At 42.4% G+C, this 60948-nt stretch overlaps 3 protein-coding genes across 3 annotated transcripts; 2 read left to right on the top strand and 1 right to left on the bottom strand.

Moving 5' to 3' along the window:
- Nucleotides 1-24936: 24936 nt before the first annotated feature.
- LOC121404940 lies at nt 24937-26218 on the top strand. Its single transcript, XM_041595358.1, has 2 exons — nt 24937-25958; nt 26033-26218. Exons 1-2 carry the CDS (start codon nt 25686-25688, stop codon nt 26216-26218), a joined length of 459 nt encoding a protein of 152 aa, XP_041451292.1. The 5' UTR covers nt 24937-25685.
- A 5420-nt stretch (nt 26219-31638) lies between these two features.
- Nucleotides 31639-32920, top strand: LOC121404939. The gene is made up of 2 exons (XM_041595357.1): nt 31639-32660; nt 32735-32920. Exons 1-2 carry the CDS (start codon nt 32388-32390, stop codon nt 32918-32920), a joined length of 459 nt encoding a protein of 152 aa, XP_041451291.1. The 5' UTR covers nt 31639-32387.
- Nucleotides 32921-38198: 5278 nt separating this feature from the next.
- Nucleotides 38199-44654, bottom strand: LOC111075664. Its single transcript, XM_041595356.1, has 5 exons — nt 44031-44654; nt 43450-43814; nt 39079-43292; nt 38699-38939; nt 38199-38623 (listed from the first exon to the last, which is right to left on the bottom strand). Exons 1-3 carry the CDS (start codon nt 44652-44654, stop codon nt 41636-41638), a joined length of 2646 nt encoding a protein of 881 aa, XP_041451290.1. The 3' UTR covers nt 38199-38623; nt 38699-38939; nt 39079-41635.
- Between the last annotated feature and the right edge of the window lie 16294 nt (nt 44655-60948).

The raw sequence follows: 60948 nt of genomic DNA, 5'->3' as shown, positions 1-60948 counted from the left end.
TAATTTTCACAGACTGTTTGGTGTACCTAGACGACATAATAATTTTCTCGACTTCATTGGACGAACACCTTCTGTCTCTAAGAAAAGTCTTTGGCAAGCTGAGAGACGCAAACCTCAAGCTACAAATGGATAAGTGTGAGTTTCTGAAGAAAGAAACTGAGTTCATAGGTCATATAGTTACACCCGAAGGAATAGTGCCAAATCCTAACAAGATCATAGCCATCACAGGGTTTCCCATCCCCGAAACCACGAAACAAATCAAGTCATTCTTAGGACTTTGCGGATTTTACAGGAAGTTCATTCCTAATTTCGCTAATATAGCCAAGCCTATGACGCTCAAATTAAAGAAACGAGCAACAATAGATCCTAAAGAAGAGAAATATGTCGAGGAATTTGAGAGACTAAAACTACTCATCACCTCAGACCCAATTCTCGTGTATCCAGACTTTAACAAAATGTTTTCTGTTACTACCGACGCTAGTAACATGGCTATCGGTGCAGTCTTACCACAAGACCATAAACCGATCTGCTACGCCAGCCGAACGCTGAACGAACATGAGATCAATTATTCCGCTATCGAGAAAGAACTGTTAGCAATTGTTTGGGCTACATACTTGTTCGGAAGAACATTCGAAATACTTAGCGACCATAAGCCCTTAGTATGGTTAAACAACCTCAAAGAACCAAACATGAAACTACAAAGGTGGAAGATCAAATTAAACGAACTCGACTTCAAAATCAAATATCTACCTGGCAAAGAAAACCATGTAGCTGACGCCCTTTCCCGAGTTAAAGTTAATGAAAATCTACTCGGAGAAGTCTCTGACAGTGCAGGCGCCACAATACACAGTGCGCAAGAAGACAATCTCAATCATATCCCCATTACAGAACGACCAATCAACTATTTCAATCGTCAGATTGAGTTGATCAAGGGAGATGAAGATAAAGTAACTACACAACACTATTTCCATAAATTGATTATCAAAATCACATACAAGGAAATGATCAACACCTTGGCTAAAGAACTCATTAAGGAATATCTATGTACCAAAAAGAGTGCATTATATTTCCATAACGAGACTGATTTCCCAATTTTCCAACAAGCGTATTTAGAAATTATCAGTCCAAACAATTTCACAAAAGTTATGAAATCAAGTTCAAAACTCATAGACATACCCAATTACGCAGAATTCAAAGAATTGATAATGAAAAACCTCAAAGAATTACTTCACCCTGGAATAGAGAAAACCATCAATTGGTTTAAGGGAAAACACTACTACCCGGACCACCAAAAATTGATACAAAATATAATAAACGAATGCACAACGTGTAATATTGCCAAGTCCGAGCATAGAAACACCAAGTTGTCATTTGAAGTAACACCGGAAGTCTTAAACATCCGAGAGCGTTACGTAATGGACTTCTATCTGATAGGTAACCAACAGTTCCTATCATGTATCGATATATACTCAAAATTCGCTACACTAATAGAAGTGAACAGTCGTGACTGGTTAGAAACCAAAAGGGCGATTAATGAAATGGGAAAACCCCAAGAAATTAAAGCTGACAAAGATTCAGCCTTTATGTGCGCAGCATTGCAAGCATGGCTTATCTCGGAAGATGTCAAGATCCTAATCACATCCAGTAAAAATGGAATATCAGACGTTGAAAGATTCCATAAAACAGTGAACGAAAAATTGAGGATCATATCCAGTGAGAATGACCTCGAAAACAAATACACTAAATTTGAACTAATAATATACACATATAATCACAAGACCCGACATAATACTACCAACAGAACACCTGCAGATATATTCATATACGCAGGAAGTCCAGAGTACGACACTCAACTGAACAAGGTGAATCAGATCACCCAGTTGAACCAAAGTCGTAACGACTTTGAAGTAGACACTAGGTTTAGAAAATCACCTCTAGTGAAGTCCAAAATAACTAACCCTTTCAAAAAGACGGGTGAAATAACCAAAATAGATGAAAAGGTTAGGTTAGGTTAACCCAGACGGCCCTCACGGGGCCACGCATAGGCCAATATGGCCCTTAGTTGTCCGGATGGGGGTGTATGAACCTTTCGAAAATATTTATGAGGTTTTGAAGTCCCTAAGGATCGAGGTGTTTTTGGCAAAGGCTAGCAGTTCCCCTGGCGTCCTCTTGGAGGCATCTTCCAGTGATGCCAGTACCGGGGCACCCAGGTATATTCTCCTAGCCCTTGAGAGGGCCGGGCAGTTGCAGATGAGATGTTCCAGGGTTTCAGTTGCCCCGGATTCCTCGCATTTCCTGCAGTGGCCACTGTTGGTGATGCCTAGTTTGACGGCATGTGCCGCGGCCAGACAGTGACCTGTGAGTATTCCCACCAACATTCTGCAGTCCTTCCGTGGGAGGTGCAGTATGTAGTGGCTGAGTTTCCTGTTGCGCTCCTTGCACATGGTTTTTGAGGTTCTGCAGGTGGTGGTTCTGCTCCACCTGCTTCTTGCCTGTGTGTCGGCCCGTTTCTCTAAATCGCTTTGGAGCGTTCTAAGGGAGACAGGCACGTTCTCAGTTCTGTCGTTTTCCAGCCCGACGCCGTCCTTAGCCAGACCGTCCGCCATCTCGTTGCCATCGATGCCTTGGTGGCTGGGAACCCAGTAGATCCGCACTGACTTTGTCGTGCTTAGGATATCTAGTGCCTCCCTGCTTGCCAAGACATTTCTGGAACTGACCGCCGACGACTGCATGGATCTTATCGCCGCCTGGCTGTCCACGAACAGGTTGATCACGTCATGTGGACGATCCGTAGACTGAGCAGCCTCTGCCGCTTTCCGTATGGCGAAGACTTCCGCCTGGAATATGCTGCATTGGTCCGGTAGCTTATAGGACAGCCTTATCTCAGGGTCTGTACAGTATATGCCTGCTCCTACTCCTCCTTCCATCTTGGAGCCATCAGTGTAGATGTTGAGGTGTTGAGTCTGGTCCCGACCCCTTTTCCAATCATCGGGTCCCATGTATGAGGTTGTTTTAACATCCAGGCCAGTTTGGGGGATCATGTAGTCAGATATACTGGTCATGTCTCGGCCAATTGAACTGTGCCCGAATCCTTGTAGAGACATATTGCCTGATGCTACTAAGCGTTGTGCCGCCTTTCCTGCAGTCAGTTGAGCGTGGATGTCCAGGGGGTCTATTCCGATTATGGTTTCGAGAGCTTTTGTTGGGGTTGACCTCAGCGCCCCCGTAATGCAGAGCAGTGCCTGCCGCTGGGTCCTTTCCATAAGCTTGTTGTACGTCTTCTTTTCTGTCGCTTGCCACCACACTAAGACTCCGTACAGCAGAGTCGGTCGCACCACCGAGATGTAGATCCAGTGCATTAGAGCGGGTGACAGGCCCCACGTGCTGCTAAGCATCTTCTTGGATGCGTATAGCGCAATGGTGGCCTTCTTCACCCTTTCCACCACATTGGGCCTCCATGCCAGCTTGCTATCCAGTACTATGCCGAGGTATTTGACTTGTGTTTTCGGGGTCAGCCTGGTTTTATCAATTTTCGGGGGGATCCATGCCGGTACCTTGTATCTCTTGGTAAAGAGGATGAGGTCCGTCTTGTCCGCGTTGATACTGAGTCCTACTTTTCCTGCCCACTCACATATCTCCCTGAGTGTTGATTCCATTATGGAGCTGAGGGTCGATGAACATACTCCCGTAATAATTATGCTTATGTCGTCTGCATAGGCTGTTATTTTTGGGGCTCTCCTCTCGAATCTCTTTATTAAGTCGTCGACCACCAGGTTCCACAGGAGGGGCGACAGGACCCCACCTTGTGGTGTGCCTCTATGCGCCCCCCTCACCATGGAAGCGGTGCCCCACTCTGATTGCACCCGTCTGCAACTTAGAAGGTTCTTTATCCAGAGGTTGATTGCGGGATGTGTGTTGGTCGCTTCTAGGCGGTCCATAATAGCGTTCGTAGTGACGTTGTTGAATGCTCCGGATATGTCTACGAACACTCCTAGAGCATACTTTTTATTATGGAGGGCTCTCTCGATGGTGGCTACTAGCGAGTGCAGTGCCGTCTCTACCGATTTCCCTTTGGTGTAGGCATGCTGGTTGGTTGACATCAGTCTCCCTACATCATTCCTGATGTGTAGATCCAGCAGCTTTTCTAGTGTTTTGAGTAGAAAGGATGTAAGGCTTATCGGTCTATAATCCTTGGGGCTCATATGGCTGCACTTTCCTGCCTTTGGAAGGAAGACAATCCTCGAGGTCCTCCATTGGATAGGGATATAGCCTGTGCTCAGGCAAGCTGAGTATATTGCAGAGAGCCATGGGGTGATCACGTCTTTGGTCACCTGTAGCATGGCTGGGAATATACCGTCTAGTCCAGGTGCTTTTGTACCCGCAAAGGAGTCTATAGCCCAGTGGATTTTCTTAGACGATATGAGACCTGTTGGGGGATGCACTTCCTCAGTTACTAGGTCCTGATGCGTTGTAGCGTCAGCAACCTCGGTGCATCCTGGGAAGTGAGCTTCCATTAGTGCTGTTAGGGCTTCTTCACTGCCCTCAGTCCACTGTCCATCTTCTCGCTTCAGCTGACTCTGTATGGTAGGTTGCTTTGATAGCAGCTTCCGGAGTCTAGCCGTTTCTGGGACTGTCTCGATATTGGAGCAGAAGTTCCTCCACGAGTTTCTTTGTGCCCTGCGTATTTCCTTCTTGTACTCCCTGAGTAGGGTTTTGTATTCCTCATTGATTATCTCCTCGTTCGCCTGTTTGGCGATTTTGAAGAATTCTTTGAGGTTGTTTCTTTGAAGCGATAAGTCCCGGTTCCACCAGAGTGGTTTGGTCCTCTTTTTCGTTCTCGAGGGTGGGCATGATGCGTGGTACGCATCCAGTAGTTCCTTTGACAGGGTCTCTAGGGACGTTTCTATGTCTTCCGGGGATTTCACTGTGCCCGGGCGATTCGCGAGCTTTGAAGTAACTGTTTTTTTAAACTTTTCCCAGTTTGTGTTCCGGGGGTTTCTATAAACAGTTATCTTCGGAGAGTGTTTAAATTCGCACTTGAATTGAATGTACTTGTGGTCTGAGAAGGATGGTCTTTCAAGGACTCTCCAGCCAGATACCAAAGTACTCTTTCCCGTTACGAGATCTAGTACGTTGGACGAGGTGGGACCTACGAAGGTGTGTTCCTCCCCTACGTTTGCTACATCTAGGTTAGTTGATAGTATGAAGTCTAAAAGTGACTCACCTCTGTCGTTGATGTCGGGGCTTCCCCACACGCTGTGGTGGGCATTGGCGTCCGTACCAATCAGAAGTTGCTGGTCTTTTGGGCTGGCATCCGCCACCAGACTCCTTAGCTCTTCCGGTGGAGCTGGCCTGTCGTGTGCCATATAGCAGGAAGCTACCATAAGGTGCTTTTCCTCGCTTTCTAGCATCACAGCAGTCAGGTCATCAGTGGTGTAATGAGACAAAAGGTAAGCATGGATGCCCTTCCGTACGAGTACGGCGGTTCTGGTCCTGCTTACCGATGGTGAGTGGAAAAGGTTGTAGTTAGAGGACTTTAGTCCGGCCACAGCGTTGCCAGAGGCAAGCCATGGCTCCTGGACCAGAGCTATGTCGATGGGCCCTTGCTCCATGGCGATGAGGAGCTCCGTCGACGCGAGTTTGCTTTTATGGAGGTTGAGCTGCAGCACCCTCACTGACATGGGAGGCTGGCTCAACTACACTCGACGGGTTGACTATTACTGTCAGGTCTCCGTCCTCCTCCTCTTCGGAGTCGTCCAGCGCCATACCCTGAGCGGCCTCCACGATGGACTCCAGACCGAGGTCCTTCTCCACCTCGCCTGCCTGCAGGGTGTGCGTGTCCTTGTCTTCGGGGTGGCGCTTTTTGAGGCGGAGGTATACGCTACCCATGCCCCACGCCATCTTCCCGAATCTGGGGTACAGCAGATCCTCTGCCTCCTTGCTGATTTGGAGGATCGCACTCTGGGCCCCGTTGGGTAGTGGGCTCCCAATGTGCAGGATCCTCCAGTTCGCCGTTGGCACGTCTGGGTTCTGCCGCTGTAGCAGCCTCAGCGCACGGTCTCCTTGGATTGCGATGGGGAAGAGTACCTTCGCCTTTGGTATGGACGGGATTAGCTCCCTTTCCACAACCTCCAGTCTGGCCCCCTCCCACATCGCCTCCATTTGGCAGACCGTTTGCGTCAGCCACTTGAGTGTGGGGTCGTCCATACATTTAAGTATTTTGACCCCGTTAAGCCACCCAGCACCATCGAACGTGGGCATGGGGGCTGTTGGGTCCTCCTCCATTCTTCCGAACAGCGACTCTACGAGCTGCGCGTGCACCATCTTCCACCGCGCCTCCGTCATCTTGCCATTCTCGTCACTCCGGTCAATGAGTGCCACGATCAGATGTCGTTTGGTCACCTCATTGACCTTCGCCTTGGGTTTGGGCTTCTTTGCCGTTTTGGGTGGAGGTCCCACCCCCTTGGGCCCGCGTTGCCGCTTGCTCGCCGGAGTGATTACGAAGAAAAGAATAGGGGAAGAAAGATAACACATTACAAAAACAAATATAAAAAGAAAATTAATATTAGCAAATAAGATAATTCCAGGCCGCCCATCGAATCAGAAGTTAACGATCAACGGCAACATAATTAAAATCATCGTCATCATGACATTAATGGTCCTTACAACAGTCGGACAAAATATTGAAATAAATCCGATCGAGTCCAGAAACGGATACCTCATATTTAAAACGGGATCAATCGACCTCCCGATTGACTATGAATACCATTACTTAACAGGTAATGTAACAAAAACTGAAGAAACCTATCAAAACCTTCTAGTAATGGCTAATAAATTTGAAAACGTAATCCAAGTAAAATACCTAGTAGATAAATTTAATAGGGAAATAAATGGCTTAAAAATTGCTAAACGCAACAAGAGAGGCCTAATAAATATCGTACGTACCGCCTATAAATACTTATTTGGCACACTAGATCAAGAAGACAAGAAATAATTAGAACAGAGAATAGAAAATCTCGCCACACATAGCATCCAAACAAACGAACTAAATTTAGTTATAGAAGTAGTAAACCATGGAATTGAGATAATAAACCAATTAAACGAAGAAAACAACAAAAATCAACAATTATAAATTTTAATCTTCAACCTACAACATTTCACTGAATACATAGAGGATATAGAAATGGGAATGCCACTAACTAGACTTGGTATTTTTAACCCAAAACTACTAAAACAAGATTACCTGAAACATATAAATTCTGAGAAATTGCTAAATATTAAAACTTCTACATGGCTAAAAGTTGATACAAACGAAATTTATATAATCTCCAATATTCCGAGCGAAATTGCTAATATCCCAGTATATAAAATTGTGCAATATCCAGATAACCAAAATAATATTCTAACAGAATTAATATTCGATAAATATTATAGTTACGAAGACAAAATATATAGCAAAGAAACTAAGCAAATAATAGAAGACAATTGTATAAAAGGGATTTTAAAGCAAAAACCCACTAAATGTCCATACACAAGAACTTTTAAGAATTTCCAAATTAATTACGTTGAACCAAATATATTGTTAACATGGAACCTTCCAAAATCCAAATTAAACCAAAACTGTTTAGACAAAGAAATAACAATCGAAGGCAATAATATAATTAAGATTTACAACTGTTCAACTCAATTAAACGAATTCACAATAACTAATTCAATGCTAGATTTTACACAAAACGTCTATGTGAGTAATAACATAACTAGATTAGAACCATTGTCTTATGTACAGACAAAAGAAATAATTATAGAACAAACAAAATATAACAATATATTGCAGATAGTTATAGTAATTATGTTCATTTTATCAATAATAAGCATAACTGGGTATCTGATTGTCAAATTTAAGAAAATACCTAAAAATATAACTATTCAATATGTAAAACCTAAGGAAGAAGACGAAAAAGAAGAAGAAGAAAATAGTACCCCAATAGTTATAGAGGAAATCCCCTCCCTATACCCTAAAGTGAAAACCTGAGGACAGGCTTATAAGAAATGCCGGGGGAGTAACATATCCATAATACCCTACACCCACATACGCATTAAGTATACGTTAAGCACTTGACATATTCATAACCACACCCACACCTATACACGTTATGCATATGCCCAGCACTCACCCTTACACCCATGTATTCGCATCTATATGAAATAAGATAAACATATAAGAAGATACCCCAACACCTGAATAAACAACGCATGATTCGTCCATACCGAAATCAACAGGAAGTCCCATGCAACCCAAAACTCTGGAATGCAATAGAACGTCGCTGACCAATACGTTATCAGCTCGTTCCCACACTCCACACTATGACTAATTCAGAATCAGTCCCACACTCCAATAGAAGGGAGAACTCTTGTAAAGAAGTGAGTTCTCAAGATGAAAGCTGACACCAATCACCAGCTGCGGCCGCCTGTTTCATCCAAGCCGACGCATCTCCCAAGCCTCCCACACATAGACCAACGCATCGCTTATCAGCCGCTCTCACCAAAGCAACGCCTCTCACAACCGAAGCTTCGCCTCTCTCAGCCGAAGCCATCATCACTCAATCACGAAGACGAAATATCAGCCGAAGCCGAAAGCTTAAGGAGATAAGCTTTAAGCTTCCCAACAGAGGTCTCGAGATCAATAACTCGAGAACAAGAAGACAGTTCCGTTTGAGACTTTCTAACATTGAGTTGGGGAATTCATTATCATATCCTATGTTCTATTTTATAAGTTCGGTTTAATAAAATATCTTTTTAAAAACCTACTTGTGAACTCGGGAATTCTTATTATATATACATAGGCACACGCAGATCTCCGCTAATTCCATTCCGCTTAAAGCGGGCCATCCACGATAGAATTTGTTGGAAAACATGTTGTCTATTATGAATTTCATTTGCCCACCAACGAGTGCGAACATTTCTCGCAAACATCATTTTGTTTACATTTGTCAACGAGTCAACACATCAGCGGACACCGAGACAGTAATTGCCTTAATGGCAATATAAATAAATAAATTTATAATAAATCTAAATCTAATTTATAATAATCTATAAATTCTTGCAAAATTGTTTTGACATTTTAAATGAAGGTGTTCACTCAAGCAAAAATGTTTACAAATGATGTTCGTGCCAAAGTTGCCATCCATGGACGAACATGTTGGCACGAACACAACGAAGGTAGAATAATTTCTATTCTCTTCGAACACAACATCGAACTCGAAATTACGACCCGAACACTACCACCATCGATTCGAACCCAACATGTTTGCCGAACAAATTCTATCGTGGATGGCCCGCTTTGGGGTAACGACATACATAAGTCCGCGCGACATATCTCCGCCCATACATTTTCCGCGCGGAGATAAGACGCCAAACTCCGCGCGGCGATATGTCGTTTTTGAAACGACATATGTCCGCCCAGAATTTAGCGAAGATATGTCGTTTTGGAGACCGCGCGGAGATATGTCGTTTCAAAAAGGACACATGTCCGCGCGGAGATATGACGCCAACGTCCGCGAGGAGATATGTCGCTATGCCCCCGCTTTAGAGAAGCACTGCATCGAACATGTTGGATCGCGACTAGGGTGGCGAGCATACATATGCACATACATACGGTTTTTGCTTTGGCGCTCTCGTCTCTTGCACTGTACGTACATACACACATACGCACATATACATAATCCGCACAAGTTATTTTAAATAATAAACAAACAAAAATTCATAAAATAAAATAAAGTTTAAGTGCATCTACATAGTACCACTTTTTTGTAGGTGTACTTTATGTTTTTGTTCCTTTCCTCCGCCAAAACTAACTCCATACACCCAATCACCTTATATTACACTACTCGACAAAATCGAACTTTTTTTTTCCTCAAGGATCCAAACCGACTTTTTCTGATAGATATGGGGATTTAAAATTTTTTAAAGAATTATGGTTTTTTTTCTATGGCAGAACTTTTTTTTGAAGAATTTTTGAAGTCTGGTATTTTTTTTTTTAGCTTTTTTCAGAGGTAGCGATAGTTTTTTTCACATAACTTTAGTATTTTAAGTCTGGTTGTAAAGAACTTTGCTATTTTGAAAAGATAATTAAAACAGCTAGAAGTTAAGCCCAAACACTTTGTGATTACAGCTTACCGTCTGGGAAATATAAAGCATTGAAATGCAAAAATGATGATTTTTGTGCGGTATTTTTTACGAAATTTTGACTTTGAAAACTCAGGAAAAGTCGAAAAAAAATTATATCTTGTGTCCTCTATTTTTTTGTGTATAGGTGCGTTAATTTGGCGTCGTTTAAGGTATCGCTCATTAATCTATGGAGAGACTTTGGAGCTAAAATTCGTTAACCAAACCTAAAATATGGAAAAAATGCACCAGTACCAGTACCAAATACCAATAACAGTTTTGAGTTTGTTTTGAGTTTCGTTGCCAGGTTACGTAAATGTGTGTGTGCCATGTATTCACACATAGTGTGCTTGTGTGTGAGCTCTACAATTGTTGGCCGCTTGAATTGGTTTTTCGTTTTGTTTTGAGGGCTGATGTGATGTAGCGACCTATTCAGGGCTTCAGGGCGACTCGACGCGGGTCGGGTCGAGGCATTTACGAAGCCGTTCATAAAATATTTTTTCGTTTTGTTTTGAAAAGCTGTTGTTGCGTCGGGCGCGCGGGGTATTTCTTCCATTCTCTTTTAGGCTAGCCTTTGCCTCTGCTTTCGGCTTCGTCAATGCCTCGGCCCGCGTCGAGTCGAGCGACAGAACACACCAAGAAAATATGAAGTCTTACGACGGGAATAGGTCCAGGGCCGGATTAGCAGTTGCCTAGCGCCCTCCTAGAAATAACAGAAAAATTTTGTTAAAAAAACAAAACTCCAAATAATGAATAAAATATATAATAGCCACTGAAAAAAATACAAAATAAAGGAGGGCCCCAGATTGATGGTTGCCCAGGGCCCGGTTGAGGGTTGATCCGGCCCTGAATAGGTCGCTACATCACATCAGCCCTCAAAACAATACGAAAAACCAATTCAAGCGGCCAACAATTGTAGAGCTTACACACAAGCACACTATGTGTGAATACATGGCACACACACATTTACGTAACCTGGAAACGAAACTCAAAACTGTTTCGGAAAATAAGAATTGATACAAAATTTTGTCGTGTCTGTTTACACACATACATTTGCAATTCTCAGCTTGCTTTCGCATCTCGTCATGAATCGAACATGTCGAAAAAATGCCGAACGTCTCAGGCCCACGACCCGAACGTCTGAGCACCACAGCCGAATGGTCCCAGCACCCTAGCCGAAGACCTGGGGGTGCTGGGACAGAAACGCCCCTTTCGTTGTATGAACTGGCGCATCTATATACTGTATGGTTAGTGGTTGTGCCTAGTACTTTTGGGTGACACTCCATAAATCTCTCACTCGAACGGTACATGTTCCATTCCATCGTTCCATATTTTTTGGTAAATCTATGGGGGGGGCCCAATGTGGTGACCATCCCAAATTTGCGCAACGTGTGTTTAATTTATATGATAGCCAGAGAATGTGACCTGGTTTGCACAAACAAATTTGTACTTTTCTATAAATAGGTTCATCAAGAATTAAAAATGAATCAAAAAAATCTTAAATTTGGTCCAAAAGTGTGTGTTTGAACGCCTATTTCATTTAATTTCTCCGCAACGCATCCAATTGCATGCAAGTTTTTTTAAAAGAACCCAAAAAAAGGGGCCTTCTTTCTTTACAAACGTTTTCACTTTTCTAAAAATAGGTTCCACAAAAATTAAAAATTAATAAAAAAAAATCTAAAATTTGGTCCAAAAATGTGTGTTTAAACGCCCATTTCATTTCATTTTGTGTCATTCTGTAGAACAAATTTGGTCTAAAAATGTGTGTTTGCACGCCTTTTTCATTTCATTTTGTGTCATTCTGTAGAACAGAACATTTGATGATAGATTTTGTTTTTTATAACTTTTTGTGTGAAAATTTGTTTTCTGAAAAAATTGCAATTTGTGTAAGTATATTTGTTGCTTTTGAAAATGTGTGCGTTTTAAACCAACCTGTGTGGTTTTTAAAGTTAAATTTTGGAAATGAACAACTTGAACGTGTATCCGAGACTCATCGCTGTTATGATGCACTACAATATCCCATATTGTTTTGGAGCGGATAAGATGGCTATAATTTCAACATTAAAATGATAAATCCAGTAAACGGTCGAGAAGGAACAAAGAAAGTTAGTGCTATGAATTATTACGCATACAGGCTGCAGATACGGCAAAATCAAGACAACCACATAATGAGGTGTAGAGCACTTTTCCACCAGTATATTGTTGACATATATGCAAAAATTGAATCGGAACGGTTAAATTTTCTTCGATTCAACCAAGTCAAATTACGTTCCGAAGATTATGTTCATTTGCGTGATGCCATTAACAACGATGGTAATGCACAAAACGTTGGAACTATGATAATATTACCGTCGTCGTATGTTGGAAGTCCACGTCATATGTTTGAGTACGCGCAAGATGCGATGTCATGCGTTACGGTCGACTAGACCTCTTCATCACCTTCACGTGTAATCCGCAATGGGAAGAAATCTCGGAATTATTGTTTGCTGGCCAAACATCGAAAGATCGCCATGATATTTTAGTACGTGTTTTTAGACAAAAATTGAAATCACTCATGGATTTAATTGTCAAACACGGTGCATTTGGGTCTGTTCAATGTTGGATGTATTCAATTGAATGGCAGAAACAAGGTTTGCCTCATGCGCATATTTTAATTTGGCTGATTGAAAAAATAAGGCCGAATCAAATTGAAATTCGGCAGAAATTCCAGATCCGACAGTGGATCCTGAATTGTTTGAAGTGGTCACCAAAAATATGATTTACGGTCCATGTGGTGCGTTGAATTTGAATTCACCCTGTATGGTTAAAGGGAAATGCTCTAAACGTTTTCCAAAAAATTTGGTCTCCGATACAGTGACGGGCATCGATGGATATCCCGAATATCGGCGTAGATCAACTGAAGATAATGGCCATTCGGTAACTTTGAGAGTTAAAAATTAAGATTTGGAGATTGATAACACTACTCGACAAAATCGAACTTTTTTTTTCCTCAAGGATCCAAACCGACTTTTTCTGATAGATATGGGGATTAAAAATTTTTTAAAGAATTATGGTTTTTTTTCTATGGCAGAACTTTTTTTTGAAGAATTTTTGAAGTCTGGTATTTTTTTTTTTAGCTTTTTTCAGAGGTAGCGATAGTTTTTTTCACATAACTTTAGTATCTTACGTCTGGTTGTAAAGAACTTTGCTATTTTGAAAAGATAATTAAAACAGCTAGAAGTTATGCCCAAACACTTTGTGATTACAGCTTACCGTCTGATAAATATAAAGCATTGAAATGCAAAAATGATGATTTTTGTGCGGTATTTTTTACGAAATTTTGACTTTAAAAACTCAGGAAAAGTCGAAAAAAAATTATATCTTGTGTCCTCTATTTTTTTGTGTATAGGTGCGTTAATTTGGCGTCGTTTAAGGTATCGCTCATTATGCAGCTCTCGTGAAGAACAAAAGAAACATTCGGCGCCGTGAATATCTGTTTTTTTCCACATCATTGGACTACCAAATTAAAATTTTTTTCTAAAACAATTGTAAGAAAAAAAATAATGTTTAGTATTTTGGGTAAAGTTAATAGTTTGTGGATTAGAGTTACTTACTTTTCGTCGTAATCATATGATGTTAAATTCAATCTACACATTTGACATATACAGCTTGGTGCCCACTCTTCAACAAAACTTTCGGGTTTGATTTTAAAGTTTTCTTCATACTGTTTTTTGAGAGTTTCGGTAAAAGTGATTTCGTTGATTTATGTTAAGATTATTTTTGAATTGTTTGAAGTCTAGTGTAAGTAGGTTAGGGCAAGGCGGGAGCGCAATAAAAGCTCGCTCTTTCGCTCAAGGCTAATTCGCCCCGCTTTGCCACCGTAGGTTAGTTAGGCATAGAATGAAGTGGAATGAATTTTAGAATATAATCGTTGAAATTGGCTTCGATCGAGCGCACCTAAAATTATTTCGTCCCCGCCTTTAATAAATCTATACGCCACCCAAGTATTTCGGTTTTGTTTGATTAGAAAAACTATTCTAAATTTTCATGGCGCCCCCGGGTGGACAGTAAAGAACAAATATAAAGGCAACAAATAATAGTGACAGTGAAACAGTGTAAAAACAGTGTAACAAAAATACGCCAACATTAGTTATAAATAATATAACTAATTAATTCTATATTATAGAATAAAAAGTATTGTATAGTTGCCCGCGTCGTGTGTGTATCAAATAACAAAAGACTTGCCAAATCCATCGTGTCGGCCGCGCAATACCCTCACCGCCTGTTGCTGATCGTGGCTGCTACCCTGCCGCCATACCTGCTGCTTCACCGTTGCTGCTACCCTGCCTATACCTGCTGCTTCCCAAACAGACCCCGTAGCTGCAACCTAGAAGACCTATGGCCCCTTGTGATTGCACGGACTGCAAGAGGAAAGTGGCAGCTGGACTTAAAGATCCGAACGCAGAGCCTGAGGTATTTGTGCAAAAAATTGAAAGCTAGAGCCGAAGACATACATAAATACATATATAAATTGTCTTGTGCTGGAAAAATTGCACCTCGCTTTCAATTCTTGGCACAGCCGTATGATATAGTAGAGTTTGATTTGCATGCATTTAATTTATTAGTGCACATACATACATATATAACACCATATAACACATATGTACAAAAACCATACCATACTCTATTTGAACCGCTATTTGGACGCACAATTATATATATATCGTTTACCGCAATCACTGTCGCCCCCCCTTTCCCCTCTCGTTGTGTGAAATTCGCCAAAAAGTTGGTTCGTTAACCCAAGCCGCGGTGTATAACACTTACTTCCATACATACATACATACATACATACAAGCAGCTGCACCGGTGCATTCTTTTCGTCTCTCGCTTTCGCTTATCCACCGTTGCTTGCTGTGTATTTGGTGGGAGAATTTCGTTGCCGCGCTTGATCAAAACGGAGCGCCAAGTGACGCGCTACCCTGTTTTTCGAGGGTATATTGTTTTTCTTGTCACTTCGCAAGTGACGCGTTACCCTGCATTCTTAGGGTATATTGTTTTGGCTCTCAGTTGGAAAGTGACGCGCTACCCTACATTCTTAGGGTATATATCTTTCGGCTCTCACTTGGAAAATTACGAGCTACCCTACAGTGTGAGGGTATATCGTTTTGCCTGTCACTTGCAACCAACTATACACCTCGTGCCTCGACATTCAGTTATTGTCGTTCTCGATTTTCGTTCTTGTTTGAACATTTATTATTTCTTTATCTACAAAAATATTGGTTTTCGTCGCGTAGATTATAAATAGTAAAATTGCACAAGAAAATAAGTCTGTTCTCGATGACTTAAAAAGTAAGCTCAGAAACCGAGTCAAAAGCATTCGCCGCTTAGAGGATCGTTTAGAGGGTGGGTCGATTCCATTGCAATTGACAGAGCTACAATGCAGACTCGATGTTCTGAATTCTGCTATTAACAAGGCCAACCTATTGCAGGAGCAAATAGAAGAAATTGATAGCAAAGATGAATTTGGAGCCGAGCTGGAAGAAATGGCCATTGTAACCAAGGCAAAGATAATGTCGCTTATCGATGCCTTGAAGCTAACAAGCGATCCGCCGCCCTCGGTATCAGCTTCTACAGCCCCAACTCGTGCTCGACTTCCGAAATTGGCACTACCAAAATTTAGTGGTAAATATTCGGAGTTTAAAAATTTTATTAGCCTTTTTGAGACTCTTGTTCATAATGATGAGAGTATACCGGTGATCGAAAAATTTAATCATTTAATTTCGTGCCTCTCTAATGAAGCATTAGGAACAATAAAGGCGTTCCAAGTCACCGAGGCCAATTATGCAAAGGCCATGGACAGCCTAAAGCGAGTATATGACAACGAATGTCTAATATTCTCGAACCAAATCTCCGCACTGTTTAATCTGCCAAAAATCTCGCAACAGTCCGCATCGTCCCTAAGAAGCCTCATCGATACAGTGTCATCGATCTATGGTTCATTATTATCGATAGGAGACGATACGAAGATTTCGAATGCAATGCTCATTCATCTCGTTTTGAACAGAGTCGACCCAGTGACTAGACAGAAGTGGGAAGAACAGCTTGACTTCGAAAAGTTGCCGCTTTGGTCCGACTTTGAAAAAGTTTTAAATCGTCGATACCAGCATTTGTCTGCGGAAGAGTCGACAAAGCCAAGGCAAGAAAAAGTCATGCCAAGCAAGTCGCACAATCGCAGTTCATTTGCTTGTTCTTCCACTCCCCCCAACAGTAGAGCTCAGCGAACATGCAGCTATTGCAATTCGGAAGACCATGTAGTGGCCAACTGCACGCCATTTTCACGTCTCTCGGTTATGCAAAGGTTCGAGTTCACAAAGTCTGCGTCCTTATGTATAAATTGTCTGCAAAAGGGTCACACTGTTGTAAGATGCAAGGTCGCCAAATGTCGAGTTTGTGGCCGCTCACATCACACATTGTTGCATCGATACACAGTGACTGATAATAGTCTCGCGTTGCCGCCACCCCCAGAGAGTTCGTCTCCTCCTTTAAATCAGGACCACCCTTCCACCTCTCATGCTCTGCATGCGACTTCGTTGGACAGGGTGATTTTGGCTACGTCGATCGTAAGTGTCAGAGCAAAAAATGGTGAACACATTTTGGCCAGAGCTCTCCTTGACTCTGGATCCCAAACAAACTTCATCACGGAAGACCTCGCCCACCGCTTACAGATCCGTAGAGAGGAGTCGTGTATTACCTTGCTTGGTATTGGTGAATCCAATTCTCAAGTAAAGAATAAAATACACACTGTGGTGAAGTCGCGCATAAATGGTAGTGAGTTCTCCTTTGATTTTTGGATCCTGAAATCAATTTCAGGTTATCATCCTGACCAGTCAGTTAATGTAACTGATTGGAAAATCCCAGAGAACCTACCACTGGCAGACCCCTATTTCTACAAGCCACAAAGAATAGACATGCTGATTGGAGCTGAATCATTCTTTGAGTTATTAGCTGTTGGTCAAATCAAGCAAGGTCCTGACTATCCAACTCTTCAGAAGACCCTTCTTGGCTGGGTTGTTTCGGGAAAATATGTTTCCAAAAGTTCTGCCCCCCAAACGGCAAACAGTTTGAGTTGCAGTGAAGAGCTGTTAGTTTCCATTGATAGGACCTTGCAAAAATTCTGGTCACTGGAAGAAATGCCATCTCCAAAGAAAATTATTTCGCCTGAGCACACGTTATGTGAAAATCACTTTCGGAAGACGACTCAGGTATTGCCATCAGGTCGGTTTGAAGTAAGGCTGCCGTTTAAATCAGATCCAAATTGTTTGGGCAACTCCTTTGAGGTTGCTAAACGGCGGTTTTTGTCGCTCGAAAGAAGATTGTCTCGTGACCCTGAGTTGAAGAAAATGTACTTGGAATTCATGGAAGAGTACCTCTCCTTAGGTCATATGTCACCGACTGACAATACGGTTCCTTCTACTCCACACTACGTAATTCCACATCAGTGTGTCCTTCGGCCCCAAAGTACGTCCACCAAGCTTCGCGTCGTGTTCGATGCGTCGTCGAAGACGTCCTCTCAGGTGGCCTTGAATGAGATTCTGATGGTCGGACCTACCATTCAAGAGGAATTATACTCAACACTGCTCCGCTTCCGTCTGCACAGGTTCGCCCTGACTGCCGATGTGAAAAAGATGTATCGCCAAGTGATGGTGAATGAAGCGGATAGGCAGTTTCAGATGATAGTGTGGAGAAGAGACCCATCTGAGTCCTTGAGATTATACAAGCTTAACACCGTGACTTATGGAACTGGACCAGCCCCTTTTTTGGCTATCCGGTGTTTAAAAAGGTTGAGTGAGTCTGTGAAGCTATCATTCCCTAAAGCTGCTGACGTTATTGGGTGCGACTTTTACGTTGATGACATGTTGACTGGTGCTGCATGCGTAGAGGAGCTAAGGGCAATTAAGTCCGAAGTATCTCAGGTTCTTCAGACCGCAGGGTTTGAGTTAGCGAAGTGGTTTTCGAACTCACCTGAAATCACCGCATCTGAGAGCACAGCAAAACCCATAACGATCTCGGATTCAGAATCGACTAAGGCGTTAGGAATCTCATGGTTGCCTAAGGAAGATGCCTTTCAGTTTAAAATTGACAATGAAGTCATGGGTCTCCGAGCGACAAAACGGAACATACTGTCGGTGACATCGAAGCTGTTCGACCCCCTTGGATTGTTAAGTCCTATCGTCATAAAGGGCAAGATCCTATTGCAGGAACTTTGGCTTAACAAACTAGATTGGGATGAGTCGATTCCGATGCATTTGGAAACAGCATGGAATATGTTGAAAAATACACTCAATTGGAAGAGATATCCATACCTCGGTTTGTGTATTCCGATCCGATGTCACCGATCCAAATACATGCCTTCGCTGACGCCTCCATGAGAGCTTATGGAGCGTGCGTCTATGTCCGTAGCAGAACTGCAGAAGGTTTAAAAATATCATTGTTGACTTCAAAGTCCAAAGTAGCGCCGCTCAAGACCAAAACGCTCCCACGGCTTGAGTTATGTGCCGCTCACCTTCTCGCGGATCTCTGTCACAGAATCAAGCCCCTATTAAAGGTCCCTATCGAACGAGCTGTTTATTGGTCAGACTCTGAAGTAACTCTTCACTGGATTCGGTCGCATCCATCTTCGTTGTCGACGTTCGTTTCGAATAGGGTGGCTGAGATTCAGGAGTGGTCAGATGAAGCTACGTGGCGGCATGTCCCTACAAAACAGAACCCTGCAGATATTGTGTCAAGAGGTTGTGACGTCAAAGAAATCGTCCAGTCAATCTGGTTTGAAGGACCATCATTTTTGAAGGATGAAGAAGAGACCTGGCCAAAAAACCCTCATTTCGAGCCTACAGAAGATGTCGAGCTGGAGAAGAGGAAGAACGCGGTCGGGCTGACCGCTGCGGTAGAAATTTCGGATTTGGTAGATGTCATCGAGGGATTCTCGTCACACCTCAAGCTGCTTAGAGTGTTTTGTTATATGTTCCGCTTTATAAGAAAATGTAAGAACCCGAGCATAACGTTTGAAAAAACGGTTTCACCGACCGAGTATGATGAAGCCTTTCGCAAAATTGTTGAAGTTATCCAACATCACGAGTATCGTGAGGAAATCGAGAAAGTTCGGAAAGGATCTAGAGTTGGTCCTAGTCTTCAGCGGTTGAACCCTTTCATCCATGAAGACACTGGTACTTGGTGTACTTTTTCGTTGTTGAGAGTAGGGGGGCGACTAGCTAAAGCTCCTATATCATACGATGCCAAGTTTCCGTTGCTTTTGACGAAGCGTTCGCAATTCGTGCGGAGCTATGTTCGTCATCTGCACCATATCAATTTTCATGTCGGTCCACGAGCACTTGTGAGCATCCTTCGACAGAGAGTTTGGATCGTAAACGCTCAGGAGGTCTGCAGTCAGACAGTTCGATCGTGTATCCGCTGCTTTAAATGCAAGCCTCGACTGCTGACGCAACTGATGGGAAATTTACCCGCAGACCGGCTCCGTGCTCTCCGCCCATTTTCAAATTGCGGCGTTGATTTTTGTGGACCCGTCTCGACGACATTGAAAATTCGAGGAAGGCCCCCATACAAGTCCTATATCGCGCTTTTTGTTTGTTTTGCGTCTAAAGCGGTTCACTTAGAACTTGTATCTGACTTGACCACTGACTCTTTTTTATTGGCTTTCCAAAGGTTCGTTGGGCGCCGAGGATATCCCCAGATCGTCCATTGCGACAACGGGACGAATTTCGTCGGAGCGAGCCGCCACCTCAGCGCTCTGCAGAAGGCGCTCGAGGACCGGGCGGACGCAGTTCGCGAATTCGCGTCAAGAAAAGGATGCGAATTTGCGTTCATACCGCCTCGAGCGCCGCACATGGGAGGACTCTGGGAGGCAGGTGTCAAGTCTGGGAAGAGCCTACTCCTACGGGCGGTAGGCAGCGCGCTCTTGACCGCCGAAGAGCACGCCACAGTCCTCGTCGGGATCGAGGCCGTCCTGAACTCCAGGCCGCTGGGAGCCCCCAGCCAGGACCCCAGCGACGGCGAGGCACTCACGCCCGGGCACATGCTGACAGGCGGGTCGCTCATCGCCCCCCCAGCACTGCGGACTCCGGACCAGGAGGGTCTCAGCTGCTTGCGGCGATGGCAACTTGCCTCGTCAGTCAGGCAAGCGTTCTGGCGGCGATGGTCCAAAGAATATGTCCTGGGCCTTCAAATTCGGGGCAAGTGGCACCAGCGGAAACCCGACGTCAAGGATGGAGACCTTGTCCTCGTGGTTCGTGGTTTTTTTTGAAGAATTTTTTAAATCTGGTATTTTTTTAAGCTTTTTTCAGAGGTAGCGATAGTTTTTTTCACATAACTTTAGTATCTTTCGTCTGGTTGTAAAGAACTTTGCTATTTTGAAAAGATAATTAAAACAGCTAGAAGTTAAGCCCAAATACTTTGTGATTTCAGCTTACCGTCTGGGAAATAAAAAGCATTGAAATGCAAAAATGATGATTTTTGTGCGGTATTTGTTACGAAATTTTGATTTTAAAAACTCAGGAAAAGTCGAAAAAAAATTATATCTTGTGTCCTCTATTTTTTTGTGTATAGGTGCGTTAATTTGGCGTCGTTTAAGGTATCGCGGGCCAAACTGCCAATTGGGAACAAAGCAAACGAACAAGGGTTGTACATTTGGTACCTGATCGCGTTCCTTTGTTCCCAATGGGCAGTTGGGCTCGCAACCTTCCAAAAGGTATTTTTTGTTCATTTTTTTCATATTTTAGGTTTGGTTAACGAATTTTAACTCCAAAGTCTCTCCATAGATTTAATGAGCGATACCTTAAACGACGCCAAATTAATGCACCTATACACAAAAAAATAGAAGACACAAGATATAATTTTTTTTCGACTTTTCCTGAGTTTTTAAAGTCAAAATTTCGTAAAAAATACCGCACAAAAATCATCATTTTTGCATTTCAATGCTTTATATTTCCCAGACGGTAAGCTGTAATCACAAAGTGTTTGGGCTTAACTTCTAGCTGTTTTAATTATCTCTTCAAAATAGCAAAGTTCTTTACAACCAGACGAAAGATACTAAAGTTATGTGAAAAAAACTATCGCTACCTCTGAAAAAAGCTTAAAAAAAATACCAGATTTAAAAAATTCTTCAAAAAAAAGTTCTGCCATAGAAAAAAAAAATTATCATCAAACCATTTCTAAGCCCCAAATCTTTAATAAAAAGTTGGTTTTGTTCCTTGAGGAAAAATCGTGTTGACTAGTGTAATTATCAGTTCGAATGTTGCCGGAGCACTTTTTGGTTTTATTTAATGCCAGTAACTTCAGTGCTGCCTTGCCTCCAACACAACTTAAAGTGGCTCCAGAATCCAAGAGGGCGGTATACTTGTTCCCTTCAATGCATATTTCTGTGTACAGTCTATTATCGATTTCACTAAAAATAGCTGCTACCAGCGTTTTCCTTTCAGAGCGAATGGATTTCCAATACTGCCTTAATCGTTTTGTAGACCTTTTTGGATTCTGATTGATCTTAGCAATTATATTTTCTGCAAACAATCACTCGCGAAGCTTATGGTAATTACACTACTCGACAAAATCGAACTTTTTTTTCCACAAGGATCCAAACCGACTTTTTCTGATAGATATGGGGATTTAAAATTTTTTAAAGAATTATGGTTTTTTTTCTATGGCAGTACTTTTTTTTGAAGAATTTTTGAAAACTGGTATTTTTTTTTTTAGCTTTTTTCAGAGGTAGCGCTTGTTTTTTTCACATAGCTCTAGTATCTTACGTCTGGTTGTAAAGAACTTTGCTATTTTGAAAAGATAATTAAAACAGCTATAAGTTAAGCCCAAACACTTTGTGATTACAGCTTACCGTCTGGGAAATATAAAGCATTGAAATGCAAAAATGATGATTTTTGAGCGGTATTTTTTACGAAATTTTGATTTTAAAAACTCAGGAAAAGTCGAAAAAAAATTATATCTTGTGTCCTCTATTTTTTTGTGTATAGGTGCGTTAATTTGGCGTCGTTTAAGGTATCGCTCCTTAAAATCTATGGAGAGACTTTGGAGCTAAAATTCGTTAACTAAACCTAAAATATTATCTTTTTAAAATAGCAAAGTTCTTTACAACCAGACGTAAGATACTAGAGCTATGTGAAAAAAACAAGCGCTAGCTCTGAAAAAAGCTTTAAAAAAAATACCAGTTTTCAAAAATTCTTCAAAAAAAAGTTCTGCCATAGAAAAAACAAAAAATATCATCAAACCATTTCTAAGCCCCAAATCTTTAAGAAAAAGTTCGTTTTGTTCCTTGAGGAAAAATCGTGTTGACTAGTGTAATCATCAAAAGATTCCTTTTCACCTTGTCTTCGCTTCCTTAACTTTTCCCATATGTCAAGATCAGTCTCAACCTCTTCAAATCATTTTCGAAATTCAACACAAAAGGTTTCCCAAGAAAAATTGGTATTGTTACGGTGGAATTTCCAAAACCAATCGCTGGCCTTATTAGCAAACAAGAGATATAGGTGGTCACAAAGAAGCTGGTAATCATTATTTAAGTTTTGTTCAGTTAACGACCGTATCCGATAGATAAATTCTTCCATTCTCATGAAATTTCTCGAACCATCAAACTTTATCCGCCAGTTTTGAATTATGCTAGCCGCTTTTGCTGGTGCTATCTGTGCATTTGACCTGCTTCGGCTACTATTGTTATTGGAGCTATTTTCTGTCAAAGAAGTGCGTAAGCCAGATTGCCTATGGCCAGACTCACAGTTCCCCACAGATTGGTTGGCATTGCTTAGATTGAGGGACGCCAGCTGTCTCTGAATTGTCTCCTCGATGTTCCTATTCCAAATTTCAACCATATCATCTAACATGTTTTCTTGTTGTACACTTAAGGCATTCTGAATATACCTTACACTATATCGTCTTGATTTTTCCGAAATATGTTCTTCCTGTTCAGACCGACCATGCTCTACTTGTCGCGATCTTGATCTAGTTGTCACGCCTCCTTGTGGATTGATGGGCCTCCCTCTGCCTCTCTTTTTAAAATGACCTCCCGTTCTTTTCAAAGAATGTGTTCCCTCGTTTGTAGCTAGGGTTTCTCCAATTCCTGTCTCAGTTCCTCCGACTTCGTCTCCCAGTTCCGCCGCCAGCGTATTGTTACCATAACGTAGTTGCGAAAGAAGGCAGCCTGCCGCACATATCGGACATGCTGGTGAAGCCGTGATTGTTTCAACTATACAAAATTTATGGAATCTATGATTACACGGAGTGCTTGCAATTAACTCAGTTACCAATATTACTTCATTAAAAATTTGACAAAAGGGATTGCTTGATTCCTATTCCTATATGCGTCAAGCTGGCTGTCCAGTTGAGCTGGGAGAAGCGCTGCGGCAGAATTTATCGAAAATTTTACTTTGCGGATACAATTATGCTGGCTTGGTGTCTGTGTTCTGCTGGAAAACATCATTGTGTGTCAAGTAGTGCCTTAGTTGTTCTACTAAAAGCCATTAGACGTTTCTAGAGACTGCTACGAACAATAATGTTGCATTTTGTCTCTAGTGCTATCCCTCTCTACGCAGCAAAATTGTCTAAGTCTAATGTCATATGGCTAAAAGTAATTTTGTCTTGTGTATCGCAGAGTAATCTTGAACAGGGAACAACTGAACAAGTGAGTGAACAGGGAACAACTGAACAAGTGAGTCAACAGGGAACAACTGAACAAGTGAGTGAACAACTGAACAAGTGAGTGAACAACTGAACAAGTGAACAACTGAGTGAGCAACTGAACAAGTGAACAACTGAACAAAAATTGAGTGAACATGTTCAGTTCACTCAGTGAAGTGAACAGCTCATTTTTGTTCACTCACTCATGAGCAACCCAACTCTACTATATAGCCTCTGACCTAGCCATTGCCATAGATGGTATTTCTGACTCCATGCTAATAGGAAGCTAGGTTCGAAGGCGCGCATTCTTGCTGTGCTCGGGTCCAGCTCGTCGGATTGGTCGGGGTTCTTTTTCCCCTAGCTACACAGTTTTACTGACACAAATCAATATAATGCGCTTCGAGAATCATACACGGTATCTATACGTTAATAACAATAAAAAAAACTTGATTACAAATCTGCGCCGATACGCATTTAGGAAGCTGGTAGAAGAGATATACTTCTTCTTTCGTCTGATAAGGGAACAGTGGTGCTAATCGTCCCTAGTCTTTACCCTCCCGACCATGACTAACGCATATACCTTTTTGCGTTGTCCCAATTCAAAGATTCTACATATTCTACTGCATCTTGCGAGGGATAAGCATAAGTACTCGACTGACGGAGAATAATGAATATTCATGAATAAGTTGTAATTTTAATTGAGTAAGAGAAGAATAATAATAATGGAATATATAGATACATACATACATACATACATAGATTACATACAAACAAATTACAGCTTAATTTCTTCTTCAAAATAATTACTTGATCCTTAGAGGGGAACATACACTTCAAATCAGTATATATATATATATATATATATATATATATATATATCGTACCAGATCTACGCCTGCATTGGCATATCTACATTGTGGTTTCAGCCACTATTTGTACTCACAGTAGTTGTAAATTACTCATCGATGTATCGTTGGGTAAGATGACTTTGATGGCTTCAGGTATATACGCTGTGTAATTAAGAAGTTGATCAGGTTACATTCACATATATATAAAGAGAATTATATTATTCCAAACTCATATTGCTTAGTTTCCACAATCTTCAGTTACTTTACGAATGTGTCCAATAGTAAAGACAATAGTAAACGAGACAAGAATATGAAGGTATAAACAGCTGTGCCTTAGGGCAGCAACGAAAAGCTTTTTATATGATACTGATAAGAGTGAACATGAACTTGAAATTTCGCTAGAGAAGTTGGGCTAGCCCAACGTCGGCGAGTCAGTATCGACTCTATCCGCAGCGGGAAAGTGGACAGCAACCACTCAGTTGTCCAGTTTTCGGTGCTATCGTAGTCTGGTGGTCGTACCGACTTGGGTGTATTGCGATTTCCCAGTACCCCTTTTTCCTGGATAAAAAATTTTCGTAAGAACCCTATTTTTCCACAGTGGTATAACGTACCTCTAGCTTTCGATTCACAACTATCGATTGTTTCGGTTCACCATCGATAGTATCGACCGGCAGAATGCTTCACTGAGTCAAGTTGGTGAAATGGCTCCAAAAATGCTTACGGCGGATGAATTTTCTATTTTGAAAGATCTGCTAGTGCTACTGGGATATTTTGATAGTGCCACCACAAAATGTTTTGCACAAGAGGTAACAATATACCTGATAATTCCAATCATATGCGGGCTAAATACAGAATTACTCGAATCAACAAAAGCACTAAAAACTAAAGAAGGTAAATAAGTATGCAGTTTTCTATTGGAAAAAATAAATTCAAGACATTCCCACTATGAAAACCGATCAGTGACCAAAATAGCAACGATTTTAGACCCACGGTTTAAAAAAGATGGATGGATTCCGGTCTAATAATATAACACAAAATGCAGTCATTTTAATTGAAAATGAGCTTGCTTCTTTGAAAAGTCAATCTCCCGAAAAACTGCCAATTTCACCAGATGCTCCAGAAGAATGTGAAACGTCCATTAACGATCTACTTTTCAGTTTTCTAAAAGCCAAACACGCTGCCAAAGCTGGTTCGAAAAGGGTAGATTCTATCAAAGCTCTTAAAACCTACATGGAGCAGAGCCATCTAAATCAGGACCCTCTTGAATTTTGGAAGGTAAATACAATTAAATTCAACAATTAAAAAGATTAAAATTAGTAATTTTAAAACAAAACAATTTATTATTGCAGAATTGTACAGATGAAACCGTTGGCCTTCAACAAATAGCGAGGCACTGTCTGTTTATTCCCGCAACTTCCACAGCGTCTGAACCAATGTTCAGCAAAGCGGCGGATATAGTTTCCGCAAAAAGGACATTACTAAAAACATCCAATGTGGACAAACTGCTGTTTTTAAACAAAAATATTGATATATAAAATATTTTTAAGTTATTTAACCTTTTGAAATGGATCTCTTTATTTTACTTTATACATAAGACCGTATGAAATAATAATACGTTATTTGTTTTCACAAATTTTGGCTTTGTTTAATGAGGTTTAAAATTTTCCGATACTATCGATACAATCGAGCTTTTCCACCATCGATTGTGGAAAACATCGATGGTGGCCACTATCGATGTTTTCCCAACCCTACTTCTTGGTCTCCCGCATTCCACCAATCTCTTCGTGATATGCTTACGAGGGCAGTAGGAAAAGTATTTCCCTACCAAATGCACCTAAATTGTTCGATGTTTATTTGATTCACTTAACTGAAAGGGTAAAATGGGACACTACAAACCTCAAAAAAAAAAAATTGGTCAGGGCCACAACAAATAGTGAATCGTCCATTGAACGGACGAATTCGTCAGCGAGCCGCCACCTCAGCGCTCTGCAGAAGGCGCTCGAGGACCGGGCGGACGCAGTTCGCGAATTCGCGTCAAGAAAAGGATGCGAATTTGCGTTCATACCGCCTCGAGCGCCGCACATGGGAGGACTCTGGGAGGCAGGTGTCAAGTCTGGGAAGAGCCTACTCCTACGGGCGGTAGGCAGCGCGCTCTTGACCGCCGAAGAGCACGCCACAGTCCTCGTCGGGATCGAGGCCGTCCTGAACTCCAGGCCGCTGGGAAGCCCCCAGCCAGGACCCCAGCGACGGCGAGGCACTCACGCCCGGGCACATGCTGACAGGCGGGTCGCTCATCGCCCCCCCAGCACTGCGGACTCCGGACCAGGAGGGTCTCAGCTGCTTGCGGCGATGGCAACTTGCCTCGTCAGTCAGGCAAGCGTTCTGGCGGCGATGGTCCAAAGAATATGTCCTGGGCCTTCAAATTCGGGGCAAGTGGCACCAGCGGAAACCCGACGTCAAGGATGGAGACCTTGTCCTCGTGGTTCGTGGTTTTTTTTGAAGAATTTTTTAAATCTGGTATTTTTTTAAGCTTTTTTCAGAGGTAGCGATAGTTTTTTTCACATAACTTTAGTATCTTTCGTCTGGTTGTAAAGAACTTTGCTATTTTGAAAAGATAATTAAAACAGCTAGAAGTTAAGCCCAAATACTTTGTGATTTCAGCTTACCGTCTGGGAAATAAAAAGCATTGAAATGCAAAAATGATGATTTTTGTGCGGTATTTGTTACGAAATTTTGATTTTAAAAACTCAGGAAAAGTCGAAAAAAAATTATATCTTGTGTCCTCTATTTTTTTTGTGTATAGGTGCGTTAATTTGGCGTCGTTTAAGGTATCGCGGGCCAAACTGCCAATTGGGAACAAAGCAAACGAACAAGGGTTGTACATTTGGTACCTGATCGCGTTCCTTTGTTCCCAATGGGCAGTTGGGCTCGAACCTTCCAAAAGGTATTTTTTGTTCATTTTTTTCATATTTTAGGTTTGGTTAACGAATTTTAACTCCAAAGTCTCTCCATAGATTTAATGAGCGATACCTTAAACGACGCCAAATTAATGCACCTATACACAAAAAAATAGAAGACACAAGTATAATTTTTTTTCGACTTTTCTGAGTTTTTAAAGTCAAAATTTCGTAAAAATACCGCACAAAAATCATCATTTTTGCATTTCAATGCTTTATATTTCCAGACGGTAAGCTGTAATCACAAAGTGTTTGGGCTTAACTTTAGCTGTTTTAATTATCTCTTCAAAATAGCAAAGTTCTTACAACCAGACAAATCTAAAGTTATGTGAAAAAAACTATCGCTACCTCTGAAAAAGCTTAAAAATACCAGATTTAAAAAATTCTTCAAAAAAAAGTTCTGCCATAAAAAAAAAAATTATCATCAAACCATTTCTAAGCCCCAAATCTTTAATAAAAAGTTGGTTTTGTTCCTTGAGGAAAAATCGTGTTGACTAGTGTAATTATCAGTTCGAATGTTGCCGGAGCACTTTTTGTTTTTATTTAATGCCAGTAACTTCAGTGCTGCCTTGCCTCCAACACAACTTAAAGTGGCTCCAGAATCCAAGAGGGCGGTATACTGGTTCCCTTCAATGCATATTTCTGTGTACAGTCTATTATCGATTTCACTAAAAATAGCTGCTACCAGCGTTTTCCTTTCAGAGCGAATGGATTTCCAATACTGCCTTAATCGTTTTGTAGACCTTTTTGGATTCTGATTGATCTTAGCAATTATATTTTCTGCAAACAATCACTCGCGAAGCTTATGGTAATTACACTACTCGACAAAATCGAACTTTTTTTTCCACAAGGATCCAAACCGACTTTTTCTGATAGATATGGGGATTTAAAATTTTTTAAAGAATTATGGTTTTTTTTCTATGGCAGTACTTTTTTTGAAGAATTTTTGAAAACTGGTATTTTTTTTTTAGCTTTTTTCAGAGGTAGCGCTTGTTTTTTTCACATAGCTCTAGTATCTTACGTCTGGTTGTAAAGAACTTTGCTATTTTGAAAAGATAATTAAAACAGCTATAAGTTAAGCCCAAACACTTTGTGATTACAGCTTACCGTCTGGGAAATATAAAGCATTGAAATGCAAAAATGATGATTTTTGAGCGGTATTTTTTACGAAATTTTGATTTTAAAAACTCAGGAAAAGTCGAAAAAAAATTATATCTTGTGTCCTCTATTTTTTTGTGTATAGGTGCGTTAATTTGGCGTCGTTTAAGGTATCGCTCCTTAAAATCTATGGAGAAACTTTGGAGCTAAAATTCGTTAACTAAACCTAAAATATTATCTTTTTAAAATAGCAAAGTTCTTTACAACCAGACGTAAGATACTAGAGCTATGTGAAAAAAACAAGCGCTAGCTCTGAAAAAAGCTTTAAAAAAAATACCAGTTTTCAAAAATTCTTCAAAAAAAAGTTCTGCCATAGAAAAAACAAAAAATATCATCAAACCATTTCTAAGCCCCAAATCTTTAAGAAAAAGTTCGTTTTGTTCCTTGAGGAAAAATCGTGTTGACTAGTGTAATCATCAAAAGATTCCTTTTCACCTTGTCTTCGCTTCCTTATCTTTTCCCATATGTCAAGATCAGTCTCAACCTCTTCAAATCATTTTCGAAATTCAACACAAAAGGTTTCCCAAGAAAAATTGGTATTGTTACGGTGGAATTTCCAAAACCAATCGCTGGCCTTATTAGCAAACAAGAGATATAGGTGGTCACAAAGAAGCTGGTAATCATTATTTAAGTTTTGTTCAGTTAACGACCGTATCCGATAGATAAATTCTTCCATTCTCATGAAATTTCTCGAACCATCAAACTTTATCCGCCAGTTTTGAATTATGCTAGCCGCTTTTGCTGGTGCTATCTGTGCATTTGACCTGCTTCGGCTACTATTGTTATTGGAGCTATTTTCTGTCAAAGAAGTGCGTAAGCCAGATTGCCTATGGCCAGACTCACAGTTCCCCACAGATTGGTTGGCATTGCTTAGATTGAGGGACGCCAGCTGTCTCTGAATTGTCTCCTCGATGTTCCTATTCCAAATTTCAACCATATCATCTAACATGTTTTCTTGTTGTACACTTAAGGCATTCTGAATATACCTTACACTATATCGTCTTGATTTTTCCGAAATATGTTCTTCCTGTTCAGACCGACCATGCTCTACTTGTCGCGATCTTGATCTAGTTGTCACGCCTCCTTGTGGATTGATGGGCCTACCTCTGCCTCTCTTTTTAAAATGACCTCCCGTTCTTTTCAAAGAATGTGTTCCCTCGTTTGTAGCTAGGGTTTCTCCAATTCCTGTCTCAGTTCCTCCGACTTCGTCTCCCAGTTCCGCCGCCAGCGTATTGTTACCATAACGTAGTTGCGAAAGAAGGCAGCCTGCCGCACATATCGGACATGCTGGTGAAGCCGTGATTGTTTCAACTATACAAAATTTATGGAATCTATGATTACACGGAGTGCTTGCAATTAACTCAGTTACCAATATTACTTCATTAAAAATTTGACAAAAGGGATTGCTTGATTCCTATTCCTATATGCGTCAAGCTGGCTGTCCAGTTGAGCTGGGAGAAGCGCTGCGGCAGAATTTATCGAAAATTTTACTTTGCGGATACAATTATGCTGGCTTGGTGTCTGTGTTCTGCTGGAAAACATCATTGTGTGTCAAGTAGTGCCTTAGTTGTTCTACTAAAAGCCATTAGACGTTTCTAGAGACTGCTACGAACAATAATGTTGCATTTTGTCTCTAGTGCTATCCCTCTCTACGCAGCAAAATTGTCTAAGTCTAATGTCATATGGCTAAAAGTAATTTTGTCTTGTGTATCGCAGAGTAATCTTGAACAGGGAACAACTGAACAAGTGAGTGAACAGGGAACAACTGAACAAGTGAGTCAACAGGGAACAACTGAACAAGTGAGTGAACAACTGAACAAGTGAGTGAACAACTGAACAAGTGAACAACTGAGTGAGCAACTGAACAAGTGAACAACTGAACAAAAATTGAGTGAACATGTTCAGTTCACTCAGTGAAGTGAACAGCTCATTTTTGTTCACTCACTCATGAGCAACCCAACTCTACTATATAGCCTCTGACCTAGCCATTGCCATAGATGGTATTTCTGACTCCATGCTAATAGGAAGCTAGGTTCGAAGGCGCGCATTCTTGCTGTGCTCGGGTCCAGCTCGTCGGATTGGTCGGGGTTCTTTTTCCCCTAGCTACACAGTTTTACTGACACAAATCAATATAATGCGCTTCGAGAATCATACACGGTATCTATACGTTAATAACAATAAAAAAACTTGATTACAAATCTGCGCCGATACGCATTTAGGAAGCTGGTAGAAGAGATATACTTCTTCTTTCGTCTGATAAGGGAACAGTGGTGCTAATCGTCCCTAGTCTTTACCCTCCCGACCATGACTAACGCATATACCTTTTTGCGTTGTCCCAATTCAAAGATTCTACATATTCTACTGCATCTTGCGAGGGATAAGCATAAGTACTCGACTGACGGAGAATAATGAATATTCATGAATAAGTTGTAATTTTAATTGAGTAAGAGAAGAATAATAATAATGGAATATATAGATACATACATACATACATACATAGATTACATACAAACAAATTACAGCTTAATTTCTTCTTCAAAATAATTACTTGATCCTTAGAGGGGAACATACACTTCAAATCAGTATATATATATATATATATATATATATATATATCGTACCAGATCTACGCCTGCATTGGCATATCTACATTGTGGTTTCAGCCACTATTTGTACTCACAGTAGTTGTAAATTACTCATCGATGTATCGTTGGGCCCAAGATGACTTTGATGGCTTCAGGTATATACGCTGTGTAATTAAGAAGTTGATCAGGTTACATTCACATATATATAAAGAGAATTATATTATTCCAAACTCATATTGCTTAGTTTCCACAATCTTCAGTTACTTTACGAATGTGTCCAATAGTAAAGACAATAGTAAACGAGACAAGAATATGAAGGTATAAACAGCTGTGCCTTAGGGCAGCAACGAAAAGCTTTTTATATGATACTGATAAGAGTGAACATGAACTTGAAATTTCGCTAGAGAAGTTGGGCTAGCCCAACGTCGGCGAGTCAGTATCGACTCTATCCGCAGCGGGAAAGTGGACAGCAACCACTCAGTTGTCCAGTTTTCGGTGCTATCGTAGTCTGGTGGTCGTACCGACTTGGGTGTATTGCGATTTCCCAGTACCCCTTTTTCCTGGATAAAAAATTTTCGTAAGAACCCTATTTTTCCACAGTGGTATAACGTACCTCTAGCTTTCGATTCACAACTATCGATTGTTTCGGTTCACCATCGATAGTATCGACCGGCAGAATGCTTCACTGAGTCAAGTTGGTGAAATGGCTCCAAAAATGCTTACGGCGGATGAATTTTCTATTTTGAAAGATCTGCTAGTGCTACTGGGATATTTTGATAGTGCCACCACAAAATGTTTTGCACAAGAGGTAACAATATACCTGATAATTCCAATCATATGCGGGCTAAATACAGAATTACTCGAATCAACAAAAGCACTAAAAACTAAAGAAGGTAAATAAGTATGCAGTTTTCTATTGGAAAAAATAAATTCAAGACATTCCCACTATGAAAACCGATCAGTGACCAAAATAGCAACGATTTTAGACCCACGGTTTAAAAAAGATGGATGGATTCCGGTCTAATAATATAACACAAAATGCAGTCATTTTAATTGAAAATGAGCTTGCTTCTTTGAAAAGTCAATCTCCCGAAAAACTGCCAATTTCACCAGATGCTCCAGAAGAATGTGAAACGTCCATTAACGATCTACTTTTCAGTTTTCTAAAAGCCAAACACGCTGCCAAAGCTGGTTCGAAAAGGGTAGATTCTATCAAAGCTCTTAAAACCTACATGGAGCAGAGCCATCTAAATCAGGACCCTCTTGAATTTTGGAAGGTAAATACAATTAAATTCAACAATTAAAAAGATTAAAATTAGTAATTTTAAAACAAAACAATTTATTATTGCAGAATTGTACAGATGAAACCGTTGGCCTTCAACAAATAGCGAGGCACTGTCTGTTTATTCCCGCAACTTCCACAGCGTCTGAACCAATGTTCAGCAAAGCGGCGGATATAGTTTCCGCAAAAAGGACATTACTAAAAACATCCAATGTGGACAAACTGCTGTTTTTAAACAAAAATATTGATATATAAAATATTTTTAAGTTATTTAACCTTTTGAAATGGATCTCTTTATTTTACTTTATACATAAGACCGTATGAAATAATAATACGTTATTTGTTTTCACAAATTTTGGCTTTGTTTAATGAGGTTTAAAATTTTCCGATACTATCGATACAATCGAGCTTTTCCACCATCGATTGTGGAAAACATCGATGGTGGCCACTATCGATGTTTTCCCAACCCTACTTCTTGGTCTCCCGCATTCCACCAATCTCTTCGTGATATGCTTACGAGGGCAGTATGAAAAGTATTTCCCTACCAAATGCACCTAAATTGTTCGATGTTTATTTGATTCACTTAACTGAAAGGGTAAAATGGGACACTACAAACCTCAAAAAAAAAAAATTGGTCAGGGCCACAACAAATAGTGAATTTTTCATATATTTTAATCCCGTTGGAATTAAGATTCGTTTTGTTGTATAAAACAAAAGTCTATAAAACGCGGAAGCGCCTAACGTTTCATTTTGAAAAGTAAATCACACGTTTTTTGTGAAAGTGAAAACCGGGCTCTGCCTAGCTATAAGCTAAAAACGAAAGAACGATTAGACGGTTCCTAGGTTATAATTCCTACCGTTGCCGAGTCCTTCCTTCTTGTTTAATAAATACTGTTCGAACGGCATGGCTCACAAACACTCCGGCATGGACTGTCGCAGCGGCGATCGGTGTAAGATGTGCCATAGAAATCACTACACACTACTTCACCTGCCCTCGACTTGTCGCCCAGACCGCTCGCCTAACCCGTGTCCTTCCTCCTACAAAATCGAAGATCGAATCGAAAACCGAGAAGAGGTGGCAAAAGTTTTTCTCTGAGTGAGCGCTTTGGATTACACTACTCGACAAAATCGAACTTTTTTTTTCCTCAAGGATCCAAACCGACTTTTTCTGATAGATATGGGGATTTAAAATTTTTTAAAGAATTATGGTTTTTTTTCTATGGCAGAACTTTTTTTTGAAGAATTTTTGAAGTCTGCTATTTTTTTTTTTAGCTTTTTTCAGAGGTAGCGATAGTTTTTTTCACATAACTTTAGTATCTTACGTCTGGTTGTAAAGAACTTTGCTATTTTGAAAAGATAATTAAAACAGCTAGAAGTTAAGCCCAAACACTTTGTGATTACAGCTTACCGTCTGGGAAATATAAAGCATTGAAATGCAAAAATGATGATTTTTGTGCGGTATTTTTTACGAAATTTTGACTTTGAAAACTCAGGATAGTGTATAGGTGCGTTAATTTGGCGTCGTTTAAGGTATCGCTCATTAAAATCTATGGAGAGACTTTGGAGCTAAAATTCGTTAACCAAACCTAAAATATGGAAAAAATGCACAAAAAATACCTTTTTGAAGGCGGCGGGCCCAACTGCCAATTGGGAACAAAGCAAACGAAAAAGGGTTGTACATTTGGTACCTGTTCGCGTTCCTTTGGTATGAAAAGTTGTTGACAGTTACTTTTTTCGTTATCAGAGGTAGGATACCTATTCAGGTCAAATATTTCCTTTATATTCTCACAAGTGCAGGTCCACAAAAATTGGATCTTTCTTTCGTTGTGCCCAATCTGAGGTATGGGTACCTGTTCAGGTCAAATGTTGACCTTTATTTTTACACAAATTAGACGTTTGTCGCTTCTACCTATTCATATTTCAATGAAACCAAAGTAGAAATACCTGAGATATAGAATTTCATTCCCTAACCCATACAACAATCAGTAATTTTTAGACTTTTTAGTCAATTCTAAGGATATACAAACTTTTTATTTTTTACTGCTTGTTACTGTTCATAAAATAATTTAAGTTTTCTGGCTGTCTTCCTTTGTCACTCCAATCAGATTCCCTTATGAGAGTCCACACATAGTCGCCCATCATGTTTTCATTCCAAACACCTTGATAACGTTGTTCCATAGCCTTTAATTGTTGGTGAAATCTCTCTCCGTGTTCATCACTAACGTCCCCTAGGTTTGTCGGAAAAAAGTCCAAGTGGGAGTGTAGGAAATGGATTTTTAGTGACATGTTGGCTCCAATTTTTTCATAATTCTCAATTAGGTCTTGAACGATATTAACGTAATCATCACTCTTGCTGTTGCCAAGAAAATTTGCTACTACCATTCGGAATGAGTTCCAAGCTGCTTTTTCATTCGTAGATAAAATATTTTCAAATCCATCATCTTTTAGTAGTTTTCGAATTTGGGGGCCATCAAATACTCCTTCTTTCACTTTTGCCAGCGACAGACGTGGAAAAACAGTTTTTAGGTAACTCGTCGATTCACCTTCCTTATCCAGTGCTTTAAAAAAATTTTTCATTAGTCCCAGCTTAATGTGTAATGGTGGTAAAATAACGTCTTCAAACTTCACGAGAGCTGCATTCTTTACATTGTAATTTTCCAAAGTATGTTCCTCCCGTTTTGGCCAGAGTTTTGTTGAATAATGCTGTTCTCTAGCTCTACTATCCCATAGGCACAGGAAGCAGCAGTGTTTTGTGTAACCACCTTGCAATCCCGTTAACATGGCTACAACCTTCAAGTCACACGCGACCTTCACTGGTGTTCTTTATATTTTATGTTAACAAACAACTTAGCCATTGTTTGATATGTTTCCTTCATATTAACAGCATGGGCGATAAGAACAGACGGCTTTTGGTTTCCATTATGTAGCAAAACAGCCTTTAAACTTTCCTTACTGCTGTCAACAAATAACCTCCAATCTTTTGGGTCGTACGCTTCACCAAGTTGCTTGAAGAGTCCGAAAATGTCGTGGCAAACGCACATGTCATCCTTCGTCATATAAAATTGTGCGTGAACCAAATGACGCGTCCGGAAATGAGTTATTTTGACACCTTCCTTCAATAAACGTGCATCCTTTAAAAAAGATCCAAGCAGCTCGGATTTATTTTTAGGAAGATCCAGGATCCTCACCAAATCGTTCAATTGTTCCTGTGAAATAGGATTGCAAAATTTCCATTCTCCTGAATAGTTATTGCTTGAATCCGTTGTTCCATTCGACGAGGAAGATACCTCTCCTTTTTGGCGTTTTAGGGCGGGTATTTCCTCGGAAGGAGCAGGAAGGGTAAAGCCGAAGCCAGATTGTTTCGGGTAAACTATTTTCAAGTGTTTCCCAATTCCAGTTTTCTTTACTGAACAAAAGAAACATTCGGCGCCGTGAATATCTGTTTTTTTCCACATCATTGGACTACCAAAGTTAAATTGTTTTCTAAAAAAAATTGTAAGAAAAAAATAATGTTTAGAATTTTGGGAAAAGTTAATAGTTTTGTGGATTAGAGTTACTTACTTTTCGTCGTAATCATATGCTGTTAAATTCAATCTACACATTTGACATATACAGCTTGGTGCCCACTCTTCAACAAAACTTTCGGGTTTGATTTTAAAGTTTTCTTCATACTGTTTTTGGAGAGTTTCGGTAAAAGCGATTTTTATTTCGTTGATCATCATGTACTTACCACATATGTAGCAAAATGAGTCTGCTTGGAAAGCACATGCAAATGATCGGCCAGAGGTATCCATGACAATTGATTTTAATTAATTGCAAGATGTTTTGGTAAACACACGATCGTATTCTGAGGGAAGTCAAAACTACACTAAGGCACAGACATTATAGGCACAGAGTTATATATCCATGACTATGAATAGGTAGACGCGACGAGATCCAATTTTTGTGGACCTGCACTTGTGAGAATATAAAGGAAATATTTGACCTGAATAGGTATCCTACCTCTGATAACGAAAAAAGTAACTGTCAACAACTTTTCATACCAAAGGAACGCGAACAGGTACCAAATGTACAACCCTTTTTCGTTTGCTTTGTTCCCAATTGGCAGTTGGGCCCGCCGCCTTCAAAAAGGTATTTTTTGTGCATTTTTTCCATATTTTAGGTTTGGTTAACGAATTTTAGCTCCAAAGTCTCTCCATAGATTTTAATGAGCGATACCTTAAACGACGCCAAATTAACGCACAAGGACACAAGATATAATTTTTTTCGACTTATCCTGAGTTTTCAAAGTCAAAATTTCGTAAAAAATACCGCACAAAAATCATCATTTTTGCATTTCAATGCTTTATATTTCCCAGACGGTAAGCTGTAATCACAAAGTGTTTGGGCTTAACTTCTAGCTGTTTTAATTATCTTTTCAAAATAGCAAAGTTACAACCAGACGTAAGATACTAAAGTTATGTGAAAAAAACTATCGCTACCTCTGAAAAAAGCTAAAAAAAAAAATACCAGATTTAAAAAATTCTGCAAAAAAAAGTTCTGCCATAGAAAAAAAAAAAAATATCATCAAACCATTTCTAAGCCCCAAATCTTTAATAAAAAGTTGGTTTTGTTCCTTGAGGAAAAATCGTGTTGAGTAGTGTTATTTGAATACACGAATAGAGAATTTTCCATGGATTTCAAAAATGGATACTTGAAGGAAATCGGGCTTTTAGTTTCGGAGATATGAGCATTTAAGGTTGACCACTTTTTCAATTAGCAGCATTTGCTCAATTTGTATGCACATACTTATTCTTTCAGGTCAAATTAAAAGTAAACTATGGCATGTATGGTTATTGTTTTAGTATCTATTTTTAGGGGTATTCATTGGAAAATTTTTTTAATAAAAACGAGAAGGAACGTGTGAGCCGCTTCTGTGGACGCCACTCTACTCTTATACACGTGCTCAGTCTGTATATAAATTAGTGAACTTATGATTTATGCAGTTTTAAAATATTTTATGTTTTACATTTTTTTTGCTAAATTTGTTATCTTCGTCTACATCTACAATGTCGATTACACATCTCAAAAGTAGATTATACATAAACAATGTAGATTCTACATCTCCGCAAAGGTCGAGATTTGCACAGTGCAGAGTGTGCGAGCGAAAAAAGAATGAGTAGCGGCAGCATCGCTGGAGGAGTTGGGGGAAGCAACTGAGAACGGAAATCTGACAGATATGGTCATTCTCTACGATATTGCGTTTTTAGTTTTATCGTATCTTCAAATTTTATTTTTCAAAATATCTTTTCATTTTTCAAATTTGATATCGCGTTTTATTTTTATTATTTTCTTTGAATTTTCTTTGCGTATAGACCGATTTGTGTCGCAACCTCACACAAAAAACAGCCAGAACAGCGCTGCCGCTGTAATGAGAACAAAAATGATGAACCAAAATATGAAATAAAAAAAAGTAATTTTATTTTTATTATATTAAAATCCAATTAAATTATTATATTGTAAAATTGAAAATTAAAAAATTTCTTATCGGCAAAAAATATATCTATTGATCATTTTATATAGGAAATTATGCACTGGCAACAAAGTTCAACTTTGACTATTTATTGACAAGTTTCTAGACAAGAGTGCTACTTGCAGACTTATTTTTGAAAGTTGTTTCTTTCAAAAAAAATTTATTTCATGAAGATATCTTGATTCGTTCGGAAGTTATTAATTTAGCAAGCTGAAATGGCCGAAGGTTCCACTGTGCGACGGCGCTGGAAGTCCTAGATTCGGGTTCGAGACAGCGCGCTCATCGACCCATGCACACCAGTCGGCTTCATGGACAAGCTGGCCAAGGCCCTCAAATTGTCAACAACGTGTATTGGGGATGGGTAGGTGTACACTGCGCTCATCCGGGCTAAAACGGGCGACTTCCAATGGCAGATCGGGTCCCAGCTACGTACCGCATTCCACACACTGGAAAAAACAGCGAATCTAGCGGAATAAAAGTCATACTTCTAAAATAATAGAGCTACATTTTTATAATCTTACTTGAAGAGTTAAGGGGTTTATTCGATTTGTGGTAAAAGTGGATGTGTGCAACGCAGAGAAGAAAACGTTTCCGATCAGGATCAACCGCCGAATCAATATAGCCATGTCTGTCTGTCCGTTTTGCTTGACGCCTAGTTCTCTGAGACTATTAAAGCTAGAGCAACCAAATTTTGTTTCCTGACTCATGTGATATCACACGCTCCCTTACGCCTTCACAAAGTACGAAAATCTGTGGCATCCCCTATTTCGAAGATACGAGAAAACAAAAATCTCAGTATCGTAGAAAATGACCATATCTACCAGAGGACAGATGTAGCAAAAAATATGTAAATGTAAAATGTAAAATATTTAAAAACATTTTACATAAATTATAAGCTTACATAGTACAGGTATAAAAGTAGAGTCGCGTCCACAGAAGCGACTCACAACGTTCCTTCTCTTATTTCGTTCGTTCCTGTTTTGTAGGAGGGTGGATGTTGGTGGTTCCCACAGCCCGGATTCCCCGTCTTGGGGCGTCTTTCCGGAGAACGGGGGCGGCGATCGGCTCGGGACACCGGAGCTGGAGACGGAGCTGGCGATTCCGAGCGGGCTGGACGCTGGGACGGTCGCATGTGGAGCAGCGTGTGATGGTCCTTGTGGCACACCTTGCACCGGCCACCACTTCGGCAATCCTTGCCAGAGTGCTGATGAGCCAGGCAGTTCCGGCAGTATTTGTTCACCAGCACGGCTCGGAGCCTCTTCGCCACGCTCAGCTTGAGAAAGCTACGGCAGTCCCGTAGTGGATGGCTTCCGGAGCAGACTCGGCAGCGGTAGGAAGCTTGTATTCGGGAGCGTCTGCTCCCTGAGGTGTGCTTGACACGGGGTTTTGGAGCCATCAGGATCTGGATGCAAAATGAACTGGTTTGGAAAAGAAGAATCGGAGAAGCATTAGTAACGTGCTAGGAACAGGTGACAGGCACTTCTCTAAGTACTGTTGGACGAACAAACGAGGGCGTTTTGGAGGCGAAAAGAACTTGGATGGAATAGTAGACAAGGAGAGGCATTATTAAACGGGCTAGGCACAGGACGCCTTGTTGTACGGGACGCCTTGTTGTATTGTTGTACGGGACGAGGGAGTTCCCCTGGAAGGAGAACGACTTTTGCGACCGGGCGTTTGAGCACACTGCGGGCAGTAATAATGTCTACCACCCGAACCCTGTTATCGGCGCCGGGATACACGGACTGTACTCTTCCGAGTCGCCAGTCGTTAGAAGGCAGGTTATCTTCTTTCACGATAATCATATCGCCGATCTGAAGATTTGGCATATCCGTCTGCCACTTGTTGCGCTTGTGGAGTTCCTTGAGGTACTCATCCTTGCAATTCTGGCAGAACTGCTGGTTGAGGGCCTTCAAATGCTGCCACCGATTGCCACCGAGCGAAAGCTGCTAGAAACTTCTCGGTGGTCAGGTTGGAGGTGGCCTCCAAGTGAATGGCCTTCGTGGAAAAACATACAAATACGCACACATAACCCTTGGTGATCAGGCACGCTCTCCCGGTATAGTTCCTTATGTCGAAAGGACCTGCATAGTCAATACCGGTATGGGTAAACGGTCTGGAGAAAGAAGTTCGGTCTGTCGGGAGATCACCCATCAGTTGGGTCTGTAGTTTCTTCTTGTGGATTCACCACGCCCTTCATCAGGTTCCGGATTCTCGGGATCCAATATTTGCAGTGAATGAGGCGCGTCATCAGTTGACTGCCACCATGGAGAGTCATCCTGTGCGTGAAGTGAGCGAGCAGGCGAGACAGGCGGCAACTACAGGACAGGATGAGTGGATGGCGCTCATCATACTTCAGATCTTGTGAAGCTGTGATCCGGCCACATGCTCTCATGATCCCCTGTCGGTCTAGAAAGGGGTTTAGATTCAAAATAGAGCTTGAACTTGGCACGGGACGTTTACCACTCAGGCAGTGAGATTCTTGGGGGAAGTCCCGGCGCTGAGCCTCTAGGATAAGAGTTCGCTCCGCTTCGTTAATTTCCCCACTAGTGAGGTGGTCCCTACATGCGAGTGTTGCTTTCCGGCAACACTGAATAAAACGTAGAACATATGCACGCACTCGAAGAGCCTTCTCAAGCTGGGAGAATCGCTCCAGGAAATCTTCGGGTGGGCTGGAAACGAGATGGACCTTCACGGCCCGCTGCTCTAGGGTTTGAACTGGAGTTTCGGCGGCTTGGGCTGGCCATTGATCACGTGGAGATCGCAACCACGCTGGTCCATGCCACCAGAGTTGGCTACCCACCAGTTCTGGTAAAGCTACGCCTCGACTGGCTAAGTCAGCGGGGTTATGTTCGGAACGAACATGAGCCCAATGACTGGTTTCGGTAGTCTGAGCTATTTTCGTCACTCGATTGGCCACAAAGGTAGTCCAATGGCAAGCGGGCTTGCTCAACCAGGCCAGTACAATAGTAGAATCGGTCCAGTAGTAGCATTGATGACTTACCGTCGGCATGCTTGGCAGGATAGCCGTCGCCATTTCGGAAAGGAGCACTGCACCGCACAGCTCTAGTCGAGGAAGCGAAACGGTTTTCACGGGAGCGACTCGTGTTTTCGCCGACAGTAGATGCACCGTGATATGCTGGTCACACTCGACGCGCACGTAGAGCGCTGCACCGTACGCCTTTTCGGAGGCATCGCAGAAACCGTGATGTTCGATCTTTACCGATGGCTGGTAACATACCCATCTTGGAATCTTGATCTCGGGTAGTGATGTAGTACCTTTGCAGAAAGTCTAGCCAGCGTTGGTACAACGAACTTGGAAGAGGTTCGTCCCATCCCAAAACTTGCAACCAGATCTCCTGCATAAAAATCTTGGACCGGACGATGAATGGGGCTAGCCACTCGCGGGGTCAAACAGCTTCGCAATTTGGGAAAGAACTTCTCGCTTGGTGTAGGATAACTCAAGCGTGAACACGGGAGGAACAAAGAAGAACTCGTCTGACGCCGCCTTCCAGCGAACTCCGAGGGTCTTTGCCGTGCTCTCGGCATCGATTTCCAGAAGCCTCCTTGATGGAGTCTGCCCCGGCTAGGAAGTCGTCGACGTACATGAAATGCCGTACAATGTGGCTTGCCTTTGGAAATCGCGACTGGATATCGTCGGCAAGCTGTTGCAGTACCCGGATGGCTAGAAACGGAGCGCAATTGACACCAAAGGTCACGGTTTTCAGCTCATAGTCCCGAATCTCACCCTCCTGGTTTCGAAATAATATTCGCTGGAAGGGCGTGCACGATGGATGTACCCAAATTTGGCGATACATCTTTGTAATGTCGGCGTTGAAGACGTATCGGAAATAGCGCCACTTCAGGATTTGGAGGGTTAAATCGGATTGGAGGACCGGACCCGCATGAAGAAGATCATTCAAGCTCGTGCCGTTCGCAGAAGGACTGGACGCGTTGAATACCACGCGGACTTTCGTGGTAGTGCTCTCCGGCTTGATTACCGCATGGTGCGGGAGATAATAATTGGCGGACTCGTTAGTGGACGGAACCTCTGTCATATGATCGAGATCTAAATATTCCTGGATCACATAGTTATACTGTTCTCGAAATGAAACGTTTCTCTTTAGCCGATTCTCATTTCGGAGAAACTGAGCTAGGGCAATAGACCTTGAATGCCCCAGGCCAGACCCACAATGATCGGGGTCACGAAACGGCAGTGTTACCACGTACTTTCCGCTTGACGTTCTTGACGTGGTTCGAAGAAAATTTCTTTCGCAATAGGAGTCCGACTCTCCTGCTACCTTGATAGGTAGATCCTCCACCTCCCAAAACTTTGTAAGAAGTTTGTCCAATGGAGCATCGCGGACGTGGGAAATTTGGGTGGAGAAAGATGCAATCTGGTCTGGAACAGCACTTGGCACTGGACCGGTAAGCACCCACCCAAAGATGGTTTGCTGTCCGAGGAGGGAACCACAGATGTCGGTCTGTGAGCCGCTTAACAGTATGGACGGAAGGATGTCGGCTCCGATCAGAACGTCTATCTGTGAGCTCTCATAAAATTTAGGGTCTGCTAAAGGCAGGTTCGGCAAGTCTCGCAACGCGCTCTGCGGGATCGGATATGAAGGGAGATTGCCGGCTATGTCTGGCAGCACGTGGGCCGTGGCGTTTAACTGTACGCTCGGCGTAATCAGGGAGCGAATGGACAAATCACAGAGCTTTTTGGATTGAGCTGCAACAGTCTGATTTAGGCCTGAAACCTGGGCCTGAATAAGGCGGAATGGCAACTGGGTGATGTTAAAGAGACGTTCCGTAAGGAACGTCGCCTCGGAGCCCGAGTCGATCAGAGCGCGGGCACGGAAATTTGTCCCCCGGTGGCAGATGTTGATTATTGCCGTACCGAGAAGCACCGCTCTTGTTCCCGAAGCAAAATAGTTCTGAACGTTGGGCGGAGCGACGGAAGAAGCGGGATCCTCCGCTGTTGTGGAAGTCAGCTCGCTGGGAGCTGGAGTCCCCCGATGCAGGAGCGTGTGGTGGCGGGCTCCACAAGTGAAGCAACTGTGGGCGCTTTGGCATTCCCGGAGCTGATGACCTCTAGCGAAACAGTTCAAGCACAGCTGCCTTTTTTAAATGCAGCTGGCTCGTGCATCCACGGTCATTTGTAAGAAGTGCGGACACAGTCGGATCGAATGGTTCTCTTTGGAACAGAGATCACACGTTCTTCTCTTCGGACTCACTTGTGTCTGTAAGGAGTGAAACTTCCTTGGCACGGGACTACCATGAGACCGGAACGGATTGGAGTTGCTTCCGGAAGGCTGCGGATTGGACGATGGTGGGGTCGGATTGCCTTTGGAAGTGGTCGCTCTCCATGGCCTCTAGCGTCAAATAGCGCTGAGTGAGGAAGGCGTCGATTTCCGTGCATGGAGGCACCTCCTTCTTGTCTGTGACACGGGCTTCCCACAAAGGCCGGGTCAACTTCGGCAACTTGGAAGCACAAATAGTAACGAGGAGGCTATCCCAGTTGTCGGTGCAGACCTTGGAGTGAGCAAGGGCGGTGAGGACCCCTTGCATCGTGCTTTGAAGCTCTTTCAAAGCTCGACTGGTCTCGGACTCGACGCGAGGCAAAAAGAGCAAAATATTTATCTGGTTGGTCACCAGGAGCCGATTATTTTCATAACGGTTTCGGAGGGCCGACCATGCCGACTCGAAAACATCGTTTGTGAGCGGGGACTTCTCGACTATGGCCTTCGGATCGCCACTTGTTTTCGCGGTGAGATGGTACAACTTCTCTACCGGAGACAGCCTAGAATTATTTATGTAAATTGCAGTAAATAAATATCGAAAAGTAGGCCAACGGACGTAATCTCCTGCGAAGACCTCGATGTCGCAGGAGGGCAGTCGGCAGCCGCCCTGGTAGGTTTGCGGTGCAGACGGATGGACTGCTGTTTGGGCCAGCTGAGCATTGAGGTCAGCGAGGCACTGCTCAAATACCCCATAGCACTCGCCGTACTTCTCTCGGATGTCTTCTTGGACCCTTGGGTCCTCGTCAACCATCACTGCGGAGCAAGCTTTATATTCCGCCTCGACATCCGCCCACATACTCAGAATTTGTCCTCGGCGAACCTCGGAAAGAGATGCGGATGGAGCGGAAGTGATGCGCGCTTCCAAATGAGACAGCCGGCCAATGGCGGCGGCTAATTTTGCTCGTGCAGTAGTGGTGGCGGGTTGAGCCATTGTGATGGAAGGTCTCGAGCTGACGGGACTATTACCGAAAGAGCTGGTTGGATCGTCTTGGATCCGAGCTGGCACCTTGAGAGTGACGGGAGACGGGAAGAGAACCGACTTGGTCCTTGCAGCTGGGCTGCTACTGGCTGCTCTGGGAGTGACTGGCGACTTGATCTTTTGAGTGGGGGTAGTTCCTGAGGCGGAAGCGGTGCGTAGCCGACGTGGAGAGGTCGCAGCCAAAAGCCCTTTGCTGTCCATGTTACCCGTTGGCATACTACTCACACACGCAGAGGTTGTATGCGAAGTCGGATGCGGAATCCGCGGATTGGCGAAAGAACAGAAAAAAACTAAGGCTGGGCTGGGCACCACACGAGAAGGCACTAAATCCCTTCAACACACAAAAAGAACCCACTGCTGGAGGAATGGAAAGGAAAGGGCCTCGCGCAATGTTGGACAAAAATTTTTAATACCAACTCTAATTATTTGTGGCCGCTCTGGATCGAGGTTCCCAAACAATGAGTGGATCAAATTAATACACGCCGATGAGAGGAACGGTCACACTGGCTGTGGCAATATTTGAAAAAAAAAATATTGTTAGTGCGGCTTTCCTCCGTTTACCCTTTTGACGGACCTTTGCAGTGGGCTACTAATCTTCCTTATCTAGTGCGGATGGATTGTGGACGGAATTGGTCGATTTCTTGATCCCCTTGTTATGCCGTGGAGGTGGTAGGGCCGATAGGATACAAGAGCACGAGGATCGGAGCCAAGAAATTAACTGCTACTGGTGTGGCGGAGACTATCGGAACGAATATGCAATAAAAAAAATAATTCTGTTAGTGGAGGCGGAACAAACGTAGGACTATGTATTTTTAGATAATTCGGCAGCTTCAATTTATTTCTTGTCTTAAATTTGGTGCTCGTGATACCGATAGTTTTTCTTAAATTTTGTCACCTCTAATTTCCCTCGGACATACAATTCGACAATTGGCACGAAAAAAATGCGAAATCGGAAATGCGCTGTACCTGGGTGGAGGATAATTTGTTACGGAATTGGAGATAATATCACGTATTGTGGCGACCAAAGTTATTGTTGGAACGCGTAAACTGCTCGGAATCGCAGATTTTTATTGTTAAATGTACATATGTGGTTATGAGCGGAATGTATGTGTGGGACGCGGTATTTAAATACGGAGTGTGATATTTTTGTATGTGCGTTATGCTATTTTTATGTACATATGTATATAGTTGGTAATATGGATCCATCGATATAGATATAGATCGATCTATTGCAGCCAACTATGGTAATAAGTATGTGTATATAGATGTCGGAATAAAAACACTTAATAATTGTTGGGGTGTGTTTTTATTCTGTTAGCACTTGGATGTATGTATGTATGTGTTTTTTTTTTTTCCATTATCTCGATTATTTTAATTATTTCTCATAGGTATGTAAATATATATAATAAAACTAGTGCTTATAAAAATACTAGTCCATAATAACATTAGTTGATGGCCAAGATCTTGTAGAGCCGTTTAAAGATACCTAGTCCCTGCAGGACGGCCGCGAAGCATTGCTTCGCAGGGACAGTGGTTCCTCTTAGACTCTCTCTCTTCTAAGCCTCTCGCATCGCCGGAGCTCCTTCATCGCGACGGCAGCAAAGGTATTTACTGCCGGCCATACCGCGGCGTCTCCTAGCATCGCCTCCACCAGGCTGCTTGGTGTTAGCTGCCTTCCAGCGGATTGCCAAAGCACCCTCCTACTCTGCTCGAAGCGCCCGCAGACAAATAGGACGTGCTCCGCGTCCTCTATCACGCTGCCGCACCATCTGCAATTTGGCGACTCCTCGTGCCCGAATCTACACAGGTAGTGGGCAAAGCATCCGTGTCCGCTCAGTAGCTGCGTGGTGTAGAAAGTCACCGCGCCTTCGCTCCTACTAACCCAACTTCTCACGTCAGGTATGAGACGGTGGGTCCACCTGCCGTTTTCTGAGCTGTCCCAGCGACACTGCCAGATCCTGAGACTCTCCTCTCTAGCCTGCTCCTTCGCCACTTTCCGCTCGGTGCCTGCTCGGGTGGCCAATGCCACGTTCTTCTCCTCGACGACCAGGAGATCTATGGGAAGAACTCCTGCGATGACCAGCGCAGCGTCGTCCGACATGGTCCTAAACCCACAGCAGATCCGGAGTGCGCAGAGACGATGGGTGGACTTGACGCCCCTGGCGTAGCTGGCGACCCTTATGCCGTCCGCCCACACTGCAGCAGCGTAGGTGATGGCTGACCTGACAACGCTGGTCAGCAGCAGCCTCCTCTCCTGCTTAGGTCCACGTGTGTTAGGCAATATTCTGGAGAGGGCTCGGCACGTGTTTGCCGCTTTCTCCTGAACATAGCCTAAGTGCTCCCGGAAGCAGAGCCTGGTGTCGAGCATCACCCCGAGGTAGCGGATGGCTCGCTTTGACGCTATCGTCTGGTCTCCAATCCTGACGTGCGCTGTCTCCACGATCGAACGGCTGCTGACCAGGACTGCCTCCGTTTTGTGCGCCGCTAACTCCAGCCCCGCTGTCAGAAGCCAATCTGCTATCAGCCGTATGGCCGTGTTGCAGACTTCTTCCGCCTCATGCAGGTGTTTGGCCACCACTGAGAGTGCCACGTCGTCAGGTCATATGGCAGCCGGCTGGAAGTGGAATCCGCATAACTCCATCATATGCCACGTTCCACAGTAGAGGGCCCATCACTGAGCCTTGGGGAACTCCTGCCGAGATGGGGTGTGATTGAGCCCCACTCGCCGTGTCGTACTTGAGGATCCTGTCCTCAAAATAGCTTCTAGCCATCGCCTGGAGGTATGGAGGGATGCCCTTCTGGCTCAGCGCGTCCGTTATGCACCCCCACTTCACCGAGTTGAAGGCATTCCTGATGTCCAGGGTGACAATCAGGCAGTACTCCTTCTTGCCACCCTTCCAGCGTGTTCCTTCTACAGCCTCGGATGCGATGCGGACCACCCTGCCTATGGCGTCCACCGTCGATACCCCTTTCCGGAAGCCGAACTGGTTCTCTGAAATGCCTCCCGACTCTTCAAGCGCGCTCTCCAGCCTTGAGCAGATAATCTGCTCCAACGTCTTCCCCAATCCGTCGATCAGACATATCGGTCGATATGAGGAAGGGTCGTCTGGCGGCTTTCCGGGTTTTGGGATGAGCACTAGGTGCTGGGTCTTCCACTGCCTTGGGAAAACTCCTTCGCGTAGGCATTGAGTGAACGCACGCGCAAACTCGTGCGGCTTAAACGAGATCGCCAGTTTTACTGCCCTGTTGGGGATTCCATCCGGGCCAGGAGCCTTATTTGGCTTCATCTTCCTCGCTGCCGACAGTAGCTCCTCGGTCGTCACTGGCTCCACCTCGTGTGGCGGCTGGAGCGCGTCGACTCCTTGCGTGTGGTTGCTGATGTGAGTAGGAAACAGCGCTTCAACGATAACCCGGAGTTGATCTGGGTCCGACGGCGCTTCTGCGTTACTGGCGTGTAATCGCTTCGTCACCATTTTATATGCTCTTCCCCATGGGTCATGCTCTGCTGCGTCGCACAGCTGCAGGAAGCACTCCCGCTTGCTCCTCTTGATGGCTGTCTTCAGCGTTTTCCTGGCCTTTCCATACGCTACGTGTAATCCCGGCCAGTCGCTGTCACTCCGTTTGCGTGCTCTCTGGTAACGCCTTCTGGCGGACAGGCAGGTGCACCTGGCCTCTGCGATCTCGCCGCTCCACCAGTAGGTCGACTTCTGCGCGCCCCTGAAAGACTTCCTGCGGCTCATGCTAGCGTCGCAGGCGAGCAGAACCTGGTCTGAGAGCTGGGTGGCCATCTGCTGCGCTGTTCCTTCTACTTCCACGCCGCTAATCGCCTCCAGAAAGACAGGAACCCGGAGAGTCTCTGTTTTGAAGGCTAGTCTCCGTGTCGGTTGGTTCAGGGTTCTTCCAGATCCACCGCCGATCGAGAACACCAGTGCCTCATGGTCGCTGGCAGTGTAGTGTTTTCCCAAACTCCATTTGGCCTGCGGGGAGAGGGAGCTCGTGACGAAGGTGAGATCGATGACCGATCCTGCACCTCCCCGGTTGAACGTGTTTGCTGAGCCCTGGTTCAGCAAAACAACGTCCAGCGTCGCGAAGGCCTCCAGAAGGGCCTGTCCCTTTGCTATGGCATCCGAGCTGCTGGTTTTTGAGATTTCGCTACCCCATTCCTGAGCCCACGCGTTGAAATCCCCTGCTATTATAGCAGGCTTGTGGTCTCTGGCATCTTCAACTAGGTCGTCTATTGCTGCTGCGAAGCTTTGGCGACTCAGGCTAGGTGGAAGGTAGCAGCTGTAGACCCAGATCCTCGCCAGTTTAGCCCGAACAAAGTGTCTGAACTCTGCGCATGCTGTTGGCCGTATGCATGGTACGCCACAGGACCAAATCGCTGCTTTCCTCGACGAGCTGTGGACCCAGCACCAATCTCCTGGAGAGGTGTATGGCTCACTAATAATAGCGACGTCCGACTTCAGGTCGCGCACCGACTGTGTGAGCAAGTCGCTTGCCGCCTCACAATGGTTCAGATTTATCTGATAGCATCTAAACATGATTTTTGACTCTCACGGGCTCCTTTGATGCCATTGGACACCTCAGACTTCCAGCAATGTGGTTTTGCGGTTTACCCTTGCCTTCTGTCTACAGCGCTGCCACAATTCGCTGCAATATGCCCAAGCTCTAAACACTTGAAGCACTTCAGTGGAAGATTGCGCTCCCGGAATCTCGTGCTCGTGCCTCCGCCTTTCCTCCTAAGACCGTGCCAATGTTGTCACGAATCTGCTGCGTAGTCTCCCGAGTGGTGCCGTTCAGCTCCAACAGGAGAGCGCCTTTGGCTGTGCGCTTCACCCTTCGCACGCTTTCGCCTACGCTCTTTAGCTTGTCGCTCTGGCTGCGAGTGACCAGGTTCAAGATATCCGCGTACGTCATCTTCTCCGATGGTTCTATGATAATAGCATCCGGACGATGCCTTGGTTGTCGGGCCTGCGGCCTGCCCTTGACCGTTATCCACTCATTCGCTGAGGAGGCCCCGGTCTCAGGCCTGCGCGATGTTGCGTGAGGCTGATCTGTGGGCGGCAGGGGTTCCCGAGTGCCTAGCGGTCTCTTCTTCCTCTTCGGCACGTTGCTGGCCAAGCTCTCCATTTGCCGTTTTGCTCTGCTTTGTTGGGGGGAACACTGTGTCTCCTGGTCCTTCTGTGCGATCTGGTCCTTTTGTGTCCTCCGGGCGTTCGAATCGAACAAAAATAGCGCAGACTTTTGGAGCCTCACTACTTTCTGCGCCAGCTCCTTCATATCTTTGTTGAGGTATCGAGCGTCCTTCAACATTTTCGACAGCTCTGTCGATTTTTCCACCAGGTTCATCAGGGTGGATCGAAGATCTTCGTCTTCCTCTGTCCCTGTGGCGATGGCTTCACTGGTGGCTCCGCTGAAGTCAAACGGGTTGACCGGAGCTTCAGCTGGGGCTGAGACAGTCAGTATCGGCTGCTGCCGCGCTTCCAGTAGTTCCTTTATAGGGGAGCCAATCTTAAGGCCTAAGGCAGGCTAGATCTTCGCTCAAAAGCTAGCTTTTCCTCCTCCTCCACTCCGCAGTATGTTTGGGAATGTTTTTTAAAAAAGGAAAAAGTTGGCGCTCGGTTTCTACCCGGTTCACCTCACTCCAGCAGTCTGGCAGCCTTGCGTCGATCAGCTGCTGTCTGGCAGCTGTGTCTGGCAGCTGTGTCTGGCAACTCTGCTAGGTGCAACTCTGCCGATCAGCTGTTCCGTGTTGAAGCTCAAGTCCAATTATTTCGGTTGAGTGAAAATTGTTTTTATTTTCCTCCAACTAATACCAAGGAAAAATTGAAGGCGCCAAAACCAAGGTTCACCCCCCCTCCGGGTTGGGGTCCGACTGTTTGTGCCCCTGCAACCAGGCTGGGTGACGGCGAGATCGGACACCATGCACAGTACGTACCCTGGCGACAGTATACTGCCCTGAACCACTTTCCTTCTAATTTTCAGGCGTAACACGGCCACTTTACGTATAAAAAACTTGGAGCTCTTAGCAAACACGACCGTACTGGAAAAACAACGACTCTGCATGTATGTATGTGTATGTATTTATGGATGTGTATGTATTTATGGATGTGTATGTATTTATGGATGTGTATATATATTTGTATGTAATTTTGGAGATGCGAAGCCGCTCTTGCGAATTGCAATGCACATATGTATGTTTTAGTGAATTGGGGTGCACTTGGATTTTGTTGAATATATTTAATTTTTCACAACTCATGCCCAGACAAAACGGAATAGAACTACCGTAGCACTGGTAGTTGGAGGCGACGGAACGGAGAACGGCCGGAATCGCCGATAATATGGCGTTGGCGAAAGAGAAGGAAGCACAGAGAAGGATAGCACTGTATGCACAGATATGTATATAAGAATATATATACATATATCGCGGAACTCGGACATGGTGGGGAATAAATCAAAAACGCACTAGGAAGCGATTTGGGAAGACGAAATCGTATCTTCGGAACGTAGCGATGTAATCCACCGATGCTTGCAGGTTGGACTTCTCCTTATAGGGAAGGCGAAGATCCGGCTCGAAGGACCAATGTTTTGTAGGAGGGTGGATGTTGGTGGTTCCCACAGCCCGGATTCCCAATAAATAATACTCGGGGGCGTCAAATATAATTGGCGTGTATTTGCTGGTAGAAAGCTGACGGTTGTGTAAAGGCGCGTAGGTGTCAAAAGACTGTTCTCTCCAGCTCGGCCTACGGCTAGCGCCCGTGATGGAGCGCCGAATGGATCGCGTCCACGCCGCGCGAGAGCGAAGGGCATGGAAGAGCGCGCGAGCTAACAGAGCGCTGTTAACCGCGCTGCTGCCCTAAACAGTTCCCTTTCGTAGGACAAGACGTTTATCACTCCGCATTTTCCTTTTATTTTACTTAAACTCATAAACTTAAACTTAATAATTGTGTTAAAATACAACATATTTAATTAATTTTGTGCGTTGGTTTGTCGTGCGTTTGTGTTGTTGTTTGTTGCTGTTGCTTTTCGTAAGTATGCCCTCTCATTACATTTAGCCACTCTTTGTCGTAGCTTTTTCCGTCTATCACTATCTCTCTATCACGCATATCTCAATAGCTGTTCTTTCTCTCTCGCTCTCGAAACTTTTTAAGCAGTAGCGCTCTCAGTTATAAGATGCTGCTGCAACCACTCTCATATCAATTTGACTTTTAAGCTTTGCTTTTAAGCATCGCTCTTAGCATTTGATCTGCACATTGGTCTGATTACTATTTGTTTTAAACTTTTTTTTTTTAAAAACAAAAATTAAAGACAATATTATGGATTTTTCTGTCGTCTGTGCAAAAAAACCTGCAAGAAGCAGCCCAATATCCCTTGTTGGCTTTGCGAAAGCGTAGTGCATGCAAAATGCGCAGAGATCGTGGGCTGTGTAGGAGATGCCATTTCCCAAAACAATGGCCAGATTATAGTTGTGAGGAATGCCGTGGAAAACGACGAACGAATGTTCGTTCATGAGGCAGACGCGGAGTGGCTTCAAGAGCTGCTCGTGGGTATATTTGTATTTGTATTTATTTTATAAGGTTCAACTATGAGCAGTTAAACTAACAAATTATAAAGTAATATGAATATGACAAAACCATGAATCACCAGACAATGGATATTGTCCTAACCCAATAGGACTAATTTATTGGCTTAAGTAGCCGCTATGGTCCAGCTCACAACAAGTTGTAGTCAGGAAATAGCCTATTAAGTTAAGGTTCAATCAAATTAAGTTATTTGTTAACATAGATTTTACCTTGATAGAACTAGTGTCGAAGGAAAACAGATGGAAGAAGGTATTGTAGTTACGGCAAAGGCTACGGAAAGATTCATGGTCAGAGTAATTAGAAAGACAGAGTTAAAGATGAAGCGGAAAGTAATGCCTAGTCGGGCGGGAAGGGACAGAAATAATGAAAAGGCTACTGAGGGCAGTGGAATCAACCTCACCAGCGAGAAGTTTGTGAAGAAAAATAACTCCACAGCTTTAAAGAGAGCGGATATCGGGGAGCCGGAGCCTACTCTCATAAGAAGGAAGATGTCTAGAGGTATCCCAATTAAGGCCACGAAGTGCAAAAGGGATAAACTGTTTTTGAACGGACCCAATCATATCCTGATGTTTTTGATAACACGGAGACCAAACGCAGGAACCAAATTCAAGGATAGGCCAGACAAGGGATACATATAAAAGTGTTATAAGTTTGTAAAGGCGTTTTAAGGACAGTTATGGGTATTGTAGTCAAAAAGATTAGGTTTGCTGCGATGGAATGTCATGACCTTTCATTTGGAAATGTTAAGGGGAAGAATGTTTATTAAGCACCAGTTGTTGAGGGCGTCAAGATCGGATTGGAGACATAACGGGGACACAGGGTTGCTATAGGAGAAACATAACTTCACATCGTCCGCATACATAAGTACTCGGGAATGAGTTAAGAATTTGGGAAGATCATTGATGTACAAATTAAACAACAGAGGGCCAAGATGCATACATTGGGGTCCACCCGACGATACAGAAACAGGTTTAAAAAGAGAGAGTTATTAAAACAGACACGCTGAGATGGATTACAAAGGTATGCATTAATCCAGAAAAGAAGTTTAGGCGGAAACCTAGGAGAGATAATTTATGGATAAGCAGATAATGATTTACTGAATCAAAGGCTTTACTTAAGTCAGTATAGACTACATCAGTTTGAGACTGCTAAGCGAAACCCGCATGCACGAAGGTGGAGAATTCCAGGAGGTTAGAAGCAATAGACCGACGTTTCACAATTCCATGCTGCGATACAGAGAATAAGGAACACCAAAAGTGTTGGAGCTGGGAAGTAATTATTTTTTCGAAGAGTTTGGGAATGGCAAATAAATTGGAGATCCTACGGTAATTAGAAACATCCTATTTAAACCCCTTTTTATGAATGGGAATAATATATGACTCTTTTCAGACGGTGTGAAAATCGCCGAGCTCGAGAGATAGCTTAACCAGTTTAAGGACGGGCACACAGAGAGAATATGCACAAAGTTTAAGAACAGCACTAGGAACCATATCGGGTCCAGTAGAAAAAGAAAATTTACATGATTTTAAATTAATTAAGAGGCCATTATAGTCGATTAAAGGGGGATAGATACAGTTAGAACTTTTCATGTCGAAAGGATAAGATTGATTGGGACAAAATATGTCAGATGAAGACAGAATAGAGGGATGGTTATTAGAAGAAAGTGAGTAACAGAGTTGAAAAAATGAAGCGAAAAGATTAGCAATATCACAATCATTATCAGCCTGGCTGCCGTTAAAAGAAAAAGATGACGGAAATTGGGGAGAGTAACGTTTCGAGTTGACAAACCTAAAAAATTGCTTCGGATCTCGCTTAAAGTTAAGTCTAAGGACATGTAGTCATTATAGCATGTTTTATTATATTACAAAAATTTTCTCTTAGCGATTGAATACTTACAGAAGTCAGATTGCAAACCAGTTCTTTTGATCCTTTTATACAAGCGATATTTAATATTCCGAAGGCTTATCAAACGCGGGGTGAACCAAATGGGCCACTAACATGACGCGAAGGTGAAATTAAAGGAACAAAGGTATTGAAGATATTGAACAAGGAACAATAAAATGCATTTGTAGCCGTCTCAATTTCATGAAAGTCGTCGAGAAATGGCCAATCGATCTGAGAAAGTGCAAGATTCAAGCACGTAAAATTTGCTTCGAATGCGTCCCTTCGGTGAGTATGCAGTTAGAAATGTCTGTAGATTCCGTGTCCGTCGAGTTCGCACCCAATTCCTTAAATATCCCATCAGTTTCGCTCCCACCAGCTAATAGACGTCCCGCACCACCGGATATTGCCATCACAGGAACTAGACCTGTGGTGCCAAAACCACTGTTAGGAGTCCCACCAAAGCGGCAAGTTTTTGTAGCAGCATGGACATTCCTTGTCCACAGCACCAATCAACACTTTCTGATGCGCGGAATCAATATCTGGCTCGTATGCGAATGCGAGACGAAAGAACGAAGAGGATCTCTATGTACATGTTGGCGTTGTCGGACATTTTCTCTGATATTGTAAATTATGTAGCGACGCCCACGTCTTCGTTCCAATTGTCTTTGTTCATTTCGTACCTCTAGTGATTGAGATTTACGCAAGTGCGATATGCCCTCACGCAAATTTTCGTTATCTTCTTCGACTTGTTCGACTGTTCTTTCTTCTCTACTGTGTCGCATGAATGTTGCATTATTTGTTCGATGGTGCTACTGGACCCCCTTGCGTCTGGATGTCATTTTTATATCCGTACTCAAAAAGAGTTAAGGGGTATATTGTATTTGTGGTAAAAGTGGATGTCTGTCTGTCTTGATGAGCGCCTAGATCTCAGAGACTATAAGAGCTAAAGCAACCAAATTTGGTTTCCAGACTCGTGTGATATCACACTGCTACAAGTGTATTTCAAAATTTTGCCCCGCCCCTTCCTCCCCACAAAAGACGAAAATTTGTGGCAGGCACAATTTTAAAGATACGACAAAACTGAAAACGCAGTATCGTAGAGAATGACCATATCTACCAGATTGCCGAATCAGAATCAGATCGGATCATAATTATAGCCAGAATGTAGAAATTAATTTTTAGTTGCTTCCCCCGCCTTCTCCGGTAAGAGACCAAGCCACTCATTATCTTTCTCGCTCGCACACTCTGCCTCGTTGTGTACGCGAGCGCCCTCTAGCGGAGGAGATGTAGAATCCAAATGGTACATGTATAATCTACATGTTAGATGTAGAATATACATAGTAATGTAGATGTAGATAACATATGTAGATAAAAATAATTTTTTTTAATATAAAATTCTATAAAATCATAAGCTCAAAAATGTATAAAAATGAGTACGGGTATAAGTTTAAGTCACTTTAGCACAATTACAAAATAACCAAATTCACAAACAAACGTAACAAACACACAGAAAGATATTAGATCGAGATTATATCACAAATAAATACTGACAACTAAATCAAAGCACTACTTGTTCAAAAATCATTAAACATATGTAATGTCACAAAACACACTGACAGTTAAATCAAAGAAATACTTGATAAAAAAAAATAAAATCGCGATTAAAACTAACGGCTTGTAATATGAATATAAAAAATACTTTACGACCTATGCGCAGACCTACTTAATATAGGACACAAATTTGATGAAAGTCGGTCAAGCTGTTTGGGAGGAGTTCAACCACAAACACCGTGACACGAGAGTTTTATGTATATATGTAGATATTTGTGTAGGGCTGTTTTTAAAATCAACATCAAACAACCTTTATCGAATTTTGTAATGTTAAATTGTTTGTTTTTGGGCAAAGATGCTCCCAATTTGGAATAAAAGCTGCATTAAGCCTAGCAAAATCAAACAAAGCGTGGTTCGGTGGGATAAGTCGAGACTCCCGATCCGGGGGTCCTAGGTTCGAGGTGGGCACTGCACACTGTGCAGTGGATTTTTTTTTTTTCTTAAACAAAAAAGTCACAGAAGCCCGTTAAAAATTGCATTTTTAAATTGACCAGCCAAACTTAACTTAGCATGTTGGCTGCATTGTCGGCTCCAACAACTTAATTGCTTAATTACACATCTCCTTTCAAAATTATCTTCGACGAAGCCGCTGATGGCTTGCTAGTTATGCATATAAGTAAAAAAGTATAAATAAAAATCTACAATCTTCACCGTAGGATCGCCTTTGAGGAACCAAAAAAACTAAATGGACCCGTCCAATGCACAAATTGCCAGGAATATGTTCACACGAAAACTTATTGCACTCTACGGGCAGTCTGCGTAGCCTGTGGGGATGTCCATCTCACTGAGGCCTGCCCCGTTAATAAGTAGGACCCATCTGCCAAAAAATGTAGCAACTGTGGGGGAAACCATACTACCAACTATAGAGGTTGTCTTGTCTATCAATTATTGAAAAATTTCCCTAAGCCAACAAAAAATAACTGCAGCTCGAAACCCGGTCATCCGACAAGACTTACCATATATACCATTAACAACGAGTTTCTTTTTACAACAACGGGTCGTACGCCTCAGTCTCTAAGCCGACACTTCAACCAACCACTGCAGGAATATTGCAGCATCAGGGATCTAATCAGATCCCAGAAATTACTGCTCAACATACTCCTGCAAATCCATCCCAGTTGCCTAGTGGAATTGAGTCCTGATTACTATAACAAACACAATGGTAGCAATACAACAATCGATACAGGAGCTTATGCTAACCAAAATCTCCTCCTGGAGCTCCTAATCAAACAGAAATCTGCTAAATGGATTATCTAAATATATCTTTATTGAATGCAAATTGCATTTCGCAGCACAAATGCGAGCTCTTACAGTTCCTCGCTCAACACGACATGGACGCGATGCTCATATAACTATAACTTCTATGCGAAAAATCATCGCGATGATTAGGCACAAGGAGGTGCTGGCGTTCTGATCAAGCATCGCATCAGGCATTATCCATTGCCATCATTTGCTACACCTTATGTACAGGCAACATCAATTCATATTGAAATTCAGAGCGGCTACCTAAACGTAGCCGCAGTATAATGCCCACCGCGCTTCTGCATTTCCGAAACAGAATTTGGTAAAATTGTTCGACCTATTAGCTGACCGATTTATAGCAGCTGGTGACTACAATGCCAAGCAAACTCATTGGGGATCTATACAACCCGAAAGGAAGACAACTATATAACGCTATAATAACGCCACGAAACAAGCTAGACTTTATCTCTCCGGGCAAGCCTACATATTGGCCCACAGAACCAATTAAGCAACCCGACTTGAATGATTTTGCAGTTTTGCGAAGAGTGCTGCAAGCTCAGATTCATGTAGATCACCATTTTACTTCACCTTAACGACCATCTACAGCTTTCGGAACGCCCACATTTTCTAATATCTAGCAAAACAGATTGGCTCAAATACAGGAAGTACATAAGTTCCCATATTGATAGCTGCCCAAACCTTTATTGTAAAGATGACATTGATAGATCAGGCGAAGCATTAGTATCCTCAATGTCACTGGCGGCAAAACACTCAATACAAATATTAGCACCTAATAAACTTTCCAACAGCAGTCGTATTTCTAGGCACATTGAAGAGCTGCTACGCGATAAAAGAAGGCTTCGCCGAGAGTGGCAATCACACAGATCACCTGCCTCGAAAGAGCGGCTAAAAATAGCCAACCACCTATTACGCAGAGCCCTAGAAGATGAAAAAAACCGAGCTCAAATATCCAAATGGAGCAACTCTCCCCAACTAGCAAACGATTCCCACTGTGGAAAGCTAAATCAGGCGTATGCCCTCTATTGAAAAAGGCACAACCGCAATGTCTTGAGACTCCCGTGGCAACCGGCAGAGACTCCTGTGGACAGATGGCAGCCAACTCTTCTCCCAATCGCTGTTTTAAACCTCCAAATGAGCTCCTCTTATATATCAGACCAGTCCTCTTTGTTTTGTCACAAATGCCGTTATTAGTTTTATTTTATTTTCATATATTTCGTTTTCTTTATTTATTTTCGTTGCCCACGACTTGTCACGGTAATAGGAATAACGAGAAGGAACGTGCGTGTCGCTTCTGGGGACGTGACTCTACTTATACCCGTACTCAGTCAGTCAATATATTTTTCATATTGATTTCATTTTTTCGAATTTTAGAATTTAAAAAAAATGTTACATTTTTTTGCTACATTTGTTATCTACATCTACATATACTATGTATATTATACATCTAACATGTATATTCTACATGTACCATTTACATTCTACATCTCCTCCGCTAGGGGTTGCTCGCGCACTGAAAGTGGCAGAGTGTGCGAGCGAGAAAGAGAATGAGTAGCGTTTCTCTGGCTGGGGAGGCGGGCGAACCAACAGAAAATTAATTTCTTCATTCTTCCTATAATTATGATCCGATCTGATTCAGATTCGACAATCTGGTGATATGGTCATTTTCTACGATACTGCGCTTTTATTTTTTTATTTTTTATATTAAGTTACTTTCAACCGTGATTAGTTGAAAGATTTATTTGGCCTCCACGTCTGATACGGGTTAACGCCACCTCCTGATTGTTTTCTTGGAAGACTTGATTAATTGTTTTAATTTTTACATATGATGACTGGAAGTGTATGCTTGATTTACGCATTGCGTATGAATTCAACAATGTATTTGTAAGATGCGATAGGTTCTTTTTCAAAGAAACGATATATATCAGTATAGGATTTGAGTACTGGAAAACGATTTCTTTCTTGAGAGTAAGCGGGACATATAAAAATTATATGTGAAGTGTCTTCTGGTAGGTTGCAGAAATCACATAAATTGTTATTTATTACTTTCATTCTAGTAAGCGAAACTTTGTCTATTCCGTGACCACTTAGTAGTCTGTTAATTTGTTTGATTTCCAGACGGCTTAGATTACAGTTTTTGTCTTTAAACCATGGTTTGTCCCGTATATAAGGAAATAATTTTGTGTAACCTTTATTTCTTTCCGTGGCGTAAGTAATATATTCTCTTTCCCAATCTTCTTTAATTTTATTATAAATATTTGTGATGGCGTCTTTAAGAGGCCAGCGAGAAGTAAAGAATGTGCCATTAATTTTAGCATTCTTTGCAGCAATATCAGCTAATTCGTTTTCTGTTCTGTGTACATGGCTTGGAATGTAATGAAATTCCACTACGAGCAAACAAGGGAATTTTGTTTATTATTTCTTTGGCAATGTAATTATTTGGGTTGATCTTTTTTAAATTTAAAACCCCATTGAGACTATCAGTGAGGATTGCAGTTTTAAGAAAGTTTTCGGAAATGGCAATGTCAAAGGCCCTATTAATGGCAAAAAAGCTCAGCTGTGAGTGACGATAATTTTTTGTTGGTAAAGAAACTTTTAACGGATCCTGATTCTTTATGGATAAAGCGCAAACCACGTAATTGTCTGTGACTGAACCATCCGTGAAAATTAAATTGAAGTGTTTAGATTTTAAATGAGTTAATTTTTCTTAAGCTAAAGAATTTATAAGAACATTACTTGCAGATCTTTTGTTAGGACATGAGCCCTTGAAAAAATCTGTGTCGGTTGAAAGTTTGCTGTTAAAACTACGTACATATGGGATCGGTACAATTGCATTCAAAATGTCTTTAAACTCGTCGTAGACTTTGGCGTAGCTGGTATTCCGTGCCGCAATATAACTGACCAAAAGCGATGACGCCGGAAGACCATAGCCAAAAACCTTAGCCAGCTCCTTAGCTGTAATAAATTTTAGTCTGTATTCAGGTGGAAGTTCGGCAGCTAGATTGTAAATTATATTTTCCGGGGTGGACTTTATTAGGCCTAGTGCTCGCCTAAGATGAAAATTTATATGAACTTTAATTTTGTTAGATACCACCTTAGAAATGTTTGCAAATGAGAAACAAGAGTATTTTAATTTTGAGCGTAAAAAGGCTTTGTAAAAATTTAAAGATTTGCTTGGACTAACTCCGAAGTGACATCCACTGAGCATTTGTAAAAACATGTTATTCTTATTTGATTTTGAAATTATTTCATCAATGTGAAGTACTGAGGAGTTATTGGAAGCAATTATTCTACCAAGGTAATTTACTTTACCTACCTCTTTTAGTGTTTCATTGTTATGTACTATATTTAATGGACGTCTTTGGATGTTTGTTTGTTTATTTTGATTTTCCTAGTGCTACACGGTTGTACCTTATGATTAGTGCACTAGTCACAAAAATTTCAATACGATTAATTATTAAATGAAACTGGATTAGATTGAATATTTCCTATAGCTAATTTTGCTTAAATTTAAATATCTCCTAAGCATAATAGATTCTTAATTTTATTTTGAGGTATGTTATTCTTTTTTTTTATACCCGTACTCAAAAAAGAGTTAAGGGGTATATTAGATTTGTGGTAAAAGTGGATGTGTGTAACGCAGAGAAGGAAACGTTTCCGACCCCATAAAGTATATATATTCTTGATCAGCATCAATAGCCGAGTCGATATAGCCATGTCTGTCTGTCCGTCTGTCCGTCTGTCTGTCTGTCCGTCTGTCTGTCTGTCTGTCCGTCTTGTTGAGCGCCTAGATCTCAGAGACTATAAGAGCTAGGTCAACCAAATTTAGTTTCCAGACTCATGTGATATCACACTGCTACAAGTGTGTTTCAAAATTTCGTCCCGCCCCCTTCCGCCACCATAAAGAACGAAAATCTGTGGCAGGCACATTTTTAAAGATACGATAAAACTAAAAATGCAGTATCGTAGAGAATGCCCAAATCTACCAGATTACCGAATCTGAATCAGCCAGAATGAAGAAATTAATTTTCTGTTGGTTCTTCCGCCCCCTCCTGCCAACACCAAGCTCATTCAACTCATTCTCTTTCTCGCTCGCACACTCTGCCGCGTTCAGTGCGCGAGCAACCCCTAGCGAAGGAGATGTAGAACATAAATGG

The sequence above is a fragment of the Drosophila obscura genome, unplaced genomic scaffold (assembly GCF_018151105.1).
Source record: "Drosophila obscura isolate BZ-5 IFL unplaced genomic scaffold, ASM1815110v1 contig_58, whole genome shotgun sequence".
Lineage (NCBI taxonomy): Eukaryota > Metazoa > Arthropoda > Insecta > Diptera > Drosophilidae > Drosophila > Drosophila obscura.
Note: the sequence above shows the minus strand (reverse complement) of the source record. Positions and strands in the feature narration are given on the sequence as shown.

Excerpts from the sequence above, each read along its gene's own strand:
- LOC121404940 (XM_041595358.1), top strand. The coding sequence starts at position 25,686 with ATGGATGGATTCCGGTCTAATAATATAACACAAAATGCAGTCATTTTA. Across the intron at positions 25,959-26,032 it reads ACCCTCTTGAATTTTGGAAG|AATTGTACAGATGAAACCGT; the intron begins GTAAATACAATT and ends TTATTATTGCAG.
- LOC121404939 (XM_041595357.1), top strand. The coding sequence starts at position 32,388 with ATGGATGGATTCCGGTCTAATAATATAACACAAAATGCAGTCATTTTA. Across the intron at positions 32,661-32,734 it reads ACCCTCTTGAATTTTGGAAG|AATTGTACAGATGAAACCGT; the intron begins GTAAATACAATT and ends TTATTATTGCAG.
- LOC111075664 (XM_041595356.1), bottom strand. The coding sequence starts at position 44,654 with ATGGACAGCAAAGGGCTTTTGGCTGCGACCTCTCCACGTCGGCTACGC. Across the intron at positions 43,815-44,030 it reads AGGTCTTCGCAGGAGATTAC|ATAAATATTTTGCTCTTTTT; the intron begins GTCCGTTGGCCT and ends GTGACCAACCAG. Across the intron at positions 43,293-43,449 it reads CAATCCGTTCCGGTCTCATG|GCAGCTGTGCTTGAACTGTT; the intron begins GTAGTCCCGTGC and ends CATTTAAAAAAG.